This window comes from Rana temporaria, chromosome 1 (genome assembly GCF_905171775.1).
Source record: "Rana temporaria chromosome 1, aRanTem1.1, whole genome shotgun sequence".
Lineage (NCBI taxonomy): Eukaryota > Metazoa > Chordata > Amphibia > Anura > Ranidae > Rana > Rana temporaria.
Genome location: NC_053489.1, coordinates 663,851,425 through 663,923,513, shown reverse-complemented (window position 1 = coordinate 663,923,513; position 72,089 = coordinate 663,851,425). Strand labels below are relative to the sequence as shown.

Below are 72,089 nucleotides of genomic sequence, written 5' to 3'. Positions count from 1 at the left end.
CCAAACCCCCGGGAGGCCCCTGTGATAACACACAGCACAGTGCCCAGGCTGCAGCTGTTGTGCCCGTTCGTGGCGTCCAATGTGAAGTCTTCAAACTGAAACTTTGTTTTCTCCCAACCATGAAGTCCATTCATATTATACACTGGAGCATCTACTTGGCCATTGATTTCCATCTCCCTGCTCTGCCTGATCTTTGTATACAATTCTCTGACTATATACTCGTCCTTCTTCCTCTGCTGCCCAGTCTGCTCATTGCATGTAACGGGCAATTTATATACTCGCCCTCCTTCCTGTCTCTATAACTATCTATTCATTGTATGAACCGTGACATATCTCCCCCTCCTTGTCCTGCTGATGCTATCTCTCTTGTTATATAATGAATTGCTGTGCGAAAGGTCACACATAAAACCATATAATGCAAGCAAAAATATTATAGTAACATTGGTTTCATCAGAAAGGGTTTCAGCCTTTATTAAAAAAGTATCATATGGTAACTTTTTAAGTCTAAACAAAAACTATATGGTCCTATGCCAAATTACACTCACCGGTCACTTTATTAGGTACACCCGTTCAACTGCTTGGTAGAACAAATTGCTAATCAGCCAATCACATGGCAGCAATTCAATACATTTAGGCATCTAAGATGTGGAGAAGACGACTTGCTGAAGTTCAAACTGAGCATCAGAATGGGGAAGAAAGGAGATTTAAGTGACTGAACGTATCATGGTTGTTGTTAGGGATGAGCTTCGAGTTCGAGTCGAACATTGCCTGTTTGCTGAACAGCGAACAATTTGGGGTGTTCGCGGCAAGTTCGTGTGAACTTTAGAACCCCGTTAAAGTCTATAGGACACAAACGTTTGAAATCTAAAGTGCTAATTTTAAAGGGTATAGTATGCCTGTAAAGAAGCGCTTGTTTCCCATGCTTAGAACTGTCCCTGCACAAAGTGTCATTTCTGAAGGAAAAAAAGTAATTTAAAATCACTTGTGGCTATAATGAATTGTCGGCTCCCGGCAATACAGAGAAAAGTCATTAATAATAAAAAAAATAAAATAAAATGCGTGGGGGTCCCCCCAAATTCAATTACCAGGCCCTTCAGGTCTGGTATGGATATTAAGGGGAACCCTGCGTCAAATAAAAAAAAATGACGCGGGGTTCCCCCCAAATATCCATTCAAGACCCTTCAGGTCTGGTATGGATTTTAATTCGAACTCCACCCCAAATTTAAAAAAAAATGGCGTGGAGTTCCCTCCAAAAATCCACACCAGATCCTTTATCCATGCACGCAACCTGGCAGGCCGCAGAAAAAGAGGGGGGACGAGAGAGCCCCCCCCCCTCCTGAACCGTACCAGGCCACATGCCCTCAACATTGGGAGGATGCTTTGGGGGTCTGTAACCCCCTCAATGCACCATGTCCCCATGTTGATGGGGACAAGGGCCTCATCCCCACAGCCCTTTCCCGGTGGTTGTGGGGGTCTGCGGGTGGGGGGCTTATCGGAATTTTAAAAAACACCTTTAACAAAGGGGACCCCCAGATCCCGGCCCCCCTAGTGAATTGGTAATGGGGTACATTGTACCTCTACCATTTCACAAAGAAAGTGTAACAATTGTAAAAAAAAAAAACACAGACACCATTGGGAAAAAATAATTCCAGCGGTGGTAATCCACTCTCGGTCTCCGCTCCAATGATGTCGGTATCCTGCGATGGGTGATCTCCTCTCCGGGGTCCAGCGATGAGAAGATCTCCTCTTCATCCAGGTCCAGGATCCATCGAAGAGATGTCCATCCAGCGCACGCATCACCTGTCTCCACCGGAGACAGCCCGGGAATGACACGGCTTCAGCCAGTGACAGTTCTTATGTAGGTGAGGGCGGGGCCACCCGTCATGTGACCACATCCCCCTCTGATGCAAGGGAAAGCCAAGGCTTTCCCAGTGATGTGCGAGTGACCCCGCCCCCCTCTGATGTAACGCAGGTCACTGGATGAATCCGCGTGATTCCTAAGCTGTCTCCGGTGGACAGCTTAGATAAGGGGTCTGGTGTGGATTTTTGTGGGAACTCCACGCCATTTTTTTTAAAATTTGGGGTGGAGTTCCCCTTAAAATCCATACCAGACCTGAAGGGTCTGGAATGGATATTTGGGGGGAACCCCACATATTTTTTTTTAATTTGACGCAGGGTTGCCCTTAATATTCATACCAGACCTGAAGGGCCTGGTAATTGAATTTGGGGGGACCCCCACGCATTTTTCTTTTTTTATGAATGACTTTTCTCTGTATTGCTGGGAGCCGACAATTCATTATAGCCATGAGTGATTTTAAATCACTTTTTTCCTTCTGAAATAACTTTTTGTGCATGGACAGTTCTAGGCACAGGAAACAAGCGCTGCTTTACAGGCATACTATACACCCCCCCCCCCCCCAGGTATGAAATTAAATGGACTATTTCAATTTTATTGTTTCACGTTAAGCATTATTAAAATCACTGCTTCAGAAAAAACGTTAATTTTTAAAACTTTTTTTGCATTGATACATGTTCCCTGGGGCAGGATCCGGTTCCCCAAATACTTTTTAGGACAATAACTTGCATATTAGCCTTTAAAATTAGCACTTTAGATTTAAAATGTTCGAGTCCCATAGACTTTAACGGGGTTCTAAAGTTCACACAAACTTTTGGTCTGTTCGCAGGTTATGGTGCGAACCGAACAGGGGGGGGGGGGTTGTTCGGCTCATCCCTAGTTGTTGGTGATGGACGGGCTGGTCTGAGTATTTCAAAAACTGCTGATCTACTGGGATTTTCACACACAACCATCTCTCGGGTTTACAGAGAGTGGTCCGAAAAAGAGAAAATATCCAGTAAGGGGCGGTTGTGTGGAGGAAAATGCCTTGTTGATATCAGAGGAGAATGGGCAGACTGGTTCCAGATGATAGAAAGGCAACGGTAACTCAACCAACCAAGGTATCCAGAATACCATCTACTGCTGCAGACAACTACACCAGGTCCACTCCTGTTAGCTAAGAACAAGAAACTGAGGCTACAATTTGCACAGGCTCACCAAAATTGGACAATAGAAGATTGGAAAAATGTTGCCTGGTCTGATGAGTCTCGATTTCAGCTGCGACATTTAGATGTTCGGGTCAGAAGTTGGCGTAAACAACATGAAAGCATGGATCCATCCTGCCTTGTATCACCGGTTCAGGCTGGTGGGGGTGTAATGATGTGGCGGATATTTTCTTGGCACACTTTGGGCCCCTTAGTACCAATTGAGCATTGCTTAACTGCTTGCCAACCAGCCGCCGTCATTCTACGGCGGCAGGTCGGCTCTCCTGGGCGAGAGCCCGTAGCTCTACGTCGGCTCTTTGAGCCGCCACTAGGGGCGCGTGCGTGCCGCCCGCTCGCCCCCGACTCCCGTGCGTGTGCCCGGCGGGCGCGATCGCCGCCGGGCACACGCGATCGCTCGTTACAGAGCGGGGAGCTGTGTGTGTAAACACACAGCTCTCGGTCCTGTCAGGGGGGGAAATGCTGATCTTCTGTTCATACAATGTATGAACAGAAGATCAGTGTTTCCCCTAGTGAGGCCACCCCCCCCCCCACAGTAAGAACACACCCAGGGACTTACTTAACCCCTTCCCCGCCCCCTAGTGTTAACCCCTTCACTGCCAGTGGCATTTTTATAGTAATCCAATGCATTTTTATAGCACTGATCGCTATAAAAATGCCAATGGTCCCAAAAATGTGTCAAAAGTGTCCGAAGTGTCCGCCATAATGTCGCAGTACCGAAAAAAAAACGCTGATCGCCGCCATTACTAGTAAAAAAAAATATTAATAAAAATGGCATAAAAATACCCCCTATTTTGTAAACGCTATAACTTTTGCGCAAACCAATCAATTAACGCTTATTGCAATTTTTTTTTACGAAAAATATATAGAAGAAAACGTATCGGCCTAAACTTAGGAAAAAAAAATTTTTTTTATATATTTTTGGGGGATATTTATTATAGCAAAAAGTAAAAAATATTCATTTTTTTCAAAATTGTCGCTATATTTTTGTTTATAGCGCAAAAAATAAAAACCGCAGAGGTGATCAAATACCACCAAAAGAAAGCTCTATTTGTGGGGAAAAAAGGACGGCAATTTTGTTTGGGAGCCACGTCGCACGACCGCACAATTGTCTGTTAAAGCGACGCAGTCCCGAATCACAAAAAGGTCTCTGGTCTTTGGGCAGCAATATGGTCCGGGGGGTAAGTGGTTAAACGTCACGGCCTACCTGAGCATTGTTGCTGACCATGTCCATCCCTTTATGACTACAGTGTCCCCATCTTCTGATGGCTCCTTCCAGCAGGATAATGCACCATGTCACAAAGATCCAATCATCTCACCACTGGACAATGAGGTCACTGCACTCCAGTGGCCTCCACACTCACCACATCTCATCCAATAGAGCACCTTTGGGATGTGTCCACAAAGCTGCAGCAACTGCGTGATGTTATCATGTCACTATGGACCAAAATCTCTGAGGAACGTTTCCAACACCTTGTAGAATCTATTCCATAAGGAATGAAGGCAGTTCTGAAGGCAAACGGGGGTCCAACCCGGTACAAGCAAGGTGTACCTAATAAAGGGGGTCTAACCTGGTACTAGCAAGGTGTACCTAATAAAGGGGGTCTAACCTGGTACTAGCAAGGTGTACCTAATAAAGGGGGTCTAACCTGGTACTAGCACGGTGTACCTAATAAAGGGGGTCCAACCCGGTACTAGCAAGGTGTACCTAATAAAGGGGGTCCAACCCGGTACTAGCAAGGTGTACCTAATAAAGGGGGTCCAACCTGGTACTAGAAAGGTGTACCTAATAAAGGGGGTCCAACCTGGTACTAGAAAGGTGTACCTAATAAAGGGGGTCTAACCTGGTACTAGCAAGGTGTACCTAATAAAGGGGGTCCAACCCGGTACTAGCAAGGTGTACCTAATAAAGGGGGTCCAACCCGGTACTAGCAAGGTGTACCTAATAAAGCGGCCAGTGAGTGTATGCTCAACAGGGGCACTAACTATGCAGTAACATGAACAGGGGTGCAGCTACCCACGCTCCAGGAACTACTGGGCTAAAAACATCCATTTTATTTAACCAAATAAAATTACACTTACAGTACACTATATGGCACTATTTTTGTGATTTTAATTGGTTTGAATAAAATTGATGTTTTTAGCCCAGTGGTTCCTGGTGCCCGGGTTCATTTTACGGCACAACTCTATAAGTATGCATGAACAATTTTTTTGCATATCACAATATGCAGCAAGAATATCCCCTCTTTCAAAAAAAATTATACCATGTATAATTTTCCGAAGCTGTACTTGAGCTCCAGTCAGGGGCCTAAGGCTGAGAACATGTCATCAGTCTGCCGCAGGCAGGAGGAAGCATTTCCTCAGTCTTCTGCAAAATTGTAACTTTGCAGCCAGTCACAGGATGAGAGGCTGCAGAAGGGGCTGATCTGTCTCATTTGTGAACGCAACCAGGGCTGCTGATAGGGGGGACCACCAGTCCTCCTGTAGGGGGCCCAGGCACACAGTAGGACCCGAACAGCAAGGGGCATTGGTGAAGCCGGGCGGAGGGACAAATACAGAAGGATCAGGGTTGCCAACTGCCAGTAAATTTACTGACAGCTTGTAAAAATCTGTGATTTTTTTTTACAACTGCCAGTAAATATCAGGGGCTGATAATTTCATGCCGTGTTGACTTTTTAACCGGTTAATGCCACAGAATGGCACGTACAGGCATATGGGCGTACATGTACGTCCCCGCCTTTCCTGCGGGTCGGGGGTCCGATCGGGACCCCCCCCCCCCCGGTACATGCGGCGGTCGGTAACCCGCGGGGAGCGATCCGGGATGAGGGTGCGGCTATTCGTTTCTAGCCGCCCCCTCGCGATCGCTCCCCGGAGCTGAAGAACTGGGAGAGCCGTATGTAAACACGGCTTCACTATGGCGGCTGCATCGATCGAGTGATCCCTTTTATAGGGAGACTCGATCGACGACGTCAGTCCTATAGCCACACCCCCCCATCAGTTGTAAACACACACTAGGTGAACCCTAACTCCTACAGCGCCCCCTGTGGTTAACTCCCAAACTGCAACTGTCATTTTCACAATAAACAATGCAATTTAAAATGACAATGGTCCCAAAAATGTGTCAAAATTGTCTGAAGTGTCCGCCATAATGTCGCAGTCACAAAAAAAAAACGCTGATCGCCGCCATTAGTAGTAAAAAAATAAAAAATAAAAATGCAATAAAACTATCCCCTATTTTGTAAACGCTATAAATTTTGCGCAAACCAATAGATAACCGCTTATTGCGATTTTTTTTTTTACCAAAAATAGGTAGAAGAATACGAGGGAAATTTTTTTTTTTATATATATGTTTTTGGGGGATATTTTTTACAGCAAAAAGTAAAAAATATTGCATCTTTTTCAAAATTGTCGCTCTATTTTTGTTTATAGCACAAAAAATAAAAACCGCAGAGGTGGTCAAATACCACCAAAAGAAAGCTCTATTTGTGGGGAAAAAAAGCTCACCAATTTTGTTTGAGAGCCACGTCGCACAACCGCGCAATTGTCTGTTAAAGCGACGCAGTGCCGAATCACAAAACCTGGCCTGGGCATTTAGCAACAAAATGGTCCGGGGCTTAAGTGGTTAAGTGTAAATCAAGCAAATTACTTTGTTATAGGAATTGTCAGTGTTTCCAGATCATGTTTATACTGTTCAAATATTCACTGTGTTCGTTTTTAATAGGAGTTCTGTAACTTCTCAGGTTGCCAGTAAAATATGTGCTCCGCCAGTAAATTTTCCATGTTTTGTCAGTAAAAAAATACAGTAGGAGGTTGGCAACCCTGAGAAGGATGCCCTGTGTGGCTCTCTGCAGCAGCTGAAAGATAGTTTTTCTCCCTCCCACTGGCTTTCAGCTCCTGCAGGGAGAGACACAGACACAGGGCATCATTCCTATAATTGTTCCCCCAGCACCAAACCCCCCCCCCCCCCCCGGTTCTACTTGCTTCTGATTCCCCCCTGTGTGTCCCCCTGGCATTGTGCTGCCCCCCACTTACTATGGCTCTACTGGCTTCCCTATCCTGTAAAACATTTAACATTTAAAAAAAATATATATTTAAAAAAATAAATAAAATAAAAAACAATTTAAAAAGGGCTAATTCACACAGGTTCTCTGTTATGTTTGTATTCACTAATAGTGGCCCAGATTCACAGCCGAGATCTCAGATACGCCGTCGTATCTCTCAGAGTATCTATGCGACTGATTCATAGAATCAGTTACGCATAGATAGCCCTAAGATCCAACAGGTGTAATTGTTTTACACTGTCGGATCTTAGGATGCAATACCGCGGCCGCCGCTGGGGGGAGTTTACGTCGTAAACCAGCGTCGGGTATGCAAATTAGTAGTTACGGCGATCCACGACGGTTTTTCGCGTTCGCTACGTCGCTGCTAGTCTAGTTTCCCGTCGCAGTTAGTTAGTCGTCGTTTTTGGTGCCCTAACTTTACACAGCACACGTATGTGATGTATAAAGTATGGCCGTCGTTCCCGCGTCGAAATTAGAAAATTTTTGCTTCTTGCGTAAGACGTCCGGGAATACGGAAGTACGCTACGCACGTCGCCGTTCAAAAAAATGATGTCACTTCTCGCAAAGCACGGCGGGAAATTCTAAAGGGAGCATGCGCAGTAGGTCCGGCGCGGGAGCGCGCCTAATTTAAATGGCACACGCCCCTTTGAATTACGCGGGCTTACGCCGAAGGCCGCCGGCGGAAGTTTTCTCGCAAGTGCTTTGTGAATCAGGCACTTGCGATGAAAACTTGCAGCGGTGTAACGTATCTACGATACGTTACGCCGCCGCACTTCTACGTGAATCTGGGCCAGTGATTTTAGTGTATCTTTAGTCAAACTTTTGTTTTGATATATTCACAAGGGGGGAAGGGGAGATAAGGCCCTGCCTGGTAGGCTTTACGGGGCCCCGTGATTTCTAACAGCAGCCCTGAACGCAACCAAGAACTGCACTAGGTGATTCACATGATTGTGTCATCTCTGAGTCAGCATCTTATTCCAGGAAACAGATGCTGGTCATGGATGATGTCTGAAGAAAGACGGCTTTGTCCTTCTGAAGAGAGCGAGAAAAAAAAAGGAAAAGGGCTATGTGAAGTAAATACATATATAAAAGTGTTGCTCTGATCACTGGGTGCCATGCAGTTTTTTAAAAAATAACAAACATGTTATACTTACCTCCACTGTGCAGCTCGTTTTGCACAGAGTGTCCCCGAACCTGGTCTTCTGGGGTCCCTCGGCGGCTGTCTCGGCTCCTCCTCGCAAAAGCTTTCCACCTTCATGCGAGCGAGTTCGCATGGTGGAAAGCTTTTGCGAGCGCGCTCCTGTGATACAGCGGCGGGCATAGCCGCCGACTGTATCACTCGGCCCCGCCCCCCGGCGCGCCACGTCACGCCACGTCACGCCACGTCATCGGATGTGATTGACAGCAGTGCCAGCCAATGGATGTTTTTTCACCTTAATGCATAGGATGCATTAAGGTGAAAAAACATTTACCTTTACAACCCCTTTAAACTAAAATAATGTCCGTGTTTGGGGATAAGGAAAACTAGACCAGGTGGAAATATGGAGGCAGTTGCTGATGCTGCCCAACCAATATATAACCGCCTAGGGGGAGGACATACTGGACTGTACTGATACAATGACACGTATAATATAATAAAAAATATAGTTTAATACATATAAAGCATACTGTACATGGGTATAAAAAACAACACACCACAAAACACAGCAGCTACTACTAACGGGTAACCCCGTGAAGTTTCGGCTGGAGTGGAGTATTGATGTTGCCTCTACTGGTTTCGCGGACTAGGCCGCTTCTTCAGGAGGAGTAATCTGTGCAATAAACCAAGAAATGAACATACATATAAAGCAGTAGTACAGAATATAGTACAAAAATATAATCATTGGGCTGGATTCAGGTACCTTTGCGCTTTTTTTGCGGAGGCGCAGGGCAAAGTTTTTGCCATGCGCCCCCGCAAATTTACTGCGCTACCCGCGATTCACGGAGCGGTAGCTCCGTAAATTGCGCGTGCGCTCTTTAAAATTGCCCGGCGTAAGCGCGCGCAATTTAAATGATCCCGTAGGGGGCGGGAATCATTTAAATTAGGCGCGTTCCCGAGGCGATTGTAGAGCGCATGCTCCGTCGGTAAACTTTCCCGACGTGCATTGCGGCAAATGACGTCGCAAGGACGTCATTTGCTTCAAAGTGAACGTGAATGGCGTCCAGCGCCATTCACGAATCACTTACGCAAACTACGTCAAATTCAAATTTTGCGATGCGGGAACGACGGGTATACGTAACATTGGCTGCCCCTGCTAATAGCAGGGGCAGCCTTACGCGAAAGACGCCGTACGGAAACGACGTAAACTGCGTACGCAGGGCTCGCGCAACGTTGTGAATCGGCGTTAGTATGCAATTTGCATACTATACGCTGAGCACAACGGGAACGCCACCTAGCGACCATTCCATTCGGCAAGAATTCAGCCTAAGATATGCGGGCATAAGAGCCTTATGCCGCGCATATCTTATGCTGCAGTCGGCGTAACGAGGTTCCTGAATCAGGAGCATTCGTTACGCCGGGGCAAGTAAGCAATTGCGCCTGTGTAACTATGGTTATACAGGCGCAATTGCTTCTTGAATCCAGCCCATTGTTTAAAATAAGAAAACCTGCTCACCCAATCGGTTAAGGCCGTAGACAAAACGTTTTTTTGGGGATAAAATGTAATAGATATTTAGGTGGGGGGGTTTGGTTTTTAATTTTTTTTATAATAGGTACATTTTTTTACTTTTCCGCACTACTTCACTTTTCAGTGGGATAGAACTAAGACAACCACAGGTGCTCTTTATGGAAGCATCAGGGGTCAATGAGAAGTCCAATGACTCCTCATGCTGCAGATCGATGGTAGAAAATCAATGATACCCTGGATACCCAGTGCTATACCCAGGATTTTGGCAGCTCTGGACTTTAACAGGTTTCAGAGACTTTACAGTCACCATCATCACTTTCACATAAATAGAACTGCAGGATAAACATAAATGATGAAGTGTTTCGTTACATTAGTTGTCAGTAGTGAAGTGCCTTTATCCAGTGATGGTTATTGATGAAGTGCCTCCTTACATTGGTGGTCAGAGGTGAAGTGCCGCCTTACATTTGTGGTCAGTGGTAAAGCACTTCCTTACATTAGTTGTCAGTGGTAAAGTGCCCCTTTCCATTGATGGTTAATGATGAAATGCCTCCTTATACTGGTCATCAGTGGTGAAGCCCACCTTACATTGGTGGTTAGTGATGAAGTGCTCTTTTCTAGTGGTGGTTGGTGATAAAGCGCCTCCTTACATTGGTGGTTAGTGGTGAGATGCCCCCTTGCATTGGTGGTCAGTGATAAAGCACTTTACATTAGTCGTCAGTAGTAAAGTGCCCTTTTCCATTGGTGGTCAGAGATAAAGTGCAACTTTCTAGTGGTGGTTGGTGATGAAGTGTATCCTTACATAGGGGATCAGTGGAGAAGTGCTCTATTCCTGTGGTGCTTATGCCCCGTACACACGATCGGTTTTCCCGTTAAAAAAAGTCAGATGAGAGCTTTTGGTCGGGAATCCCGATCGTGTGTATGCTCCATCGGACTTTTTCCAACGGAAAAACTGCCAGAAAAAGATAGACAGCAGGTTCTCTATTTTCCCGACGGAAAAAATTCCTAGCGGAAAAACTGTTCGTCTGTATGGAATTCCGACGGGAATAAAAAAAAATGCATGCTCAGAAAAAATTCCAGGCAATGCTCGGAAGCATTGAACTTATTTTACTCGCCTCATCGTAGTGTTGTACGTCACAGCGTTCTTAACGCTCGATAGTTCAGAGAACTTTTGTGTGACCGTGTGTATGCAAGACAAACTTAAAGCGGTTCTCCACCCTAAAGTGGAGTCCCGCTGATCGGAACCCTCCCCCCCTCCGGTGTCACATTTGACACCTTTCAGGGGGGAGGGGGGTGCAGATACCTGTCTAAAGACAGGTATTTGCACCCACTTCCGGCCACACGCTACGGGCAAAAGACGGGTTTTTCTGACTTCCCGTCTGTCGCCCGTTGTGTGCTGGGAACACTCGGCTCCCAGCACACAGCGTGTGAGCCAATCGGCGGGCGCAGCGCGACTCGCGCATGCGCCGTAGGGAACCAGGCAGTGAAGCCGCAGCGCTTCACTTCCTGGTTCCCTCAGCGTGGATGGAGGGGGGAGCAGCAGAGAGACGAGCGATCGCTCGTGCTCTGCTGCGATCAGCGCTGGACTCCAGGACAGGTAAGTGTCCTAATATTAAAAGTCAGCAGCTGCAGTATTTGTAGCTGCTGGCTTTTAATATATTTTCCCCGTGGCACATCCGCTTTAATTGATGAGCAGTGGATAACTGCTCTATTGCAGTGGTGGTTAGTGATGAAGTGCTTCCTAGCATTGGTGGTCAGTGGTGAAGTGCTTCCTTGCATTGGTGGTCAGTGGTGAAGTGCTTCCTTGCATTGGTGGGCAGTGGTGAAGTGCTTCCTAGCATTGGTGGTCAGTGGTGAAGTGCTTCCTTGCATTGGTGGTCAGTGGTGAAGTGCTTCCTTGCATTGGTGGTCAGTGGTGAAGTGCTTCCTTGCATTGGTGGTCAGTGGTGAAGTGCTTCCTTGCATTGGTGGTCAGTGGTGAAGTGCTTCCTAGCATTGATGGTCAGTGGTGAAGTGCTTCCTTGCATTGGTGGTCAGTGGTGAAATGCTTCCTTACATTGGTGGTCAGTGATGAAGTGCTTCCTTGCATTGGTGGTCAGTGGTGAAGTGCTTCCTTGCATTGGTGGTCAGTGGTGAAGTGCTTCCTTGCATTGATGGTCAGTGGTGAAGTGCTTCCTTGCATTGGTGGGCAGTGGTGAAGTGCTTCCTTGCATTGGTGGTCAGTGGTGAAGTGCTTCCTTACATTGGTGGTCAGTGGTGAAGTGCTTCCTTGCATTGATGGTCAGTGATGAAGTGCTTCCTTACATTGGTGGTCAGTGGTGAAGTGCTTCCTTGCATTGGTGGGCAGTGGTGAAGTGCTTCCTTGCATTGGTGGTCAGTGATGAAGTGCTTCCTTACATTGGTGGTCAGTGGTGAAGTGTTTCCTAGCATTGGTGGTCAGTGGTGAAGTGCTTCCTTGCATTGGTGGGCAGTGGTGAAGTGCTTCCTAGCATTGGTGGTCTGTGGTGAAGTGTTTCCTAGCATTGGTGGTCAGTGGTGAAGTGCTTCCTAGCATTGGTGGTCTGTGGTGAAGTGTTTCCTAGCATTGGTGGTCAGTGGTGAAGTGCTTCCTTGCAGTGGTGGTTAGTGATGAAGTGCTTCCTTGCATTGGTGGTCAGTGATGAAGTGCTTCCTTACATTGGTGGTCAGTGGTGAAGTGCTTCCTTGCATTGATGGTCAGTGGTGAAGTGCTTCCTTACATTGGTGGTCAGTGGTGAAGTGCTTCCTAGCATTGGTGGGCAGTGGTGAAGTGCTTCCTTGCATTGGTGGTCAGTGGTGAAGTGTTTCCTTGCATTGGTGGTCAGTGGTGAATTGTCCTCTTCAATTTGTAGTCAGTGATGAAGTGCCTCTTTACACTGATGGCCAATGGAGAAGTTTTTTCTTCTATTGGGGGTTAGTGATGTAGTGCCTCCTTACATAGGATGACCAGATATCCCCGGTTTCCAGGGACAGTCCCCGGATTGAGGACACTGTCCCTGGACCAAGTCTATCCCTGGTTTTGTCCCCGGATTGGATGTGAACAGGGGCTGGGGCAATTTCAAAGACAATCAGTGCAGAATTAAAAAAATATATCTGAATTGCACACCCCCGCTCCGCCGCTCCTACTAGCTGTGTGGGCCCCATCGGACTTTTTTCCGTCGGTGATTAGAAATAGAATATGTTTTATTTTTTTTTCGATGGAAAAAAAAACTATAGGAAATTCCTATTGACAGAGAAAAAACCCACGAATGCTCAGAATCAAGTCGACGCATTAAAATTCATTTTTCTCGGCTCGTCGTAGTGTTTTACGTGGCCGCATTTTGGACAGTTGAAATTTAGTCTCAGGCCTAGTACACACGAGAGGATTTATCCGCGGATACGGTCCACCGGACCGTATCCGCGGATAAATCCTCTCGAGGATTTCCACGGATTTGGATCCGATGGAGTGTACTCACCATCGGATCGAAATCCGCGCCGAAATCCCCTCGCGATGACGTGTCGCGCCGTCGCCGCGATGATGACGCGGCAACGCGCGCGACGCTGTCATAAAAGGAATTCCACGCATGCGTCGAATCATTACGACGCATGCGGGGGATCCATTCGGACGGATTGATCCGGTGAGTCTGTACAGACCAGCGGATCAATCCGTTGGGATGGACTCCAGCAGATAGATTTTAAAGCATGTCTTCACATTTTTATCCGCTGGAAATCCATCCCAGGGGATAAAAATCCGCGGAAACAGATCCGCTGGATTGTACACACCAGGGGATCTATCCGCTGGAGCCGGTCCGTGGATCAATTCCAGCGGATGGATCCTCTCGTGTGTACAGGGCCTAATGCCGCGTACACACCATCACTTTATGTGATGAAAAAAAACAACGTTTTTAAAAACGTCACTTTAATTGACCGTGTGTGGGGGAAAACGTCGTTTTATGTCTTGTAAAAAACGACCAAAAAAAATTGAAGCATGCTTCAATTTTATGTGTCGTTTTTCAAAAGTGCACTTTTTACTTCACAGAAATTGACCGTGTGTAGCAAAAAACGTTGTTTTCTAAGACGTTTTTTCATCCGCGCATGCCCAGAAGCTACTTATGAAGCAAGCTTCAATGGTAAAACGTGGTGGAACGTAACCTCACTTTGCAAGATCATTGTGAGAAAAATGATGGTGTGTAGGCAACTTCTTCTTTGAAAATTGAAGTTTCAAAAACGTCATTTTTTACTTCACAGAAAATGTCGTTTTTTTTCATCACATAAAGTGATGGTGTGTACGGGGCATAACAGTGTGTATGCAAGACTGATGTAAGTCAGCTTCATTGGAATTCCGATGGAAAATTCCATCGGATTTTATCCCATCGGAATGTACGCGTATGTATGCGGCATAAGACTTGGCAGGCTGTGAGGTGGGCAACGGCAGACAGGCTGATTGCCGCCATTACTAGTGAAAAAATATGTCCCCGGATTTTATTTTAAAAATCTGGTCACCTTGGGCCAGATTCTCAGAAGAGTTACGACGGTGTATCTCAGGAAACACCGTCGTATCTCTGTTTCTGAGCCCGGGTATCTATGCGAGTGATTCCTAGAATAATTTTCGCATAGATACGGCCTAGATCCGACAGGTGTAAGTCACTTACACCGTCGGATCTTAGATGTAATTCGACGCCGGCCGCTAGGTGGCGTTATGCTCAGTTCTCATTTGACTATGCAAATGAGCCTGATACGCCGATTCCCGAACGAATTTGCGTCGTCGCGTCGTCGTCGTTTACGTAGTTTCCGTAATCATAAGGTTACCCCTGCTATATGAGGGGTAACCTTACGCCAGTCCCACGTATGCCATGTTAAGTATGGCGTCGGGTCCGCGCCGTCTTTTTCCGTCAGTTACGTCGTTTTACTAAGTCGTTCGCAAATACGACTTCACGTCAATGACGCTCACGTCGGCGTCATTGACGTTTTCCGTCGTGAGCTGGAGCATGCGAACTGGGCTTTTCTTCCGCCCGGCGCATGCGCAGTTCGATCGGCGCGGGGGCGCGCTTAATTTGAATACAAGCCGCCCCCTTTGAATTACGCAGCCATACGCCGGGCCATTTACACTACGCCGCCGCAAATTACGGAGCAAGTGCTTGGAGAATACGGCACTTGCTCCAGTAAGTTGCGGTGGCGTGGTGTAAATGGCTTACACTACGCCAATGCCGATTCCTTACATTGCTGGTCAGTGCTGAGTTGCTGCCTTGCATTGGTGGTCAATGATGAAGTGCTTCTTTGCATTTGTGGTTGATGATGAAGTGCTTCCTTGCATTTGTGGTTGATGATGAAGTGCTTCCTTGCATTGGTGGTCGATGATGAAGTGCTTCCTTACATTGGTGGGCAGTGGTGAAGTGCTTCCTTGCATTGGTGGGCAGTGGTGAAGTGCTTCCTTGCATTGGTGGTCAGTGGTGAAGTGCTTCCTTGCATTTGTGGTTGATGATGAAGTGCTTCCTTGCATTGGTGGTCGATGATGAAGTGCTTCCTTGCATTGGTGGTCAGTGGTGAAGTGCTTCCTTGCATTGGTGGTCAGTGGTGAAGTGCTTCCTTGCATTGGTGGTCAGTGGTGAAGTGCTTCCTTGCATTTGTGGTTGATGATGAAGTGCTTCCTTGCATTGGTGGTCAGTGGTGAAGTGCTTCCTTGCATTGGTGGTCAGTGGTGAAGTGCTTCCTTGCATTTGTGGTTGATGATGAAGTGCTTCCTTGCATTGGTGGTCAGTGGTGAAGTGCTTCCTTGCATTGGTGGTCAGTGGTGAAGTGCTTCCTTACATTTGTGGTTGATGATGAAGTGCTTCCTTGCATTGGTGGTCGATGATGAAGTGCTTCCTTGCATTGGTGGTCGATGATGAAGTGCTTCCTTGCATTGGTGGTCGATGATGAAGTGCTTCCTTGCATTGGTGGTCAGTGGTGAAGTGCTTCCTTGCATTGGTGGTCAGTGGTGAAGTGCTTCCTTACATTGGTGGTCAGTGGTGAAGTGCTTCCTTGCATTGGTGGTCAGTGGTGAAGTGCTTCCTTACATTTGTGGTTGATGATGAAGTGCTTCCTTGCATTGGTGGTCGATGATGAAGTGCTTCCTTGCATTGGTGGTCGATGATGAAGTGCTTCCTTGCATTTGTGGTCGATGATGAAGTGCTTCCTTGCATTGGTGGTCGATGATGAAGTGCTTCCTTACATTTGTGGTCGATGATGAAGTGCTTCCTTGCATTGGTGGTCAGTGGTGAAGTGCTTCCTTACATTTGTGGTTGATGATGAAGTGCTTCCTTGCATTGGTGGGCAGTGGTGAAGTGCTTCCTTGCATTGGTGGTCAGTGATGAAGTGCTTCCTTGCATTGGTGGTCAGTGGTGAAGTGCCCTCTAAAAATGGTGGCCAATGGAGATGTTTTCTCTTCTAGTGGGACTTAGCGAGGAAGGAAAATGCTTCCTCCTACCAGCAGAAGACTGATGACATCATCTCAGCCCAGACAAAATCATCTTCTAATATTACTGTATATTTTGATGTGTTGATTTTCTCATGTAGACCTGAAAAGCAGGTAAAAGGTCCACTTTACCATCACTCATTCACTTCCCATTGAGAAAAAGAAAACAAATACTATATTGATCTGGGTTTCTTTCATGTGACTTACAATAAGCTGTGCATATGATGACCGCGGAAAATTTTTCACACATGCAACCAACTATATAAATGTCGAAGACGATTGACACGGTCGTTTCATACATTTGTGGTGGAAAGGTTAGTCTGTACATATTTGTTTGTTGCTGAACATCTAAGGATCTAAGCAGCTGATTTACTAAGAGCCGGTTCACACAGGCGCGACTCATCAGGCGACTTAGCCACCTGACAAGTCGCGCTCCGTTCTGTACTATGGAACCGTTCTAATAGTCGCTCCGACTTAGAAAAAGGTTCCTGTACTACTTTGGGATGACTTCAGGGCGACTTACATTGACTTCAATACAGAAGTCATTTTGCAAGTCGCCTCTGAAGTCGTGGGCAGATCGCCTTGCCGAGTCGTGCTGAACCGGTGTCTTGTCGAGCTGGTTCCCCTATTGGATAGGGTCCGGTCTCGACTGCGCAGTCGGAGGCCACGGAAATCTCCGAGCCTGAACACCTGTTCGTCAGCTGTACACGCACTCGCTCCCAATCAGGGCCGGATCCAGGGGGGGGGGCAACAGGGCAATTGCTCCCACGAGAAAATAATGAGCGGGTGAGTGCCGGCGCTGAATGCCGCTAAGGCGTGTATACCCCTCTTCTGGAAGAAACAGGCCCCCCCGACCATTACGTGTTGGCTGAGAAAGGTGGAGGAAATAAAGAAGATGGAGGACTTCACCGCTCAACATAAACGTGAGACGTACTCGGAGACCTGGAACATATGGAATGTCTTTATCTTTTCTGATGAAGGGACTGCCCTTCTACGATAGGAGCCCGGCTGGCGGAAGTCTGCCCCGAGCTGGAGCGGGTATGACCGCCCGCTCCGTCACCCACTCCCTGGATTGTCCCCCCCCCCTTCTTGTTTTTTCTCTCTTTCTCCCCCTTTTGTGTGATAACTACCCCCTCTACTTGTTGTTAGCCTCTTTCATTTCCCTAACTCTTTCCTCTAGTAGTGAGGTTTCTTAAGGAAAAATGGAAAATAAGGGGAGGGGTCCTGTGTCCATGGATGCCCACTCCATGGGGGAAACTCTGGGTAGCGGGTTTGCACACTCACTGAGATGTTTTTATTATGTTCCTTTTAAGTTGTATAGTGCGGACCTGGTTTTGGAGATGTGATTCGTGGAGTGTCTGTATCCTGAGTACTGATGTCATGTTGAATGTAATGACGGGACTCCTTCCCTTGGTGTTTGTTTAACCACTTAAGCCCCGGACCTTTAGGCAGCTAAATGCCCAGGCCAGGTTTTGCGATTCGGCACTGCGTCGCTTTAACAGACAATTGCGCGGTCGTGCGACGTGGCTCCCAAACAAAATTGGCGTCCTTTTTTCCCCACAAATAGAGCTGTCTTTTGGTGGTATTTGATCACCTCTGCGGTTTTTATTTTTTGCGCTATAAACAAAAATAGAGCGACAATTTTGAAAAAAATGCAATATTTTTTACTTTTTGCTGTAATAAATATCCCCCAAAAACATAAATAAAAACATTTTTTTTCCTCAGTTTAGGCCGATACGTATTCTTCTACCTATTTTTGTAAAAAAAAAATCGCAATAAGCGTTTATCGATTGGTTTGCGCAAAATGTATAGCGTTTACAAAATAGGGGATAGTTTTTTGTTTTTTTACTACTAATGGCAGCGATCAGCGATTTTTTTCGTGACTGTGACATTATGGCGGACACTTCGGACAATTTTGAGACATTTTTGGGACCATTGTCATTTTCAAAGCAAAAAATGCATTTAAATTGCATTGTTTATTGTGAAAATGACAGTTGCAGTTTGGGAGTTAACCACAGGGGGCGCTGTAGGAGTTAGGGTTCACCTAGTGTGTGTTTACAACTGTAGGGGGGTGTGGCTGTAAGACTGACGTCATCGATCGAGTCTCCCTTATAAAAAGGATCACTCGATCGATACGCCGCCACAGTGAAGCACGGGGAAGCCGTGTTTACATACGGCTCTCCCCGTTCTTCAGCTCCGGGTAGCGATCGCGAGGGGGCGGCTAGAAACGAATAGCCGCACCGTCGTCCCGGATCACTCCCCGCGGGTTAGCGACCGCTGCATGTCCCGATCGGACCCCCGACCCACGTCTAGGCAGGCACGTACATGTACGCCCATATGCCTGTACGTGCCAGTCTGTGGACGTATATGTACATGCGGCGGGCATTAACCGGTTAATAAAATTTATATTTGAAAAAAAAAAATGCCAATGGTCCCAAAAATGTGTCAAAAGTGTCCGAAGTGTCCGCCATATTGTCGCAGTACCGATAAAAATCACTGATCGCCGCCATTACTAGTAAAAAAAAAATATTAAGAAAAATGCCATAAAACTATCCCCTATTTTGTAAACGCTATAACTTTTGCGCAAACCAATTAATAAACGCTTATTGTGATTTTTTTGGGGGGCCTGCACTTATATATCCTGTGAATGCCTAATGTACCCAGGATTGCAGGAGCACGCACCCCTGGCCAGGAGGGCCACGAGATGGTGGGACAACAGACCATGGATCGACGACCCCGGTCCAATGGCTAATTTTTGGGGCCTGTAATGGTCGGCACTTACTTCTGTATCCGGTGAATAGCTTAATGTTCCGAATATGTAAAAGAATACGTATCGGCCTAAACTGAGGAAAAAATTATTTTTTTTTATATGTTTTTGGGGGATATTTATTATAGCAAACTGTAAAAAATATGAATTTTTTCAAAATTGTCGCTCTATTTTTGTTTATAGCGCAAAAAATAAAAACCGCAGAGGTGATCAAATACCACCAAAAGAAAGCTTGATTTGTGGGAAAAAAAGGACGCCAATTTTGTTTGGGAGCCACGTCGCACGACCGCGCAATTGTCAGTTAAAGCGACGCAGTGCCGAATCGCAAAAAGGGGCCTGGTCTTTGACCAGCAATATGGTCCGGGGTTTAAGTGGTTAAGTGTTCCAAACACAAGGCTTAACAGTTCCTTCAATTTCACTACAATCGCTCCTTGTAGTTCTTAAGCCCACTGAGCTCCCGGTTTCTCACTAGACCCGCTGATTCACTGAATCCCCTGAGCTCCTCCAATCTTCACTGTAGTGTCTTCCTCAAGCGCCACCCCCATGCCTCCCTGCTGGGTCCCTAGCTTGGCACTCAAGATATCTCTCAAGCAGGGCCAGTGCAAGGATTTTTGCCAACTCAGGCAAAGGTGCATTTTGCCGCCCCCCCCGGCACGCACGCACACGCACACTGTACTTATGCCAGCAATAGTACACTATACTATAATGTATTACTGCTGGGATCTGATGTCTTCCTCTTTATATGGCGTTATTCTGCATTGCGCTGTATAATGTACTATTGCTGGGATTTGTAGTCCTCTGTAACTGCTGGCATTCTGCATTGCGTTTTATATAATGTATTGCTGGGATTTGTTGTTCCTCTATAGCTGCTGGTATTCTCCATTGCGCTGCATAATGTATTATTGCTGGGATTTGTAGTCCTCTGTAACTGCTGGCATTCCGCATTGCGTTGTATATAATGTACTATTGCTGGGATTTGTAGTCCTCTATAGCTGGTGGTATTCTCCATTGCGATGTATAATGATTATACTGCACAATGCAGATTACCACTGACCACTGGCGGCAGTGGGGGCCGTAAGGCAAGTGACCTGGTTGCCTTGCGCTAGCGCCGGCCCTGCTCGGTCCCTGGCTTGGCACACAAGGCTGCTCTGGAAGCGTCACCTCTGCTGGTTGGGTCCCTGACTTGATACCCACTGAAGTTTCCCGATTCTTCACTGTCCCCGTTGGTGAGAATAATGCTCCGGTATTTGCTTCAGTTACTCACTGTGGTCCCTGGTAACAAGGTGGATGGTCCCTTAGTGGCGACAGCTTCCCCTCTACCTCCGACCACGACAGGTTGGACTGCAAGTTGCAAACCCAACCCTGCGCTGTTCTCCTGCTTCTTGATAGGCCCTCAGACAGCCGAGCAGCCAAATGTCCCCAGGATAGGCCCGATCTCCGGCCTAGCCACCCAGGCACACGACACATGTCCACCCAGACAGCCGTTCAGGTGGCACAGAACCCTGATCATTTGACTTCACCGGAATATATAGGTTCTCCCAGCAGGCCAAGGAAATCAAGAAAACCCCTGCCAATCGGCTGAGATACCCCCATATACCCATAATCTGACCTTGCATTGTCCTTCTCATAGCTAATGCCACCAAGTATCCGGCCACCTAGTGGTAGAAGAGAAAAGTGCAACCAGGCCAAACAATGGACCTCTAAGGCCCCGTACAGACGACCGAACATGTCTGCTGAAACTGGTCCACGGACCAGTTTCAGCAGACATGTTCGGTCGTGTGTAGGCCCGAGCGGGCAGGATTCCAGCAAACATTTGCCCGCCGGGCCTTTTCCCAGCGGGCAAATATTTCTGGACTTGTTTTAAAACAGCACGCTGGAATCCTGCCCGCTCGGACATGTTCGGTCGTCTGTACAGACCTACCGTACATGTCCGAGCGCCCGCCATCCCTCGCATGCGTCGAATGACTTTGACGCACGCGTGGAAGCATTTAACTGGCAGGGCCGCCCACATCGCCACATCATCGTCGCGGCGACGGCGCGGACACGCCCCGCGTATTGTTTACGCACGGATTTCTGTATGATGGTGAGTACAGCCACCATACAGAAATCCCCGGGCATACATGTACGGTGAAAACGGTCCGGCGGACCGGTTTCATCGTACATGTATGCTCGTCTGTACGCGGCCTAACAATCAACCAGGATAACTACTCCTGGCAAGTAAATTGGTGAGGAGCATCCCTGACTAAACTACAGGGTGCTACATGTTTACTAGTATTTGCAGCGATTAGCGACTTATAGTGGGATTGCTATAGTGCGGTGGGAAATTTGACATTAACTGACGTTGGGGGGAACTGACTTACTGCCACTGACATCACCAGTGACACTAATACAGAGATCAGTGTTAATGAAATGCACTGTCACTGTACTAATGACACTGGGCAGGAAATGGTTAACATCAGGGGCGATCAAGGGGTTAAATGGGTGCCTAACCAGTGTTAATGTGTGCTGCTTTTACTGGGGATCAATTTTTTTCCATTCTCTGGCTCATTCCCCTGTCACTGAACACAGCTCTGTGTTGTTTACATTCAGCGGTGTTGACGGTCAATCATTGGCCGAGACCAGGTGATCGGCATGTGCTGATACAAATCAGAGCACAGCTGGGCGGGGACTCGTGCGCCCCCTACCCGGAAATGCAGAATCACGTACTGTATACAGTATATACATGATTCTGCACAGCCGACCCACACTGTAACAGTAAAACTACAGTGCGCGGTCGGCAAGGGGATACACACTTCATATCAATGGGGTTAGTTGCATAATTATAAGGCCCCTCCCACCCCTCGCATTGCTCAAATGTGGTATGGGAACTCAACCAAAGTTCAATTTCCATACACAATACAATTGAAATTTCTACCATCTGAATGTTGCAGCTAAAATTAAGACTCATCAGACCAGGCAACGTTTTCCCAATCTTCTGTTGTCCAGTTTTGGTGAGCCTCTGTGAATTGTAGCCTCCTGTTCTTAGCTGATAGGAGTGGCACCCGGTGTGGTCTTCTGCTGCTGTAGCACATCTACTTCAAGGTTTGATATGTTGTGCATTCAGAGATGGTATTCTGTATTTCTTGGTTGTAACAAGTGGTTATTTGAGTTACTGTTGCCTTTATTTCAGGGGTTGACAAATTTGCTTGGAATCTAGGAGCCAGCTAAAAAAGTTAGGAGCCAGAAAACGTGCCCCGTCCCGCCAAGCTCGCGCGCAGAAGCGAACACATACGTGAGTAGCGCCCGCATATGTAAATGGTATTCAAACCACACTTGTGAGATATGGCCGCGATCGTTAGAGCGAGAGCAATAATTCTAGCCCTAGACCACCTCTGTAACTCAAAACATGCAACTTGTAGAATTTTTTAAACGTCGCCTATGGAAATTTTAAAGGGTAAAAATTTGTCGGCATTCCACGAGCGGACGCAATTTTGAAGCGTGACATGTTCAGTATCAATTTACTCGGCGTAACATTATCTTTCATAATATAAAAAAAATTGGGATAACTTTACTGTTGTCTTATTTTTTTGATAAAAAAAAGTGTATTTTTTGCCCCAAAAAATGCGCTTGTAAGACCGCTGCGCAAATACGGTGTGACAGAAAGTATTGCAACGATCGCCATTTTATTCTCTAGGGTGTTAGAATAAAATAATATACATAATGTTTGGGGGTTCTAGTTAGAGGGAAGGAGATGGCAGTGAAAACAGTAAAAAAACACACATTACAACTGCTGTTTTACTTGTAGTGCCAACGGCCACCACCAGATGGCGCCAGGTCACAGAAGGCAGCTTGGGCCTTCACAAGGCTGCAAAGCCGCGGCCTAAATTACCGGCCGTTGCGGGCCCGCCGCATCTTTTAAGGTTCTTTGCAGTAAAAGCAAGGAAGCAATACAACCTCTGTAGTGTAATGATGTGCTTTATTAAACAAAATGCTGTACATACACACTATTTACAATTATAGAAATACAATACAAGAATAACAGATTTACATAAAACCACATGCACACGCTACCTAAACTTCCTGGTGAATGAGCACGAACAATGGTCTGTGTACAATAAGAATACGCTAAAGTTTCTTAGCTCAGATTATAGTGGCTTCACTCATGATCTCTGTAGGCAACCTGGACCCCCAGGACCTACTCTGGGGGTCCAGAGGTTACTAGCAGAAATGGATAGCGCCATTCTCAGGTGAAGTTTCTTCTGGCACAGACCTTCCTTGATGTTATGTCAGAGTCCCCTTGTCAGCTCATGTTGCTTGCTTTTATTTGGAAAGTTTAGGTAGACAATCCCACATGGACGTATCCTTTCCCACTACTGCCTTTAGATCATTTTTCTATAGGTGAAACATTTCCCAATACGATCTCTAGATGGCACTACTGTATCATATATGCCCTAGGTCAGTGATGGCAAACCTTGGCACCCCAGATGTTTTGGAACTACATTTCCCATGATGCTCATGCACTCTGCAGTGTAGTTGAGCATCATGGGAAATGTAGTTCCAAAACATCTGGGGTGCCAAGGTTCGCCATCACTGCCCTAGGTCATATATGTCACAAGATTGAGCTAATGTTGTTGACCTTTGTTACCTGAATGGATCATCTGACCAGAATTTCTGTAAAACAATGGAAGCATCTAACTGCCAACTGACATCTTCCCAACATACAACAATAATATCTACGTATGTTCCCATTGTATTGGAGGACAACTTGTGTAGACATTTCCAAAAGCATGCGTTTGAGAAGAGTTCATGTATATATATGTATATATATTTATCTAACACAACACATTCAGGGTCCAGGAAGAGGACAACGTTTTAAAGAAGAAAACATTTTCATACCTATCTTGAATGTTTTAGAAATAGGACCCGTGTTTACCTTTAAGTTCTCTAGGTGCGTTACAGTATTCTGGCCACTAGGTGGCAATACCGGCAAAGAGTTTAGCCTATTGACTCTAAAATAATAAAAATAAGTGCTATTAAATCTTCTGGAGGGTTATCTCTGAGGAGATAGTGCTTCAACCCTGGATGGTAAAGGCCAAAATGTTCTGCTAACTCTTTTCTTGTACAGGTGAACAACCATAAAGACCTGCACTTTAGATGAACTTCTAATACACTAACCATTTGTGTTTAGCTAGTGCTCTATATGTAAATAACTAGATACGCCTATTCACGAACGTACGTACGCCCGTTGCAGTAAAGATACGCCGTTTCCGTAAGAGATATGCCTCCTAAAGATAAAGATGCCCCCTGGGTGGCGTAGCCAATATTAAGTATGGCCGTCGTTCCCGCGTCGAAATTTGAAAATTTTATGTCGTTCGCGTAAGTCGTCCGTGAATAGGGCTGGACGTAATTTACGTCCACGTCGAAACCAATACGTCCTTGCAGCGTACTTTGCCGCAATGCACACTGGGATATGTACACGGAAGGCGCATGTGCCGTTCATAAAAAAACGTCAATCACGTCGGGTCACAGTTAATATGCATAAAACACGCCCCCCACATCATCATTTAAATTAAACGCGCTTACGCCGGCCTATTCACGCTACGCCGCCGTAACTTAGGAGGCAAGTACTTTGTGAATACAGTACTTGCCTCTCTGACTTACGGCGGCGTAGTGTAAATACGCTACGCTACGCCGCCGCAAAGATGCGCGCCCCTACCTGAATCCAGCTATAAAAATACAACCTCTAGACTGATCAATAAGCCGCAGTAAGTGGACTGTGCTTGCGTGCCTTGCTGCCTCTGCACTACTTTGGGGAAAATAACCTGAAAAATCACAGGTAGCGCTACATGGTATTAATGGAATTGTTGCATATTTAGTAAGTGATCAGCATAGGGGGCCATTTTGTGATTGAACAATTTGGCTCTGATTTCATGTATGGCTAGGTTCCATTACAATCAGGAGAAGGAGTGGGCAGAGAATGTACTTGGCATGGCTGAGGCATCATCCAGTGCTAAAGGCCAGCATTAGCCAATATGTAAACTGGACCTAGTACCTTGAGAGTGGTACCTTTCTATGACATCTCACATGCCTATTCTGGACTTACTACAACTTCTATTTGCCCAGTGGCAAAATATTTGTTTAGGATTTCACATAGGGTGTAAAAGACCTTATTAACTCAAGAAACTGAGGAATATGTCCTCCAGCAGCACGCACAGTCACCAGTGCAATTAGCACACTGTGAACTGTACAGAAAAACCGTAAGCACAGATATATATATTTTTTTAACCAGATCGAGAAACCACACAACTAGCACTCAGCAGGTGTAGCACCCTCTAGCTAAGTGTCCTGGTGTTATTTGTAGTGTAGGTAAATTAAGCCTGGCTAAGAGGCAGGCTGGGTTGAGTCTGGGTCAGGGCGACTGACTCAGGGAGGCTGATGACTCATCAGGCAGCTTCTCTGGTGCCTTCCCTACTTGCAGGAGCCTTGAAGAAGCTGTCTGAAGAATAGGAGGGAGGTCAGGAGGAGCTGCCTGGAGTATTGAGGAGGGCCTCAGCCTATCTCCAGCAAATGTGCTGGCAGGGGGAGGCCCCTCTTAAATACTCAGGGTCAGGCCAGTAGGGGCAGTGGAGTTTGGGTGTAAGCGCTGGAGATGGAGTGCTGAGGAGGCTGTCGATGGCCCTTGAGGGTAACCCTCTAGTCAGGGGGGGGGGTGACCTTGGGCTTGGAGCCTGGGTGCTGGAGGGATCCTGTTACAACACAGGAAGGAGTCCTGTCCAGACTCCGGCACAGGAGCAAGAGTGAGGACAGCAGGAGCCAGCGAGCACGTCCATTTAGTCAGCCGAGTGGGTTAGTGAGTGTGCAGTCTGGGAGGACTGTGGGATGTAACCAGAAGGAATATTTAAAGGGGTTGCTCCAGCCAGGTGGCCTGGCAGAGCCTGAATAGGTGGTGCTGGGACCCGTGACCACGGGAGGAAATGCAGTAAAAGTGCTATTGGTACCGTCCATTGTTTCACGTGCACTCCCGGTGGCGGAGATAATTATGGTCCCAGAAGTAGAGGTATAGGACTGCATTCTCCTGGTTTCTTCTCCATGGAGACGATCTATGTTAGATGTGCTTGTCGTAGCTGACATACCATGTTTCCTCTCTGTAATTGGATTACATTTCTATGCCATGACATGTAGTTAACCTTATGTCACACCACCGTGTTGTATTTTATATTATTGGAAGACGATGTGTCTCGTGTTTCTTTGCTCTTTTTATATAAATAAAAGATTTGAAAAAAAAAAGTTCTAAGTATAGGGGCCTGCGGTTTCTGCCTTTAAAGGGCATTTGCTAAAGACTTTTCCTAGGGTGACACCACAGTGGATCTGCAAGCAAGATTGTGCAGGAAGAAGTAAAGGAGTGTACATAGACTGTGTATATAGTTGAAGTGTCCCTGAAGAAGTAAAGGAGTGTACATAGACTGTGTATAAAGTTGAAGCGTCCCTGAAGAAGTAAAGGAGTGTACATAGACTGTGTATATAGTTGAAGTGTCCCTGAAGAAGTAAAGGAGTGTACATAGACTGGGGTAGATTCAAAGAGCAATTGCGTCTGTGTAACCATAGTTACGCAGCGCAATTGCTTACCTGCGCCGGCGTTTCGAATGCTCCTGATTCAGGAACCTCGTTACGCCGACTGCAGCCTAAGAAATGACTGGCATAAGGCTCCTTATGCCGTCATATCTTAGGCTGCATTCTTACGCAGGCCGCTAGGTGGCGTTCCTGTTGTGGTCAGCGTATAGTATGCAAATTGCATACTAACGCCAATTCACAACCCTACGCGAGCCCTGCGTACGCAGTTTACGTTGTTTGCATACGTCGGTTTTTGCGTAAGGCTGCCCCTGCTAATAGCAGGGGCAGCCAATGCTATGTATACCCGTCGTTCCCGCGTCGTGAAATTTGAAATTTACATCGTTTGCGTAAGTGAATCGTGAATGGCGCGACGTCATTTACCGCAATGCACGTCGGGAAATTTTCCAGATGGAGCATGCGCACTACGCTCGGCGCGGGAACGCGCCTAATTTAAATGATCCACGCCCCCTACGGGATCATTTAAATTGCGCGCGCTTACGCCGGGCATTTTGCCGGAGCGCCCACGCAATTTACGGAGCTACTGCTCCGTGAATCAAGGGTAGCGCAGATAATTTGCGGGGGCGCAGGGCAAAAACGGTGCCCTGCACCTACGTAAAAACTGTGCAAATCTACCTGAATCTACCCCACTGTGTATAAAGTTGAAGTGTCCCTGAAGAAGTAATAGAGTGTACATAGACTGTGTATAAAGTTGAAGTGTCCCTGAAGAAGTTTGTTCCAGCCAAGTGGGCATCCCATAATCATCCCATCCGAATTTATTAACCCCTAAATAAAAAATAAATAAAAAGTTGCTGGACTGTTTCCTGTCTAAAGTGTGCCTTTGAAAATTCAGTGTGTCGGGCTGTGCAGGGTGGGGGATCCCTATTCACCAGCGGCTCTTTTGGGGGATGCGCTACACAAAGGACTGAAACTAATCGAAAAAATCCACGTGCTGGCCAGATTTGAAGGTGTCTTTCTTAAGAATGTCCATCATTTTCTTTGCAGAGACGTGACAGTCAAGAAGTTCTCCGCTTTTCTTCATTTCAGTAAAATGATGGCGGACCTCGGAATCCGCTGTGTGACTCTGCACCTGGTCCTGCATGCCGTTATTCATGGGCCCTGTATGAGTGAATAGGAAGCATATTAAGTGGGGCAGAAACCTAAAAGTGTGTAAAAACAAACAAACATATTCAGTATATCTCTTCAATACATACACATTTCCCCATGTCTGATCTCTTAAAAAAACAAAAAAATACCCAGAAACCCTCCAGTGCTCTGATGGGCACTCATGGGTGGCACTGAAGGGCACTGAAAGGCTGCAATGATGGGTACTTATGGGTGGCACTGATAGGCGGCACTGCTGGGCATTGATAAATGGCACTGATGGGCATTGATAAATGGCACTGATGGGCACTGATATGTGGCACTGATATGCATCCCTGGTGGCACTGGTAGGCATTGTGGGTGGGCACTGATTGGCAGATGCCTGGGCATTGATTGGCAGCTGCCTTGGCTCAGATTGGCATTTCCCTGGTGGTCTAGGGGGGCATACCTGGTGGTCCAGTGTGGATGGCCATCTCTGGTGGTCCTGGCGGCATGCTGGTGGTCCTGGGTGGGCATTCAAGGGGGGGGCTGCGCTGATAAACAATCAGCACAGACCCCCCTGCCTGTCAGATGTGAGTGAGAAAAAGCTGATCAATGGCTCTTCCTGTTTACATCGTGATCAGCCGTGATTGGACACAGCTGATCACGTGGTAAAGAGCCTCCGTCGGACTGACACACCGCACCACTGATCGCCGCGATGTGTGCCCCTACGGGTAAGCAGTGGCTGTTACCCTGCTGGACGTCATATGAAGTCCAGTCAGGATAACTGAACCACCGCCCGGTCGTCATTTTGGTATAGGCCGGGCGGGAAGTGGTTAATCAATCCAAAAGCCTTTAGCTTTAGCCTTTAGCTTTGGAATGGTTTCCAAACTGTGGCTGGATATGGCCCTTTGCTTGCCTTTATCTGGCCCTTTGGGCACTATTCCTCCCACTGATACCAATGATGGGGCACCATTCCCTCCATTGACACCAACAATGGGGCATTATTCCTGCCACTGATACCAACAATGTGGCACTATTCCTCCCTGCAAAACCATTGATGACTGGGCATTTCCTACTCCTACTGTCTTTTTGGCCCCCCCAAAGCCTAAAGGACAGTAAACTGGCCCTTTGTTTAGAAAGTTTGGAGACCCCTGCTTTAGAGCTATGCATTCATAGGAAGATATACAGGACATACCATATGGTGCTTTCTTCCTGTATCAATAAGGGGCCTTCACATTATTACTGTGTGGCAATGCTTCAGCATTTACACTGAGGATAAAGGATTAGCCTTCATGGGTGTCCGCTCCATAGGGCAAGGGGGGGGCAATTGACCCCCCCTGGAAAATCGAGAAGGTGTTGAAGAGTCTCGCCGCTGTGGGCTGTCTGAGCAGTCCCGGGCCGGATGTCACACAGACACAGCGAGCAGAGTGAAGCCACCTCCCCCTCCAGTGTTTGTGTACACAGGGAACCTGCTGTGCCCATGCCGTGCTGATGGCTGATCTGAGGTACTGAATGGGATGGGGGGGGGGGGGTCCATCTGTGCTGAAGGGGGGGGTTTGTGCTGAATGGGGGTCATCTGTGCTGAAGGGGGGGGGGTCTGTGCAGAATGGGGGGGCTGTACTGAAGCAGGGGTCCAATTGTGCTGAATGGAGGGGTCTGTGCAGAATAGGGGGTCTGTGCTGAATAGAGGGGTCTGTGCTGAAGGGGGGGTCTATCTGTGCTGAAGGGGGGTCTGTACATTCTCTAGACTATATTTATATGGGCATGGAGTGAAGCTGAATTATCTCAAGAGCTATTTCACACTGCCAGCTGGCTGTGTTATCGGTAAAGCGCCGCTTTACCATCGTTTTAGCTGAGCTATTTGGCCGCTAGCAGGGTGCTTTCAACCCCTGCTAGCGTTTGAAGAAAGGGTTAAATGCGACTGTGTATTGCCGCTGCGGAAGCGCCCCCCCCTGAAAAAATTTCAGCGGACGCCCATGTTAGCCTTGTACATGGAGGTGGTCCCTGTACTATCTCTGTTGATCTTTATTTTATTTTGCGGTAAATGTTTAGCACATTGAATTTTACAGAAAGTGAGGAGTTACCTGGTGCGTAGTTCAGTACGCAGACATCCTTCTCCTCCTCGGCCAGCACCTTGAACATCATATCCCGGGCCGCCTTTCCGGCGCAGTACAGCGTCCAGGACTTGAATGGTTGCAGGGCAGCCAGAGATGTGATATTGACCACCAGCCGCTGCAGCCCAGGACGTCCCTGGAAAACCTTCAGCAGGGAGGAGGTCAGACACAGCGCCGATGACACGTTGAAGGAGAAATATCTGTCCACCTCTAGGGGGTCCGTGAAGTCCAGAAAAGATTTGGTAATATCACCCATGGACCCTGCGCAGATAGAAGACACAGACCTGTGATCAATAATATTCTTTAAAGTTTCCTGAAAATGACAGCCAATCGTGTTCAGCACAAACTTCCATATCTGTACATTAAGGTGACCAGATTATCAAAACAAAATCCAGGGACACCCTACAGATCGTGGCCACTTTTATTGAGGGTGGGACAGGGGCAAAGCAAGGGGTGGAGATAATAGCGGCATGCATTGTGCGCCACACCAAGTGTGTTGGGTATGGGTAAATTCAGCTAACAGTGGGAGGGGCTTAAAGGGTTAAGAGTTAATGCCATACTGGAGTTTCCAAAGCGAGCAAAGTCCTTTCTTGTATAAGAGAGGTATGGACTCCAGAGACAGAGATATCATTTTGCCCCTGTACAAATCATTAGTAAGACCTCATCTGGAATATGCAGTTCAGTTTTGGGCCCCAGTTCTCAAAAAGGATATCGGAGAACTGGAGAAAGTGCAGAGAAGGGCAACCAAACTGATAAGAGGCATGGAGGAGCTCAGCTATGAGGAGAGATTAGAGGAACTGAATGTATTATCTCTTGAGAAGAGGAGAATAAGGGGGGGATATGATCATCATGTACAAATATATAAGGGGTCCATATAGTGAACTTGGTGTTGAGTTATTCACTTTACGGTCAACACTGAGGACAAGGGGGCACTCTTTACGTCTAGAGGAAAAAAGATTTTATCTCCAAATACGGAAAGGTTTTTTCACAGTAAGAGCTGTGAAAATGTGGAATAGACTCCCTCCAGAGGTGGTTCTGGCCAGATCAGTAGATTTCTTTAAGAAAGGCCTGGATACTTTCCTAAATGTACATAAAATAACTGAGTACTGACATTTATAGCTAAAGCTGATCCGGGGAAAATCCGATTGCCTCTTGGGGGATCAGGAAGGAATTTTTTCCCCTACTGTAGCAAATTGCATCATGCTCTGCTGTTTTTTTTGCCTTCCTCTGGATCAGCTGGAGTGTGATTACACGAAACGTGTCGGGAAGACTCCATTGCCGCCACATCTTTAGATACTACCATACATGCGCTGTACCTTCATTGCTGATGTAAGTGCAATTGTCCATTAAATTTTAATATTTTTTTACGTTATTACACTATGTCGCCTCTTCTCTTCTTCTCCATATCCTTTTTGTCTGAACATATACCTGAGGGCTAAACGTATGTCACATAAGTTAGTGCCTACCTACTATACGGGCGAGTACATCTTTGTTGCAAGATTTATCGGTGGATTCCCTGTTCTTGATGAGATCCCTTTGGAGTTTACATTGACCATTAAGCCTAATTGACTCATGAAATATATGTTTCCATGAATTCTGGTAAGCCTACATCTATATCGGTGGAGGGTTATTTTACTACACTTAAAGGGGTGGTTCACCCTAAAAACTACTTTTTCTTATACCACTGCCCCCCCCACATTACAATACGATTAAGGCTCTTATTATTTTTTTCATGCTGTACATACCTAAGTACAGCATATTCACCCGTGCATCCGGGTTGCGAGTCCCACTAACATGTGTGTGATTGATGTTTTGCCCAAAAACGAGCTCCCCCCCGTCGCGTAAGCCGCGTCACGATTGGCGAAAGGAGCCGAACGGCGATGCGCATGCGCAGTATAGCGCCGACTCGCCGTTCGGCTCCTTTCGCCAACCGTGACGCGGCTTACGCGACGGGGGGGGGCTCGTTTTTGGACAAAACGTCAATCACCAGCATGTGAGGAACGCCCACTCCCGCGGGACTCGCAACCCGGATGCACGGGTGAATATGCTGTACTAAGGTATGTACAGCATGAAAAAAATAATAAGAGCCTTAATCGTATTGTAATGTGGGGGGGCAGTGGAATAAGAAAAAGTAGTTTTTAGGGTGAACTACCCCTTTAAGAAGTCACTTCTCATCAGATTTTTTCATCACTTCAATGTTCCAATTATCACTCATCTGTGACACACGGTGGATGTTTTGTTTCCTATAGCTATATATGAACATTTTGTTACACTGTGTCATTTTTTGGACAATTGTTTTTATTTTGTGTGCTTTCATTGGACACCATTCACGTTTTACCTTAATATAATAGTATATTTATTTATTTATGCTAATTTCATACTGGTATTTTATTATACACTGTATTTCAAGCTCTGCACTTCCACCCATATTTGTCTATTGTCCGCTTTTTTTCAATTAGCCGTGTTCAGCAGCTTCACACATTTTTTTATAGCAGCGCAGAGTTACTCACCACACTTTAATTACAAAGATGCATACATACTTTGCAACGTAATAAAATTCTATGATTTTTGAATGATTTCTATACTCCGTGTCTGGCCTATAAAGTCAAAAATGTCTCCCTCTTTTTTCTTCTTCTGAATTTACCAGTGGCGATGCGTCCATAGTGGGCGCAGGAGCGCCGCCCCCTCTCTCCTGCACCGTCACTCAACAATACATAGATTCATGCAATGCATTAATATATGTATTGTCGCCGCTGCCGCCCACTATTCAGGTTGCGGCCCCCTGTTGAGCGCCGGCCATCTGAATTACAGTGGTGGGTGTGTTTTGGAAGCCTGTGGGCTCTAATCGGCTTCCAAATGGTTAACCAGAGGACGCACAGGGTGTGCGTTCCCTGGTTAACACTGACACGCGTCTCAGCCAATCAGGTTCACCAGGTCTGGTTACCTGATTGGCTAAAGTGACATCGAGGGCGGGAGATGACATTGAGGGATTGTGGAGGAGGATGGCTGGCTCAAGAAAGGTAAGTGCCGGGCGGGGGGCAAACTGGCGATATTTTATGGGGCAATCTGACAGCATTTTACGGGGGGAAACTTGTGGCATTTTATGGGGCAAACTGCCGGCAATTGATTGGCACAGTGGCGACAATTGATGGCACAGTGGCGACAATTGATGGCACAGTGGCTGCGTTTGGTGGCACAGTGGCGACAATTGATGGCACAGTGGCTGCGTTTGGTGGCACAGTGGCGACAATTGATGGCACAGTGGCTGCGTTTGATGGCTCAGTGGTGACAATTGATGGCACAGTGGTTACAATTAATGGCACAATGGCTGCGTTTGATGGCACAGTGGCTGTGTTTGATGGCACAGTGGCAACAATTTATGGGCACAGTGGCTGCGTTTGATGGCACAGTGAGTGCGTTTGATGGCACAGTGGCGACAATTGATGGCACAGTGGCTGCGTTTGATGGCACAGTGGCGACAATTGATGGCACAGTGGTGACAATTGATGGCACAGTGGAGACAATTGATGGCACAGTGGAGACAATTGATGGCACAGTGGCGACAATTGATGGCACAGTGGCGACAATTGATGGCACAGTGGCGACAATTGATGGCACAGTGGCGACAATTGATGGCACAGTGGCAACAATTGATGGCACAGTGGCAACAATTGATGGCACAGTGGCGACAATTGATGGGCACAGTAAGACTGCAATTGATGGGTTTTTTTTTTGTTTGTTTGCGCCCCCAAAAAAAATTGGACCACCAGCCGCCACTAGAATTTACATAATTTGGATGTTGGCCATGAGTGTCACATTAATGCTTTCGGTTTTTTTTGCACTACACTTTGATTTGTAATAACTCATCCATAACTCATCCGATTTTCTGATTTTTTATTTTATTTTATTCTTGTTAAGGTTTTTAAGAAGAAAGAGATAACAGCAAGGAACATAATTTGTGTAAAGTACATAAAATCACCACAGTCAAGGAAATTGTAGTCTATCTTAACGGGGTACCAAAATTGTATTGTAGATGTGCCAATAATTCCCTTCTAATGTCAGGAAGGAAAACAAAATCACAAAAAAGCCGTGACCAACATTGGGTAAGATGATGAATCGCTTGTGAGAGCGGAACACGAGACACTGTCTTTTCTTGCAGTACCGTCTGCCTGATTTGCCACGCTCAGGGTCCAGCTGTAGGAGATCTTATGTCTAGTACACACAATCGTTTTTCCCGTCGGGAAAACTGCTGTGTTTTCTTTTGGCTGGGAAAACCGGACGTGCGTATGCTCCTTAGCAGTTTTCCCGACAGGAAAACTGCGGTTTAAAAAATTAGAACGTGTTCTTTTTTTTCTCACTGCGGATCGCAGCATTTTTTTTCTGCATTTTTTCTACGGGGAAACACTGCGAGGGAGCATACACACGGCCGGTTTACCCTGTCGGGAAAACCGGCCATGTGTACAGGGGAAAAGGGACCGAGCCGGTTCCTGGTTTTCCCGACGGTCTTTTGACCGTTGGGAAAACCGACCGTGTGTACTAGGCATTATTCCTGAACTCCAAGAGGAATGTATGCTTCCCAAGTTTGTAATATTACCAACTAAAGCCTCGTACACACGACCGAGGAACTCGACGGGCGAAACACATCGTTTTCTTCGTAGAGTTCCTTGTTAGGCTGTCTATTTGCGCAATCATTTTTCAAACGCCTTTTTTTTGGAAAAAAAATGGTTTCAAGAATTAAAAAATAACAAAACAGTAAAGTTAGCCCAATTTTTTTGTAAAATATGAAAGATGATGTTATGCCGTGTACATAGATAGCTAACATGTCATGCTTTAAAATTCCGCACATTCTAGTGCTAGAATTGTTGCACACACTCTAATGCATGCAGCGATACCTCACATATGTAGTTTGAACGACGTTTACATACGTGGGCGGGACTTACGTGTGCGTTCGCTTCTGAGCGTGAGCTACCGGGGACAGGGGCATTTAAAAAAAAAATCTTTTTTTTTTTTTTTTTTTTACTTATTTATTTATTTTTTACACTTTTTTTACATTTTTTTTTATCACTTTTATTCCTATTACAAGGAATGTAAACATCTCTTATAATAGGAAATGTGTGTGACAGGTCCTCTTTAAGGAGAGATGCGGGGTCAATAAGACCCCACATCTCTCCTCCAGGCTGGAACACTGATCTCATGCTTACTAGCCGCAATTGCGGCTTTATTTACTTCCAGGTACCTGGGCGTGACGTCATCACATCGCGCCGGGGCCTCTGACGGTCATAGAGATGACTGGTGACCATCTATGCTTCCCATCCGGCGCAGGGCGATCCTTTCTCCGGGCCCCCGATGGCACGGGAGAGCCCGGAGAAGCACCATATGGCGGCGGGAGGGGGGGATGTCCCCTCCCACCGCCTATAAGAACAATCAAGCGGGGGACCCGTCGCTATGATCATTCTTATGGTGCGCAGGATCGCCGCCAAAACACAATGATATCTGAATGATATGACATAATCAAACCCATCTTGAAGAAACCCACACTAGACCCCAAGGACCCTCTCCACCGCCGTCCCATAACATGCCTAAATGTACTCTCAAAGATAATGGAAAAAGTAGTGGTACAACAGCTGCAACAGCATCTAGATACCCACAACCTACTTGATCCATTTCAATCAGGTTTCCGACCAGGACACTGGACGGAAACAGCATTGCTTAAAATATGGGACGACGCTCTCGAGGCCGCAGACAAAGGAGAATCTTGTCTTCTGGTTCTGTTGGACCTAAGCGCAGCTTTTGACACAGTAGACCACAAACTATTATTGTCACGGCTAACTGAAGTAGCCAGAGTTGCAGAAGGCGATTTATCTTGGTTCTCCTCTTTTTTGGAAAACCGATCTCAAACAGTGAAGTTAGGACCCTTCACTTCTGAGAAACGCACAGTTTCATGCAGAGTCCCTCAAGGATCGCCTCTGTCGCCGGTGTTATTCAACATCTATCTTCGTCCTCTTTTTGAAATCATCAGCAGCCAAAAAATGCTTTATCACTCATATGCAGATGACGCGCAACTGTATTTCCGCATTTGCAATAGAAAGGATCACCACCTCAATCTAGAGACATGCCTCTCTTTGATAGAGAACTGGATGACTAAGAGTTACCTTAAACTCAACGGAGCGAAAACAGAACTTCTCCTGTTTCACGCCAAACGGAGGAATCAACCTACAACAACTTGGACCCCCCCGCCCATTCTGGGCAAAATCATCACCCCTAGCGCCAAAGTCAAAAGTCTCGGGGTCATCTTCGACTCCGACATGACAATGGACGCACAAATAGGGTCGGTAGTCAACGGTTCTCACCATCTGCTGCGCCTACTACGCAGACTGACTCCTTTTATTCCCAATGAAGACATAGCGGTCGTTGTGGGATCAATTGTGAACTCTAGACTGGACTATGCAAATGCCCTTTACCTCGGACTCCCAAAGTACCAAATCGCTCGTCTGCAAGTCGTTCAAAATACGGCCGCCAGACTAGTGACTGGGAAAAAGCCCTGGGAATCAATCTCACCTTCACTGAGAACCCTTCACTGGTTACCAGTAAAAGACAGAATTGCTTTTAAAGCACTCTGTCTAACCCATAGATGTATTCATGGAAATGCTCCCCATTATCTATGCAAAAAAATAAAAGCCCATAATCCCAATCGCGTTCTGCGATCCACCAATCAAAATCTTCTTCAGATACCGAAAGCCAACTACAAAACCAAAGGAGATAGAAGATTCGCGGTCCAAGGTCCCAGACTATGGAACGCTTTACCAACCAGCATTCGGTTGGAGGAGAACCACTTAGCCTTCAGGAAAAAGATCAAAACTCATCTCTTTTGATATCAAAAGAGTCTGGTACATCAAGCTCCCAGAGGCGATTAAGTTCGCATGTGTCGCGCTATATAAGTTTCTCATTCATTCATTCATTCAATGATGCCTCTAGGTGCAGGCATCATTCAGATATCACCGCACAAAGTCCAGGACGTCATATGACGTCCACCCGGGATGGGAGATCCCATCTGTGGACGTCATATGACTATGTGCGGAATTGAAGTGGTTAAAAACGATCGTGTGTAGGCTCGATGAGAAAAATGGCCATTAAAAATTTAGAACATGCTCTATTTTTTCTCGTCGTTTTTCACGTCGTGAAAAGCGGTCGTGTGTAGGCTTTAGCGACGGGGGGAAAAAACGTGCATGCTCAGAAGCAAGTTATGAGAAGGGAAATTTGCATAATCAGCCCAAAGTGTGGCGCCATTCAAATGAAACTTCCCCTTTATAGTTCCGTCGTATTTGTTGTACGTCACCGCGCTTTGCTCGAGCATTTTTTATCACGATCGTGTGTATGCAAGGCAGGCTTGACAAGAATCACGTAGAGAACGTTTTGTACGCGACATGAGAGTGAGATATGATTCAGCTGGTCTGTGACCATGGTGAGATGGGCGAGTTGTTCTGATGGAAGAGACATTGTCCCGTGTTCTACAGCCAGAGAGGCTGCTCTCACCAGCACTGTATCATTTTGGTTACATCATTCTAGTGAAAATGCCCGACCAGGGCTGTCTTTCCTACAGGGAATTACCAATTACCAATTATTGGAGCTGCTGTAACAAGGCTGGACTAGGACAAAAATTTGGCCCTGGACTTCATCCAGACTGGCCCACTTTGACAGGTCTCTCCCATGGCGGCCAGACAACTCCTGCACCCCCCCCCCCCCCCGGTCACCCAAGCCCCCTCTCCCCCTTCACTAGCCATTCTACTTTATTAGATACTGGTACTCTTATAGGCAGTACCAGTGGGGAAGCTAGACATTATTTCACTCGGGGGAAAGAATCAGTTCGGTGCCCCCCCTTATGGGACAAGATTAGGCAGAAGTGAGAAACTCCCAGGCCATAGCTGTTGAGTCAGCTATCTGTCCCCTCCCTCATGCTTCTCTGTTCCCCCCAGGTAAGCGCTGCAGGAAGGGAGAGACAGAGGAGCGGAGGGGGGCAGCGGTCCGCTGTCACTGAAGCCGGCCCACTGAGCCATCAGCCCACTGGAAAACTCCCTGTAGTCCCAATGGCCAGTCCATCCCTGCCTGCGTCCGGACTCTTAAGGAGCATGGGTAAGACTCACTTTTCCTCACTTTTCCTACTATTTAAATGAGTGACCCTAAATTATCATACCAAAAACCCATTACTACCTGTACATTACAGTTGGGTACTTCTTGGACACTGATATCATTGGATACAAAGTATTAGACATGTGCGTTTCCGTTCGTAATGAATGGATTTTGTTAATATTCGTACATTCGGATCAATTCGAACATCCGAAAAGCTGAAAGAACCAAAATACGAAAATTACGGAATTACGAATAAGCAAAATAACGAACAAGCGAAAATACGAACGTATGATTGGGCAATCTTACTAAAATACGAAACACCGAAAAAGCAAAAGAACGAAAATGACATCTATAACGAACGATTTGCATTCCGTATTTTAAATCCTTTGTCTGTTCGTATTTTCATTCGTATGTTCGTATTTTCATTTGTGTGCTTTGTAAATCCGTTTCTTTGTCTATTCGTAAATTTGTGTACTTGTATCGTTCTTTTGAATGGGCACTGGGCAGTGTAGTTAGTGAGTGATGTAACTTACTTAATATCTTAGCCAATCAGCTTATCTCTTTTGTGATGAGTCACATTGTACAGTGTAAAGCCTCGTACACACGCAAATTTTGACCTTTGTTGGCAAAAAGTCCGACCATGTGTACAGGGCTTAAGAGAAAGTATATCTTAATTTGGATTAGCCGCGTGTTGCGATGTATTTATGAAAGTACAAAATTACGAATCCATTAAACGAAAATTATTATCTAACAAAATTACGAATTTCGAATCAACAAAAATAAATTAGACAGAATTACGAATCATTCAGTATAAACGAAAATAAAACTGTTACGAAAATACGAACGGGTCCGAATAGGAAAACTTGCGTCTTACGAAAATACGAACGGGTCCGAATAGGAAAACTTGAGTCTTACGAAATACGAACGGGTCCGAATAGGAAAACTTGCGTCTTACGAAAATACGAACGGGTCCGAATAGGAAAACTTGCGTCTTACGAAATACGAACGGGTCCGAATAGGAAAACTTGAGTCTTACGAAATTACGAATCTTTAAGAATCTACGTAACGAGACGAAAACGGTACAAAAAAATACGAAAATTTTTGTTGTGCACATGTCTAATACAAAGTATGGGTTAGACAATATCAGATGCTATTGATATCTTCTGTAGCCTTTGAGGACCTACAGGATATATTGGATTACAGAAAGACCATTCAGTGTTTATGGTTGGACTGGATCTAATGTGACCAACACAAGTCAATACATCTATAAACCACAGACAGCTACAGAGTAGTTAAAGAGGAGTTCCACCCAAATTTGGAACTTCCTCTTAACCCACTCCTCTCCCCCTTACATGCCACATTTGGCATGTAATTTTTTGGGGGGGGGAGTGGGGGCTTCAGGAAGAGTGGGACTTCCTGTCCCACTTCCTCCTTCCTGTAGGCGACTAAGCTTAATCGCCTTTAGGAAGGGGCTGCTGTAGGCGATCGCCTAGGACACGTCACAGGTCCTAGGCGATTTCCTGGCCAATTACACGGCGCGGCGCCGGGCTGCGCCGCTCGCGCATGCACAGTGCCGCCCGCGCATGCGCAGTGGGTGCCCGGCCGTGAAGCCGAAAGCTGTCACGGCCGGGTGCCCACACTGAGAATGAAGACGCCGGCCGGGGAGGGGGGGAGAGGAGCGGAGCCCCGGCCGGCGCGTCGCTGGAGCGCTGGAGCAGGTAAGTGTCTGTTTATTAAAAGCCAGCAGCTACACTTTATGTTGCTGCTGACTTTTAATAAACATACAAATGGCTGGAACTCCCCTTTAAACATTCATACATTCAGGGCCGTCTTTAATGTTGATTGGACCCTGGGCAAAAAAAATCATGCCCCCCCCCACATGCAATTTTGCTCTCTACCTGCTCTGAGACATACAATAAATATCAACTAGACTTAAAATCAGTTTACTGTATCAGATCAGGCATTGCGATTGGTTGCCAGAGGTTACAGCATATCATTACCTCTTACTGACTGGTTGCTAGAGGTTACAGCCCACATTACGGCTCACTGATTTGTTGCTAGAGGTTACAGCACATGATTTCTTCTTGTTGTCTGGTTGCTAGAGATTACTGTACAGTAATACTGCTCACTGATTGGTTGCTGAGCCGACCTCAGCTATTTACATATAAATGCTCCCCTTATTTACATATGAATGACGGTTATTTACATGTAAACACAGGGTCTGCAGGTGAGTCATCTGTCCACAACAATAGGGCAGAGCTGGGCAGCATTAGTAGCATTAGTAGCAGCACTTCACACTGAGATATCAGGACACAGCACAGGACTAAAACTTCAAGGGACAAAGGGATTTAAAGGGGTGTTCCAGCCTTTTTTTAAGTCAGGGGTGTTCAAACTTTTTTCAAAGAGGGCCAGATTTGATGAAGTGAACATGCCTGAGGGCCGACCATTTTTGCCTGACATTCTTTGAACCATTAAAATTTGGTCTGAGTGTGTTTGTCCGAGCACTAATTCACGGCCCAACAAGAATTCTCTTGCCTTTGTGGCTGTGTGTGGGTGTGGGGAAGAGTTGAGCTTGGGCGTGTTATTTGTATCTATCTATATATCTATAGATATCTATATAGATATATATCTTTTGTGGCCCCAATGAATCCCTGAGCGCCACTCAACACTGATGAGCTCAGAGTGTTATTTTATGTATACCTTATTTATCGGCGTATAACACTTTAAGAGGGAAGTTTCAGGGGGAAAAAAAACAATTTTAAATAAAGAACTGTGAAGCAAAATAAGGGTCAGTGACCATGAATGCAGCCTCCCCATTGCCATGAATGCAGCCTCCCCATTGCCATGAATGCAGCCTGATCCATGCCCATTTGCAGCCTCGGAGGGGACAGGGAGGGGACGGGACGAGCGCTAACAGATTACATGCAGGAGAATATTCTGTTTTCTTGGCGGCCTCTTTAATACCAAGTCCTGCCTTCTATGATAGACAGAACAGTCGTCCAATGGCAGCCCAGGCGACAGTACTTCCTAGTACAAATGCCACTGAGTAAGCGCTTGTTATGTCCCCTCCCTGTCCCCTCTGAGGTAGCGCTGATAAATACAGTATATATCTTTAGTAGCCCAGGGGCCGCAAAAGATATATATATCCAAATTACCAGGGGGGGCCACATTAAACCGAAACAAGGGCCGCATTCAGCCCGGGGGCCGGACTTTGGACATGCCTGTTTTAAGTTTATTAAAAGTCAGCAGCTACAAAAAGTGTAGCTGCTGGCTTTTAATAAACAGACACTTACCTGCTCTACGGTTCCAGCGACGCGCCGGCCGGGGCTCCGCTCCTCGCCCCCCCCTCGCCGGCCGGCGTCTTCATTCTTAGTGTGGGCACCCGGAAGTGACAGCTTTCAGCTTCACAGGCGCTCGCCCACAGGGAGGGGCTGCAATAAGGCGATTAAGCTAATCGCCTTACCAGCCCCTCGGCGGAAGGAGGAAGTGGGACAGGAAGTCCCACTCCTCCTGACTCCCCCACTACCCCCCCAAAAAAAATTACATGCCAAATGTGGCATGTAAGGGGGGAAGTAGTGGATTAAGCAGAAGTTCCATTTTTAGGTGGAACTCCGCTTTAAACTGGGATAGTTGGCAAGTATGAGGCAGCTGCTTTGGGCCCCACAACAATGACAGGGTCCAGGGCAGCTTCCCCTTTTGCCCTGCCTTAAAGACGGCCCTGCATACAGTACAAGCTTTAAAAGAGTATATAAAGGCAGCTAAAGTTTAAGTATTTATTTTTGGGACGATCAATTGATATTCCATGTTCCAAACTAAAGACATTTTTGATTTTACATACACTTTTAAGCCTTCCATGACAAAAGCAAACTTCTCTGTTCCTGAAAAAATTCTAAATGTCTGTAAACAGTGAGAAACCATTATCAGAATACGATATGATGACAATATTTGTCCTTTAGGCTTTGTTCACATACATGAGAATAAGATGTGTTTTGAAACGCATCCAATATGCAAGACATGTGAATCAGCAGCCCTCTGTTGAGCTGGCCCATTTTAAAAAAAGAGTCCTGTGCGTTTTTGAACTCGGTTCAGGTGGGATTTAAAGTAAAAATTTGCACCTTAATCGCACCTGAACCGGTGAACAAAACCGCGCCGGACTCCTGCCGTGAGACATATGCAGCAATGTGTTTTTAATAATAATTCATATATTAATATTGGCAGCTCTAAGTGACATTGCGTCCTTTACCTGCGTTATTGATAATGAGGATCCTTTGTGCCGTGCCCCGTCCATTCAGCTCCTGTGCAGCTTGCACCGTCTTCTTCACCCCGTCTGCTGAGCCCAGGTCTGCTGCCACCCATTTCACCCCAATTTTTGGGTACTGGAATGCTAGCTCTTCAGCCAAGACACGCAGTGCCTGCCCTGTGCGGGCCACCAGCAGAAGGGAAGAGCCTGGCACCACTCTGGGGCATAATTCCAATGCCAGGCTCCTGCCAAACCCCCGGGAGGCTCCTGTGATAACACACAGCACAGTGCCCAGGTTGCAGCTGTTGTGCCCATTTGTGGCATCCAATGTGAAATCTCCAAACTGAAACTTTGTTTTCTCCCAACACTCCCTACCATTGTGACCATTCATATTATACACTGGAGCACCTACATGGCCATGCCTTGCCATCTTCCTGCTCTGCCTGATCTTTGTATACAATGCTCTGTCTATATACTCGTCCTTCTTCCTCTGCTGCCCTGTCTGCTCATTGCATGTCCCGGGCAATTTATATACTCGTCCTCCTTCCTGTCACAGTAATAGTCTGTTAATTATTTGAACCGTGACAAATCTCCTCCTCCCTGTCCTGCAGAGATGCCCACTGATGCTATCTCTCCTTTTTTATAAAGTATATTTCTGTGCAAAAGGTCACACAAAAACCTGTATAATGCAAGCAAAACTAATATAGTAACGTTTGATTAATCACTTAACCTCCCTGGCGGTATGATTCTGTCTGGAATTACGTACCAAAAGCGGTACATTTATTTTGCAAGGAAATTTGGTGTTTTATACTGTAGGCCTGTAATTTTTAGAAATAACTCACTTAAATCTGACCAAGCAAGAGTCTTGTAGGCATCCCGGGTATGATTTTTTTTTTTTTAAAACAAAATTATAAATTATAATATAATAAATAATTATAAATAATTATAACAAATAATAATATAATTATAATAAAAATTATTCAATAATGTAATCAACTCAAAATCACTGAAATTTGCAGTTGCAGAATTGTCGCTGTCATTATTTTATTTTTTTTATGACGAATTTCCCCGCAAATCGCTATCGCACAATTCTGCAAGTGATTATAATTTATTATCGCTGTTTTCTAGCTGATCTAAAACCATTTTTGACATAAAGGGACACTTTTGGACAATCTACAGTTTGCAGGCAGAAATGACATTTTTTATTATATAAAAGTACATGCAGGACACTGGGCAGACCACTAGGGACAAGGGGGGGGGTGTATTTTTTACATACAGTACTGTAATCTATAAGATTACAGTATACTGTATGTAATGTGTTTGTTTACTTTTTTGAATTTGGCGCCGTTCTCCGTCCCCGTGCGTCGTAACGTCGCAGGGAACGGAGATCGGCGTCACACGGGGACTGTGAATCGAGCGAGGAGGTCCCGCTCGCTCACACAGCGGGTGGCATCGCTGGATCCAGGGACAAGGTGAGTAAACCAAGCCTGTGGATCCAGCGAAAGGTAAGCCCGTCCAGCCCGAGCGCGACTCGGGTTTGCCGATCCTAACATGTAAAACCAACCCCGAGTCGCGCTCGGGTTTACCGTCAGGGGGGTTAAGGACCGGACCAATATGCTGCTAAATGACCAAAGGGGTTTTTACAATTCGGCACTGCGTCGCTTTAACAGACAATTGCGCGGTCGTGCGACGTGGCTCCCAAACAAAATTGGCGTCCTTTTTTCCCCACAAATAGAGCTTTCTTTTGGTGGTATTTGATCACCTCTGCGGTTTTTATTTTTTGCGCTATAAACAAAAATAGAGCGACAATTTTGAAAAAAATGCAATATTTTTAACTTTTTGCTATAATAAATATCCCCCAAAAACATATATAAAAAAAAAAAATTCCTCAGTTTAGGCCGATACGTATTCTTCTACCTATTTTTGGTAAAAAAAATCGCAATAAGCGTTTATCGATTGGTTTGTGCAAACTTTATAGCGTTTGCAAAATAGGGGATAGTTTTATATATTTTTTTTTTTTTTTTACTACTATTGGCGGCGATCAGCGATTTTTTTCATGACTGCGACATTATGGCGGACACTTCGGACAATTTTGACACATTTTTGGGACCATTGTCATTTTCACAGCAAAAAATGCATTTAAATTGCATTGTTTATTGTGAAAATGACAGTTGCAGTTTGGGAGTTAACCACAGGGGGCGCTGTAGGAGTTAGGGTTCACCTAGTGTGTGTTTACAACTGTAGGGGGGTGTGGCTGTAGGTGTGACGTAATCGATCGAGTCTCCCTATAAAAGGGATCACTCGATCGATGCGCCGCCACAGTGAAGCACGAGGAAGCCGTGTTTACATAGGGCTCTCCCCGTTCTTCAGCTCCGGGGAGCGATCGCGAGGGGGCGGCTAGAAACGAATAGCCGCGCCCTCGTCCCGGATCGCTCCTGAAGCCACGGGAACCGCCACATGTACCGGTGGGGTCCCGATCGGACCCCCGACCCACGTCTAGGTAGGCACGTACAGGTACGTTGATGTGCCTGTCCGTGCCATTCTGCCGACGTAAATGTACATGCGGTGGTCCGGAAGTGGTTAAGAAAGGTTTTCAATCTTTATTAAAGTGGACTTTTTAGTAATTTTACAAGGGTGCAAGAATAACATCCCTTCCAATATACAGCAAGAGTATCATTATTCAAAAAAGCTGTACCACTTATCATGACAAAGCTGTCTTTGAGCTCCGGTGACTTTGTCTACGAGATGATGCCACCACACAGCAGGAAGCATTTTCATAGTCCGCATTGTAACTTTGTAGCTGGCAGGGATGCCAACTTTCAGTAAATTTACGAACAGTTTGTAAAATCTCTAATTTTGGCATCTGTCCATGAATGTCTGTTACATGCAGGTTAAAGGGGGCTTCTAAATTTTGATAAGCACCCTGCCCGCAGACCCCCACAACCATCGACCAGGGTTGTAGGGAAGAGGTCCTTGTCCCCATCAACACAGGGACAAGGTGCTTTGGGGGGGGGGTCAAAGCCATGCTGAGGGCATATGGAATAGTATGGTTAAGGGGGGTGCTCACTCATTCCCCCCATTCCTGACCTGCCAGACTGCATGCTTGGATAAGGGTCTGGTATGGATTTTAGGGGGACCCCACGCCATTTTTTTTAAGTTTTGTTCTGAGGGTTCCCCTCAAAATCAATACCAGGCCCTTCTTGTGCAGACCCCACGCCATTTTTTCTTAAATTTTTTTTTTTTCTTAAACGGTTTTGGAGATATTTGCAAAAAAGACGGGCACCGATGTTTACGGCGCATGCATCGTAGACAACGACGCAGGCGCACTGTGAAAACCTTTAGAAACTGCGAGCGTGACGTTTGACGTGCTTGATAAAAACGTCCCCCCGGCAAGGATAAGGCACGTCAGCTCTACGCGGCTCCTAGTCTGTGCGTAGGCGCCGTATGGCGCCGTTTAGAGCCGACTCCCAGTTCGGCTATTTTCGGAAACTCGTGACGCGCCTTATCCGCCGGGGGGGCGTTTTTGTAAAGCACATCAAGCATGTGAGCTAAGTCCCAGGTGACATTGCGCCGCTGCATAGGAACGCCTACTCCCGCGGGAGTGAGAACCCGGAAGCCGGGTGGAAAAGAACAATAATACGGTATGTACAGCGAAAAAAACAGCATACTGTACATGTCGGAAGTATGCTGAATGTAATGGTATATACGTGTTTTTAGGGTGAACCTCCGCTTTAACATCATAAATAAATAGCATATTGATATTTGTTTCTTTCATGTGACTTACAATATGTTGTGCATATGATGACCGGGGGGAATTTTTCACGCTCAATTATAGTATAGGAACAGAACATAACCAACTATATAAATGTCAGACTATTGACACGGTCATTTGATACTGTACATTTGCGGTGGAAAGGTTGGTCTCTGGGAAGTCAGTACATTTTGTTTCTAGTTAAACATCTAAGGATCTAAGCAGCTGATTTACTAAAAGGCGAATAGGATGTTCACTTTGTAAATACATTTTCCCCATGGCCAGTGAATGAGGTGAAGTACTCCTGACTTCGGTCCTCCAGTCATGGGCAAGCAAAAATACATTGGGCTAGATTCAGCATAGATTTACGCCGGCGTATCTATAGATACGCTGCGTGGGGGAGATTCAGATAGAGATACGACGGCGTATCTCCTGATACGCCGTCGTATCTCTGAGATCCGACGGTCGGATCTATGCGACCGATTCATAAGAATCAGTTACGCATAGATCTCCCTTAGATCCGACAGGTGTAAGTGACTTACACCGTCGGATCTTAGGCTGCAATCTCCCGCCGGCCGCTAGGTGGCGCTTCCAATTGTATACGCGATGAATATGCAAATGAGGAAATCCGCCGATTCAGAAACGAACGCCCGCCCGTCGCTTTTTTTTAACGTCGCTTGCGTTCGGCTTTTTCCGGCGGATAGTTACCCCTGCTATATGCGGCGTATCCAATGTTAAGTATGGCCGTCGTTCCTGCGCCGAGTTTTGAATTTTTACGTCGTTTGCGTAAGTCGGTCGTGAATACGGATGGACGTAATTTACGTTCACGCCGAAACCAATAACGTCCTAGCGACGTCATTGGGAGCAATGCACGCCGGGAAAATTTGCAGACGGCGCATGCGCAGTTAAATCGGCGCGGGGATGCGCCTGATTTAAATACTACACTCCCCCTAGCCGCGGAATTTGAATTCCGCCGGGGGATTTACGATCCGCCGGCGCAAGTTTCGAAGTAAGTGCTTTCTGAATACTGCACTAGCCTCTCAAATTTGCGCCGGCGGATCGTAAATCAGATAGATTACGCGGATCTAAAGATCCGCTAATCTATCTGAATCTAGCCCCGTAAATTCAAAGCTGCGCCGGTGTATCTTCTTTCTGTATTCAGAAAGCCAGATACGCCGAAATTAGCCTAAATCCAACTGGCGTAAGTCTCTTACACCGTCGTATCTTAGGGTGCATTTTCACGCTGGCCGCTAGGTGGCGCTTCCATCGTTTTCGGCATAGAATATGCAAATGACCTAGATACGCCGTACGTGCGCCCGGCGGAATTTTTTACGTCGTATGTGTAAGGCTTTTTACGGCGTAACGTTGCTCCTGCTTCTATGAGGCGTACGCAATGTTAAGTATGGACGTCATTCCCGCGTCGAATTTAGAATTTTTTACGTTGTTAGCGTAAGTCATTCGCGAATAGGGCTGGACGTAATTTACGGTCACGTCGAAAGCAATGACGATTTGCGGCGGAATTTCGAGCATGCGCACTGGGATTCTTAAAAAACGTAAAGTACACGGGGTCAACAATAATTTAAATAAAACACGCCCACATCATCCCCATTTGAATTAGGCGGGCTTACGCCGGCCCACATATGTTACGCCGCCGTAACTTAGGGCGCAAGTTCTTTATGAATACGGAACTTGCGCCCTAATTTTCGGCGGCAATGTTACGCAGGGCTACCTGAATCTAGCCCATTATTTTTTTTAATTTCCTTGCATAGCGCCATGTTCCCATTGAGTAGGCGCTATGTGTTAAATTCTAGTTACCTGAGCTGTAGTTTAGCTGCGAAGGATTATGCTAAATTGTTGGTTCTGTTTCAGTTCGGCTGGGTTGCACAATTTTCCCCTTGACGGCGGGTGTCGCTGTTACCACAGGTCAAGGTTGGAAAAGCAGCAGGCTGGATGCATTGGGTATCTCTTTCCTAGAAGCAGCAAAAGCCAGAAGCTACAAATACTGCAGCTGCTGACTTTTAATATTAGGACACTTACCTGTCCTGGAGTCCAGCGCCATCCGCAGCAGAGGACGAGCGATTACTCTTTACTCTGCTGCCCCCCCGCCATCCTCGGTGAGGGAACCAGGAAGTGAAGAGCTCCGGCTTCACTGCCCGGTTCCTACGGCTCATGCGCCTCGCCGTGCTGACTGGCTCCCGATGTGTTCTGGGAGCCGAGTGTTTCCCAGAACACAACGGGGGGCGACCTGACGTCCTGCCCGCAGTCTACCCGCAGACTGTGTGGCCGGAAGTTGGTGCAAATACCTGTCATTAGACAGGTATCTGCACCCCCCTCCCCCCTGAAAGGTGACACCGGAGGGGGGGAGGGTTCAGATGAGCGGAGGTGGAGGGTGGAGCTCCGCTTTAAGGTGAAAAACCTCCTGTGCTGCAGCAGTGCCCCCGAGCCCCCCTTATACCTGCCTGAGCCCCTAATTCCCACAACAGAAATGAGCACACCAGCTCCGGCCAGAGTCTTGTGTCCTGATTGGATAGATTGATAGCAGCGCAGCCATTGGCTCCCGCTGCTGTCAATCAAATCCAATGACGCAGGGGGCAGGGCCAAGCCCTGCTTTTTGTGTGAATAGACACAGAAGCAGGTCACGGGAGCACGCCCGCACGGGTGTTCACGAAGGAGATCTCTTTTCTGACGGGCACTCGAGAAGAGGAGGAGCCAGGAGCGCCGCTGAGGGACCACAGAAGAGGAGGATCGGGGCCACTCTGTGCAAAACCAACTGCACAGCGGAGGTAAGTATAACAAGGGGGGGGATGCACTGAACTGCATCAATAACCGCGTGGAACGCATAAAAAACACGCATGCAGCAAAGCATCTGGAAAGCATCCGTACTGCGCTTCTATGGTGTGAACTGGCCCTAAGACAGGACAATTTGGTTTGTTGCAGGCTGGCTAGGAACTTTTCTTTGTTTTTGTTTGATATGCTTCACCCTTCCATGTGCTCCTTGCTGTTAAGGCCAGTTATAGGTTGGGGCGTTTGTTTATATTTGCTAAAATCTGTACAAAGTGTTGTCATTGCACAATAAATGCTCCCCTGCTGCTGAAACATATTTCCCTTCTCATAACTTGCTTCTGAGCTTGCGCGTTTTGTTCCGCGTTGTTAAAGCCTATACACGATAGATATACACGATAGAGAAAAACGACGGCGTGAAAAACGTCGAGAAAAAATAGAGCAGGTTCTAAATTTTTAATGCCCATTTTTCTCGTCCATTTTTCTGGAGCCCACACACGAAAAATGGCATTTTTCTCGGCGTGAAAAACGGTCGTGTGTACGTGGCATTATGCCCCATACACACGATCGGTTTTCCAGACTGGAAAACTGCCATGTTTGCTTTTGGTCAAGAAAACTGGCCGTGTGTATGCTCCATAGTAATTTTCCCGACAGGAACTGCGAGAAAACTGCTCAGCTGTTTTTCTATGGGGAAACACTGCAGCGGAGCATACACCGCCGGTTTTCCCGACCAAAGCCGTCATGGCAGTTTTCCCGTCGGGAAAACCGGCCGTGTGTACACAGGAAAAGCAACCGAGCAGGTTCTCGGTTTTCCCGGCGGACTTTTGACCGCCGGGAAAACCAATCGTGTGAACGCGGCATTATACTACCCCATTTTGCATCAGACCTGTTTCCAAAACAGACCAATAGGAAAATGCCTGTATTGCCCATGTTAACCAATTGAATTGCAGCTGTCAGGCCTCGTACGCACGCTCCGTTTTCTCGGCAAGAACCAGCAAGAAAGCTGCTGGCAGAGCTTTCTTGCCGAGAAAACCGATCGTGTGTACGAGGCTTTCAGGTTTCTCGTCGGGAAATCTGGCCAGAATCTCGACGAGAAAAATAGAAAAACCTGCGCTCTATTTTCTCGTCGAGATTCTTGTCGGCCTGTTTCCCGACGAGAAACCCGAGAGTGTGTATACTTACCTGTCGCAGTGGAAACCTGCGCATGCTTGAAATGACTTTGACGCATTGGTGGCGACGGCATCGAATGTGACGAGCGCATGCGATGACGTCGTACGCGATGACGTCACCGCGTTCTTGCCTTTCAAGAGAACCGCGGTTCTTTTGAAAAGGTCAGTGTGTACACTCAGGTGGCAAGAGATTCTTGCCACGTTTTTTTTCCTGACAAGATTCTTGCCCGTGTATATGAGGCCTCATACTGGACAAGATATTTTTGTCCCATTATATTCATGAGCCATCAGACTATTACAACTGCGGACCTCATCAGAACAACAGCAGACTCAGAAATACAAAGTACTTATACATAATGACGTCCACAAATAAAGCGGCATGCTGGAAAATCCTATAAATAGCCGTTCTAATGGAGAAGAAGGGCAGTCATTGTTACACAGCAGTGTATTCAATAATATAAGAGCCATAAATCTTCAATAGCCTGCAGAGCTGGAAATAACATTTAACTGCAAATCAAATTTTCATATTCTTTTTATCGACTGCCTGTGTTCAGATTATTCTTTTATTTGTTTTTTCTGTGTGTTGGAATATGCATGGAGAAAAGTGGCAGAGGTCTGCCTAACCTGTATACCAGGCATGTCCAAAGTCCGGCCCGGGGGCCAATTGCGGCCCGCGTTCCGGTTTAATGTGGCCCCACTGGTAATTTGGATATATATCTCTTTTGTAGCCCCCAACAAATCCCAGAACATCGCGCATTCAGAGGCTGCATTCATGGCAATGGTGAGGCTGCATTCATGGCAATGGTGAGGCTGCATTCTTGGCAATGGTGAGGCTGCATCGATCTGCACTGACCCTTATTTTGCTTCACAATTCTTTATTTAAAATTAATTTTTTCTTCCTCAAAATTCCCTCTAAGGTGCGTGTTAGGCCCTGTACACACGACCAAACATGTATGCTGAAACTGGTCCGCGGACCAGTTTCAGCATACATGTTTGGTCGTGTGTAGGCACGAGCGGGCCGAATTCCAGCAAACATTTGCCCGCCGGGCCTTTTCCCAGCAGACAAATATTCCTGGACGTTTTTTAAAACCGTCCGCTGGAATCCTGGCCGCTCGGACATGTACGGTCGTCAGTACAGACCTACCGTACATATCCGAGTGCCCGCCGTCCCTCGCATGCGTCGAATGAGTTTGACGCATGCGTGGAAGCATTTAAATGGCAGGCCCGCCCACGTCGCCGTGTCATCGCCGCGGCGACGACGCGGCCATGCCCCGCGTATTGTTTACGCGCGGACTTCTGTACGATGGTTAGTACAGCCATCGTACAGAAGCCCTCGGGCAGACATGTATGGTGAAAACGGTCCGACGGACCGGTTTCATCGTACATGTTTGCTCGTTAGTACCCGGCCTTATACGCCGATAAATACGGTATATCCAAATAACACACCCAAGCTCATCTCTTCACCACACACAGCCACAAAGGCAAGATAATTCTTGTTGGGCCGTGAATTAGTTAATTTGCATTTAATTTTAATGGTTCAAAGAATGTCAGGCAAAAAGGTCAGCCCTCACACATGTTCACTTCATCAAATCAGGCCCTCTTTGAAAAAAGTTTGGACACCCCTGCTGTATACCGTGGTTTTCCTAAGTATTCACAGCCCATGGACTTTTCACATGTAGCGTAACCACCATAGGGGCTGCTAAGTGTTGTGGCCCACCTGTCACCCTGCCCAGCCTGGCGTTCACTTCCAAGATACTCCAAGACAATGAACAGTCCGTTAGCTTTGTTTTGTATTTTATTGAGGGAATTTATCTTGGATGGGGTATGTGGGAAATATGGGATGCCCATGAGAATAATGGAACATTGCTTAGGACAACTACAGTATGTGCACTCTTTGTACATGACACTTCTCCAAACTCCTCCTGCACAACTCTTGCTTGCAGACTATTTCTCTCTCTTCCTCCTGCACTCTTAACTCCCTGGAGCAGCTAGCATAAGTTTAGGCTTGACACTGGCTCGGCCAGGCCTCAGCAACTGCCCTTAGCAGGCAGGGACCGTGGGTCCCTATAGTGTAGCAAAAATTATTTTTATTATTATACAGGATTTATATAGCGCCAACAGTTTGTGCAGCGCTTTACAACATCAGGGAAGACAATACAGTCACAATACAATTCAATACAGGAGAAATCAGAGGACCCTGCTCGTTAGAGCTTACAGTCTAGAAGGGAGGGTCAAGTGGAACAAAGGGTAACAGCTGTGTGGGATGATCAGATGGACAAAATGAAAATACAGTTGTTAGATGTGGGTAGGGTAGGCCTCTCTGAAGAGGAGGGTTTTCAGGGATCCTCTAAAAGCTAATAGAGAAGGAGATAGACGGACAGATTGGGGTAGGGAGTTCCATTGGCTTGGAGAGCCTCGGGAAAAGTCCTGGAGACAAGTATGGGAGCAGGTGATGAGAGAGCTAGAGAGCAGGAGGATAAAAAAATAAAAAGTCTCTTGTGATAGCTGTCCTACAGATGGACTACTGCTCCCAGTCAGCCCCCTTCAGGCCTTGCCAGCCCACCTGGCTGCAGCTGCCCGACTCCACTGCCCTCTCTGCTGGCTCTGCACCCATCCCAGACTGCACACTCCCAGTCCTTTAAGGCGTGACTCCCCAGTCCTCCCAAATGTGCCTTCTACTAGTGGCTGCGACAGGTGGTTCCCTCCTGAAGACTTGTCCAGCAGTACTAGTGCCTGCTGTCCTCTCTGCTTCTCCTGTGCCTCCTGTTCAGAACCTCCATGATTTCCTGGAGGGCTCTGTCCTGCTCCTGAGCCCAGGCCCAAGATTACCCACCGGACAGCGGAGAGGGTTGCCACCTGTCCGGGATTCACTCGGACAGTTCGGGTTTTGAATCATGTGTCCGGGTTTCAGTCCACCTTAAACCCGAATTTGGCTCAGAACAGGGCTTGACCGGAGGGTGAGGGCGCACTATGTGCGCTGCATCACTATTCTCTTTGGAGTGTCCAAAGGTGTCCCAGGTCTGTTACAATTCTATAGTGTACCGTATTTGCCGGTGTATAAGACGACTGGGCGAATAAGACAGCCCCCTATTTTTCCAGGAAAAATGTTGGTTTTGGGATATACTCACTGTAACAGGAGTCCCTTTTTGGGCATAGGGTGACTGAGAACTGATATCTTGGATTACATGAGATGGGACATAACTGATAGTTCATATTGCAGGATGTCTTGAGATGTTACAAGTTGTTTCATGCTGACCCACACCAGATCAATAGGCTCCTGAAAGACATTCCATTGTCCATTGTGTGAGGCTGTTGAGATGCTAACTAAGACTGCTACTGTGGATTGAAACTGAGAGTCAGCCTGGCTCCTAGACCTCTCATTATGTATACTGTTTATGTGTTGAATGTACTTGTCGGAGACGTAACGTCTGGGGGATAATTAACTCTGAATATCATTATGTAAAATAATGTGATTGAAGCCCCCCCATGGTGTGATGAGGGGGGTGGAGAGTTTGATTGTTCCTGTGATTACTGTAACCTGTTGTACTATATATAAGCAAGCTAAGAAACCATTAAATGTTAGTTTATATATTTTGACGCAGTAACAGAGCTTGTCAGTCTCGTTATTGAGGGAATTCTTATGGAATGGTTCGGGCCTGCTGGATGGTTGGAGGGTCGGAAGCTGTCTTGGGTTGATGGAATGGGAGATCGTGAACGGTGTTAACCCCTGACCGTTACACTCGCCATATAAGACTACCCCCTTCCTACTAGTCTTTCTGGAAGCTGAGTGGTAGCCGGAACAACCACTGACAGGAACAACCGCTGACAGAAACAGACTTTTTTCAAATCTCACTGTGCCATTTCATGCCTCACTGTGCCATTACATTACATGCCTCCACTGTGCCATTACATTACATTACATGCCTCCACTGTGCCATTACGGTTGCCTGACGGTTAAAGGCATATATGCCCTTAAACTTCCTAACCGTCGAGGCGACTTTGATCGCATCCTATTACAAAAAGAGAAATGGTGGGTATACCATTTAAAATCCTTGGTGCCCGTAGGACTAAACACAGAACTCAACTTGCAGGTCTTCCTAGACCCCTGATTAATGAATTCCATCTCTAACCGACGGTGGCTCCATACCACTGTTGATAATGGACCCCAACTTAAATCACTGTAAAATATGCCCCTCTGAACATGCTCACCCACCCCTTCCTATATTTACTGTATATAATCTATTTATCTATTTTCACTCCTGACCTCTACATCCATTTTTTTATGCAAACCCAATTACAAGCATCCCTATATATATTCTTCTGGATTGCTGACTTTGGGTTTTCTGAAAAATGAAAAACTATTATCGCAATAAGCCATATATGCTTTTTTTCACTATAAGGATGTTCCCTTTTCTTTGTATTTTATTATTTTTCTTCCCCTGTTATGTCTTCCCTTCCCCTCTCCCCTCCCTCATTTTTATTGTCTATCCCAGTGTATGTTCCCCTACCCCTTCCCTATGTCTCTTTCTTTTTCTTTTTCTCCAATCATCCATAGATGAGAAACATAGCCAAAATGGACTGATCTGGAGATGTATCTCTTCATTTAGAAGATGGCCTTTTTCTTTCCGGAACAAGTTACAGAAAAGAGAAAAGAAATCTCAATAAATGGCTCTGAAGAGCAACACAAGCTGCCCACCACGGATGCAACAGGACAGTTGTACTTCCCTTTTCCCGATTGGTGATGGGCGTTGACAAGCGGTTTGCATAAATTAAAGCACCGCTGCCTGCGCCTAACACGTCCAAGACGAAGCTACGCCAGTGCGCATGGCGAAACGCGTTGACGTCACCTAAACAACGTGATCACGTGACCCCGGAAGTTTGTCCGGCTGGACGGAGGACGGAAGCCTACGGGCATCCGCATCGGATGGATGGTCTTGGTCGACCTGTAAGTGGTGCCTGATGCCGGGAGCCGTCATACGGCACAGAGGAGACCTTAAGTGGATTACTATCAAGGGATGAACGCACCTCACAGAACCTGGTACGGCATGTCACTGATGTGACAACTGCACATCGCAACTAACCAGCCAGCAATAAGTAGAGCACCAGAGTGGATCTGACAAAAGCCGCATCTCATGGATGGACTTATCCCATTAACTCCACAAGCAGCGGACTGGTAATGTATTAGCCTCCCTTCCATGGGACGGCCAGTCATGTCATTTCTCAACACTCTTACCAGTTGCTATCTTTGAGTCTGGTGTTTGGTTCAGTACATTAATACGGGTTGGACTTCTTTCTGTGCATGAATGATCCCGTTTCTCCTCTGCTGGCACACCAATTTTTATTGCCTAATACATGTTCATTTCCCTGGACTAACCACTGGTTCGTTTACATATACTAACCAATACAAGGCAATTTATCAGTGCTCTCCTAAATGTCACATTGACAAATGATCAATATCCAGTTGTTCAATACAATTCTTTTTTCACTAATTATTACAATTTAATTTCAACTATTGCCAAAACTTCTGAATACTGAACTCTTTGTGAACTAACAAACCATCAAGCGCAAAATCGACCAACAATATGTGCATGATTCGTGCATATCCACCCCAACTCACCTAACCCTCCTACCTCCTGTCCTCCACCATGCCAGTGTTCAGCCCCATCATTTATTATTGACACTCTATTGATCTTGCAGAGTGGATAATTATTGCATTTCTGCTTCTATCCCACTATTTGATTACTGCACTAAAATTCATATACTTTTGAGTGTCAATACATGATCGGTCTGAACACCACGTGTCCGGATCACGTTTTTTGTTAAATGTTTGTCTCTGTCTTGTCCATTAATTTTTAGTGTTTATCTGAATTTTTAAGGTAGCCACATTCAATTTATCTTTATGGCAACCTAGTACCCATTATGTAACTTGTAATATTTAATGCCTATTTTTCATATTTTTGATACAAATAAATTTATTAAAATGTATCTTTGTCCTTACCATTGATCACTACAGTGCTGCCTATAGTAATCCCTTTAAGCCTCATTGGCTGATTTCCTCCCTTTCACTCAATTCCCCCATTCTTTCTTCTAAATTTCCCCTACCCCGTTTTCATCCTATTTACTTTGTTATTACAGTTATCGATTACAGCAACACAACCCATTTGGGTATTAGATCAGTTTAGAGAATCTACATTATTCTCTATACATATTAGTGGATATTTTGCACTCATCCCTTCCCTGTCCTTTCCCCCTTTTTTACATATACTGTGGATTGAAACTGAGAGTCAGCCTGGCTCCTAGACCTCTCATTATGTATACTGTTTATGTGTTGAATGTACTTGTCGGAGACGTAACGTCTGGGGGATAATTAACTCTGAATATCATTATGTAAAATAATGTGATTGAAGCCCCCCCATGGTGTGATGAGGGGGGTGGAGAGTTTGATTGTTCCTGTGATTACTGTAACCTGTTGTACTATATATAAGCAAGCTAAGAAACCATTAAATGTTAGTTTATATATTTTGACACAGTAACAGAGCTTGTCAGTCTCGTTATTGAGGGAATTCTTATGGAATGGTTCGGGCCTGCTGGATGGTTGGAGGGTCGGAAGCTGTCTTGGGTTGATGGAATGGGAGATCGTGAACGGTGTTAACCCCTGACCGTTACACTCGCCATATAAGACTACCCCCTTCCTACTAGTCTTTCTGGAAGCTGAGTGGTAGCCGGAACAACCACTGACAGGAACAACCGCTGACAGAAACAGACTTTTTTCAAATCTCACTGTGCCATTTCATGCCTCACTGTGCCATTACATTACATGCCTCCACTGTGCCATTACATTACATTACATGCCTCCACTGTGCCATCACTTGCCCCCACTGTGCCATCACTTGCCTCTATTGTACCATCACTTACCCCCACTGTGCCGGCCAAGACGATCTCCCTACCTTATTTTTTTGCAGATTCTGGCTTCCAGGCTGCGGGCATCCATGATTCAAAAGCCGCACCTTCTCCTCAGACTGTTCCGTGATAGGCGGAACACAAATTTTCCCAGCAGGGCCTCTGTTCAGTGTTCCGCCTATCACGGATGTCCTCTCGTCCAAGAATGAGAAGGTATCCGTGATAGGCGGAACACTAAACAGAGGCCCTGCTGGGAAAATTTGTGTTCCGCCTATCACGGAATAGTCTCAGGAGGAGGCACGACTTTTAAATCATGGATGCCCGCAGCCTGACGGAGTCACGGAGACTGTCATCGGCGTATAAGACGACCCCCGACTTTGGATGCATTTTTTTGCATCCAAAAGGTCGTCTTATACGCCGGAAAATACGGTATACTAAAACAAAAACAAAATATTGTGCATTGCTAAACTGTTCGGGTTTGGCTTGAAGAAAAAGTGGCAACCCTAACTGCGAAGCTCCCCCCAAGGCATCGACAGCCTAGTACTCCATCTCCAGTTCTTCCACTCGACAACTCCTCCCCAGCTGGGCTGACCCTGGGCATTTAAGGAGGCCTTCCCCCTGCCAATCCAGGTTGGGGATTGGTCAGGGCTTCTTAACATACCCCAGACAGCTTTACCTCTCCTCTCCTTCTAGAATCCTCCAAAAGAAAGAGGGAGGTCTCAGTGAAGCTGCCTGTGAGTCACCAGCTTCTCAACTCTGAGCCACTCCCAGCCCACATAAATAAAAACAAACAGGCCAGGCTGCCAGCCAAGCCTGCCTGAATTTTCCTACACTCACCAAAAATCCTGATCTAGCACCTACCTATGTAGAGGGTGCTACACACATTTGGTAGTGCAAAAGCCTGGAATTAAAGTGCATTTATTTGGGACTGATAAAAGGGAGCTCAATTATTGAACATGGTCCTTAAAATTCCTAGTGGTAAAAAAAACACTTATTTTATTATGTGAGATAATTAGAGTTGTGGAGTATTTAATAATTAGCAACAGGGTACAGAGTGGAATAACGAGATGTACAGTCAGGGTCCCTGATAGGGAGGGACCACCAGTCCACCTGTAAGGGGCCCGAAGCACACAGGGGAGGGCCCGAACAGCAGGGGGAATCATTGCAGTCGGGTAGAGGGGCAATTACAGAAGGATGCCCTGTGCGGCTCTATGCAGCAGCTGAAAGCCAGTTTCTCCCTCTCCTGCTGGCATTCAGCTGCTGCAGGGAGAGACATAGACATAGGGCATTGTTCCTGTAATTGCTTCCCCAACACCGATCTCCATCCCTACTCTGCCTGCTTCTGATTCCCCCCCCCCCCAATTTGACCTCTTCTGTTGGATTTGACTACACAGGCCAACCTTCACTCCCCACATGCAGCAATGAGCCTTGGACACCCATGACCCTGTTGCCGGTTCACTGGTTTTGCTTCCTTGGACATCTTTTTGTCGGTCCTGACCACTGCAAACTGGGAATATTCCACTGTCACATGACATTAAAAAAGGTATCGTAATCGGTATCGGCGAGTACTTGAAAAAAAGTATCGGTACTTGTACTCGGTCTTTTTTCTTTTTCTTTTAGTAAATCAACACCTTTCTGTCCATGATTTCTGAAATACAGAGGGCTAAAGAAGAGATGGAGGGGGTTTTGTCTGGTCCGAGCTAACCCTAATAATTGAGTTTGAGAGGTAGTGCTATGGAATAATGGGACACTTTCTGGAGGGGTCAGAGTTGGGGTTTTCTTAGATGTCAGTGGGAGAAATAATGCCCCATCATTGGTGTCAGTGGAGGGAATAGTGTCTCATCATTGGTGTCAGTGGGAGGAATAGTTCCCCATCATTGGTATGAATAGAAGTAATAGTGCCCAATCATTGGTGTCAGTGGAATAAACAATGCCCCATCGTTGATGTCAGTGGGAGAAATAATGCCCCATCATTTGTATCAATGGGAGGAATAGTGCCCCATTATTGGTATCAATGGGAGGAATAGCGCCCCATCATTGGTATCAATAGGAAGAATAGTGCCCCATTTTGAGAGGAACCATGCTCCACTGTTGCCGACAGTGTGGGGAACAATGTCCCAAGGGCCAGATAAAAGCAAACAAAGGGTTGCATCGGCCCCCTTGTTGTGTCAGAACATTTGTTTAGGATTTCACATAGGGGTGCATACATTGTCTTACCAACTCAGGGAACAGATGAATATGTCCTCCAGCAGCACCCACAGTCACCAGTGCAATTAGCACACTGGGAGCTGTACAGAAAACCAGTAAGCACATGACATTATAAGCAGACATTTTTTTTTTTTAACCAGACCGAGAAACCACACAACTGGCACTAATCAAATGACTGATACTAATCAAATAATCCACGTGCTGGCCAGATTTGAAGGTGTCTTACTTAAGAACGTTCAGCATTTTCTTTGCAGACACGTGGCAGTCAAGAAGTTCTCCACTTTTCTTCATTTCAGTAAAATGATGACGGACCTCGGAATCCGCCGTGTGACTCTGCACCTGGTCCTGCATGCCGTTATTCATGGGCCCTGTATGATGAGTGAATAGGAAGCACATTAAGTGGGGCAGAAACCCAAATTCTTTCTAAAGTGTGTAAAAATAATACTTATTCAGTATATCTCTTCAATAGGGATGAGCTTCGAGTTCGAGTCGAACATTGCCTGTTCGCCTATTCGGCGAACAACGAACAATTAGGGGTGTTCGCAGCAAATTCGAAAAGCCGCGGAACACCCTGTTAAAGTCTATGGGCGAAATCTAAAGTGTTAATTTTAAAGGCTAATATGCAATTTATTGTCCTAAAAAGTGTTTGGGGACCTGGGTCCTGTCCCAGGAAACATGTATCAATGCAAAAAAAAGTTTTAAAAACGGCAGTTTTTTCAGGAGCAGTGAATTTAATAATGCTAAAAGTGAAACAATAAAAGTGTAATATTACTTTAAATTTCGTACCTAGGGGGGTGTAAAGTCAGCATGTGAAAAAGCGCATGTTTCCCGTACATAGAACTGTCCCTGCACAAAGTGTCATTTCTGAAAGAAAAAAAGGCATTTAAAACCGGCTTTGCGGCTCTAATGAATTGTCGGCTCTGGCAATTCAGAGATGATTCATTCATAAAGGTCTGATATGAATATTAAGGGGAACCCCGCCCTCAATTTAAAAAAAATGACGTGGGGTTCCCCCCAAATATTCATACCCGTCACGTGACCCCGCCCCCTCTGACGCACCCTCGTACGTCACTGGGAAAGACCTGGAAAGACCGGGCTTTCCCAGAGACGTACGAGGGTGCGTCAGAGGGGGCGGGGTCACGTGACGGGTGGCCGCTTCCCCTATATAGGAAATGTCACAGCTCCACCGCGTCATTCCACTGGGCTGTGTCCAGCGGAGAGAGGAGCTCGCCTGCTGCGCTCTGGATGGATGGATCTTCTGCATCGCTGGACCGGACCGCTGATCACTCGTCGCTGGAGAGATCATTCGTCGCTGGATAGAAGACGGCCGGGCCGAGAGTGGATTCACATCGCTGGATTTTTTTTTTTATTAATAAAGGATTTTTTTCTATGGTGTCTGTGTGTTTTTTTTTTAACTATTTACACTTCCTTCGTGAAATGGTAGAGGTACAGTGTACCCCATTACCAATTCACATAGGGGGGGCCAGGATCTGGGGGTCCCCTTTGTTAAAGGGGTCTTCCAGATTCTGATAAGCCCCCCGCCCGCAGACCCCCACAACCACCGGGCAAGGGTTGTGGGGATGAGGCCCTTGTCCCCATCAACATGGGGACATCCCCCCATGTTGAGGGCATGTGGCCTGGTGCGGTTCAGGAGAGGGGGGCCACACTCTGTCCCCCCCTCTTTTCTGCGGCCGGCCAGGTTAACGTGCTCGGATAAGGGTCTGGTGTGGATTTTTGGGGGAACTCCACGCCATTTTTTTTTTTAAATTTGGGGTGGAGTTCCCCTTAAAATCCACACCAGACCTGAAGGGTCTGGTATGGATATTTGGGGGGAACCCCACGTAATTTTTTTTCAAATTGACGGCGGGGTTCCCCTTAATATCCATATCAGACCTGAAGGGCCAGTTAATGGAATTTGGGGGGACCCCCAGCTTTTTTATTTTTATTTTTTATGAATGAATCATCTCTGAATTGCCAGAGCAGACAATTCATTAGAGCCGCAAAGCCGGTTTTAAATGCCTTTTTTCCTTTCAGAAATGACACTTTGTGCAGGGACAGTTCTATGTACGGGAAACATGCGCTTTTTCACATGCTGACTTTACACCCCCCATAGGTACGAAATTTAAAGTAATATAACACTTTTATTGTTTCACTTTTAGCATTATTAAATTCACTGCTCCTGAAAAAACGGTAGTTTTTAAAACTTTTTTTTGCATTGATACATGTTTCCTGGGACAGGACCCAGGTCCCCAAACACTTTTTAGGACAATAACTTGCACATTAGCCTTTAAAATTAACACTTTCGATTTCAAATGTTCGAGTCCCATAGACTTTAACAGGGTTCTAAAGTTCACACAAACATTTGGTGTGTTCGCAAGTTCTGATGCGAACCGAACAGGGGGGTGTTCGGCTCATCCTTACTCTTCAATAGGTACACATTTCCCCAAGGCTGGTCTCTCTAAAAACTCGGCCACTACAGAAAAATACCCAGAAACCCTCCAAAAATAAATGCCCATAACTTTTTTCCAAAGGCCAGTCCAAAGATGTCATTCCTTGCTCTATTTCCATTAAAGCTGGTGTCGGTCCTTCCAGCTAAACTGAACAGCGCTAGTATTATGCGTGTGATCACTCTTCAGATGTACCCATAATGATGTGATGTCAAAGCTACAAGAGATGGGATCGTGACAGGCCAAGCCCAGAGAAAGTTGGCCATCAATCAACCCAAAAGCCAACTCTCTATTCTTTCATTTTTAAAGCGGAGCTCCACCCTAAAGTGGAACTTCCACTCATCGGAACCCTCCTTCCCTCCGGTGTCACATTTGACACCTTTCAGGGGAGACGGGGGTGCAGATACCTGTCTAAAGACAGGTATTTGCACCCACTTCCGGCCACATAGTCTGCGGGTAGACTGCGGGCAAGATGTCAGATCCCGTCCCCCCCCCCCCCGTTGTGTTCTGGGAAACACACAGCTCCCAGAACACAGTGAGGACCAGTTAGCACGGCGCACACGATTTGCGCATGCGCCGTAGGGAACCGGGCAGTGAAGCCGGAGTCGGTAGAGCGCGCATGCGCAGTCCGGCGGTGCGACACGCGCACAAGCGCACCAATCAGAATCCTGACCAGCATATTTAAAGCGGGGGTTCACCCCCAAAAAAATTTTTAACATGACATTCAGCCGAGTTATCAGAATGACAATCGGCTGGGTTTTTTTTTCAGTGCCGTACATACCGTATTTTCACCGCCGCTTCCGGGTATGTAATGTGCGGGACTGGGCGTTCCTAATTGATTGACATCTTTCCGACCGGCGCATACAGCGCGTCACAAGTTGCTGAAAGAAGCCGGACTGCAAGTCGGCTCTATACGGTGCCTGCGCACCGACGTTCGGCTTCTTTCAGCTCGTGACGCGCTGTATGCGCCGGTCGGAAGGATGTCAATCAATTAGGAACGCCCAGTCCCGCACATTACATACCCGGAAGCGGCGGTGAAAATACGGTATGTACGGCACTGAAAAAAAAACAGCCAATTGTCATTCTGACAACTCGGCTGAATGTCATGTTAACATATTTTTTTTTGGGTGAACCCCCGCTTTAAGTCAGCCCAGGCCCCATGACGGGTTGCTGGTTTGTAAGCAGCTGTCAGTGATAGGGCAGTCTAGTGCTGCAAGAGCAAGTGGTAAAGTAATCATATGTGTTCATACTGCAGTCGAATTGTTATGTTTTTGTATGTATTTATGTTTAACACTTCTGCCTCTAGAGTGTCTCCAACACCATTTTGAAAGGAGCCCTGTGTTCTGATAGGCCGCACGAGATCTCGAGAGATTTGGGCGACCATTTTTGGGTGGTTTCTTTTTATAGTAAAGCTCAGGCACGTTTTTAGGCAGAACACAAGTGGATGTAGATAGGGACAGAGACCCTGCTTGTGAGGGAGAGAGAGGAGAAGCCAGGGAGAGTGTTCCGGCCTGTGAGGGATAGTTTAGGGGTCCTACGGAGTCCTGCAGTGGTAACCTTGGTCGGATGAAAGACTCCCAGCTGCTACAGGTAATGTGTTTCCAGCCTCTTCCAATACGCATTGTGTGCTGGGGTATATAATGTGCCATTAAGTGGGAAGTGCCTGTGATACTCAGAAAGCCACATCGCTTAGAACAACAGTATCTGTATTGCATATCTGTGCCTCCATGCCTGGAGAGGAACCATTTGCCGTTTGATTGTAAAGACTGTTACTACTACCGCCTCTCGGTAATAAACGTTACCTTGTTCAAAGAACTTTACGTGTGTCTCCCTCAGTGGATCGCCGCACCCCTCACCCCGCTTACAGGCAGGCGGCTGGCTGGGACTTGAGCCAAGGTAAAAGAACATGCGAGCGAAGCTGAATGAGCATGCACCCGAAACTGAAGAAATATTCCCTCCACTCTGACCAGCACATGATCATCAGAAAGGGGCACAGATAATGGAAACAAATACACCACCCCTAACCTGCTAGGAGCGGGGGGGCGGGGTGTAATTCAGTTTTTTTTTTATTCTGCACTGATTGTCTTGGAAATTGCCCCAGCCCCTGTTCAAATCCAATCCGAGGACAAAACCGGGGACAGACTTGGTCCAGGGACAGCGTCCTCAATCCGGGGATGTCTGGTCACCCTACCCTACATGGCCATTGCATGCCATCTCCCTGCTCTGCCTGTTCATTGTATACAATGCTTTGTCTATATACTCGTCCTTCTTCCTCTCCTTACTGCTGCTCTACCTGCTCATTGCATGTACCGGACAATTTATTTACCCATCCTCCTTTGTGTCACAGTAAGTGTCTGTACATGGTATTAACCGTGACATATCTCCTCCTCTCTGTCCTAAAGAGATCCACACTATTGCTTTCTCTATTTTTAAGATGAATTGCCATGCAAAAAGCGGCACATTAGACCCTAAAACCACATTTTGATACGGTATACTGTGAAAAAAAATACTGTAATATTCATCAGAAAATGAAGAGTTTTTAGTATGAAATAAAGTCAATCTTTACAAGTTAGCATAATACTATTTTTGGCACACCACAATATAGAGCAGTGATGGCGAAGCCTTTTTGAGCCCGAGTGCCCAAACTGCAACACAAAACCATGGCAGGTGCTCTTTAAGCATCAGGGGTCTGCCTCCAGGCAGAAAGTTTGTGATCATCAGCTTATCAGATGCTGCAGCAAGGTTTTTTATAGATATAAACCCCAAAGTTAATTTTGCTAGGTTAATTCTTAATTAAATCTATAATTGGAACTAATTAACGTGTGATTAAGAAAGCAATATATTGTGTAGCACTACCCCCGCAGGAGCTGCTGGTTTAGATTTGGGCCTCCTGTTACCTTACTGTTCCATACGCTCGTTTCAGGGGTTCTCCTTGAAGAGTTGTCCATAAGAATGTATGCACCAAACACAAAGGGCCGGATTCAGCAAGAATTTACGCTGGCGTATCTATAGATACGCTGCGTAAATTCAAAGCTGCGCCGGCGTATCTTCTTTCTGTACTGTATTCAGAAAGCAAGATACGCCGAAAATAGGCTAAATCCGACTGGCGTAAGTCTCTTACGCCGTCGTATCTTAGGGTGCATATTTACGCTGGCCGCTAGGTGGCGCTTCCGTAGTTTTTGGCGTAGAATATGCAAATTACCTAGATACGCCGATTCACAAACGTACGTGCGCCCGGCGTAATTTTTTGCGTAAGGCTTTTCCGTTGTAACGTTGCTCCTGCTTCTATGAGGCGTACGCAATGTTAAGTATGGACGTCGTTCCGGCATAGAATTTTGAATTTTTTACGTCGTTTGCATAAGTCGTTCGCTAATAGGGCTGGACGTAATTTACGTTCACGTCGAAACCAATACATCCTTGAGGCGTACTTTGGAGCAATGCACACTGGGATATGTACACGGACGGCGCATGCGCCGTTCGTAAAAAACGTCAATCATGTCGGGTCACCACCCATTTACATAAAACACGCCCCCTCATCCTCATTTGAATTAGGCGCGCTCACGCCGGCCCCATTTACGCTACGCCGCCGTAACTTAGGAGGCAAGTGCTTTGTCAATACAGCACTTGCCTCACTGATTTACGGCGGTTTAGCGTAAATACGATATGCTATGCCGCCGTAACAATGCGCCCGGCTACCTGAATCTAGCCCAAAGTCTCTTTCAAGGGTTTTATTAGCAAAGTTCTCCAACAGAGGGCTAGAGGAACAGGGAAAGACTGAGGTACTTTTGCTTTGCGGATCATGGGTACCACTAAGATCCAGAGGATTAACTCAGCTCCACACTGGATTTCAGCAACCACCAGGTAGGCCTACTCTCACCGGCCTAGCAGCTGGTGCGAAGCTCGACAAAGTCTCTGCCACAGACTTGATAAGTGTCGTCAGGCCATCCCACGATCTTCTGCCACAAGATCATGTAACCGACTGCACACTCGATATAGTTCCAACAAAAGTTACACAACTCACAGTGCCAAGAATCTTTCAACCGGACTGGCAGCACAGTGAGGTAAATCCGCCAGGGTACGTCCATCAATTGAATCCCACTGGTTCAGCTTCCTTCCATAGATAAGGTAGTGAAGGACCATAATATGGCATATTCGAATATTCGCGAATAACTCGAATTTCGCGGCCAATATTCGCGATTCCGAATATTCGTATTTTTTCAATTTTATTTTTAAAACAGATCACATCCTAGTGATCTCCATCGACGTCTAAAAGCATTGCTGGTATGATTAGAGACCCTGGGCCGAGTAGCTAAGCTGAGGCGATCCTTTTATGTTGCCGAATATTCGCAATCGCGAATATTCGATTTCCGAATATTCACGAATACTTTCTCCGCCCTTCTTTTGCATCAGAGCCAATCAGAGTTCTCCTACCACAGTTGTCATAGGAGAGAGTGGAGTGTTTCTGTGCGTTTTTCCAGTGTATCACATCTTCAAAGAATTTTCCATCTTTTGTCCCGTGTCATCATCATTTGCATTTCACCTCTTTAATGAGAATAATAACTGTTTAACATAAAGACATTTAATAGATGTCAACGTAAACGGTTTACTTGTATTTTCCAAATCTATGGTTATTCAATATTTATTAAACTAATCAATATACAAATTGGTCAAAGTAAACCCTCAAATCTATATAATAATGTATTTATTTTATTAATACCTTGTTAGTTGCAGGGTCTATTACGTAAAACCACACTTTTTCCAAAGGGCAGGTGAAATTGCATGTTTCAAAATTTCGCAATCAATTTCGCATTCGCATTAGCGTAAGTTACTATTCTTTTCATCATAAAGCAGAGCATCTGCTTGGTAAGAGACACAGAAGGCAGGGCGGTCTATGTAGTAGACTACTACAGAGATTCCACAGAGGTCCCATAGATGTGGCATATGCATACTTACATTGGTAATGTAACTTTGCAAAAAAAAAAACTATAAACAATTCGGCTTTAACCCCATGGAGCCACGCTCTTGGCATAGCTTGTTTTGCAATATTGTACTCAAACATGTGGCTGCTCAGCGCCAAGGCCCACCCGCCGAGAGGCCGCACATTTGCATGCTGTCGGCGCCAATTAAGAAAACAGTATATGTATATATTTTCATGTGACTTACAATCAGTTGTACATTAGACTGTGAAAATTTTTCTTTACGCAATTTTTCTCGCTCTAGTATAGTATAGTAACAGAACACAACAAGCATATATACTTTAAAGGCTATTGACATGGTCATCTTACGCATTTGTGTTTTGTACTGATGGGAACATAAAGTATTCATACCCCTTTTCCACATTTTGTTATGTTACAACCAAAAACATAAATGTATTTATTGGGATTTTATATGAAAGACCAATATAAAGTGGCACATAATTGTGAAGTGGAAGGAAAATGATAAATGGTTTTCAATCTTTTTGCAAATAAATATCTGAAAAGTGTGGGGTACATTTGTATTCAGGCCCCTTTACTCTGATACCCCCTAACTAAAAGCTACTGTAGTGGAACCAATTGCGTTCAGAAATCACCTAATTAGTAAATAGAGTCCACCTGTGTGTAATTTAATCTCAGTATAAAGACAGCTGTTCTGTGAAGCCCTCCGAGGTCTGTTAGAGAACCTTAGTGACCCAATAGCATCATGAAGGCCAAGGAACACACCAGACAGATAGGCCAGACAAACCTACCAAGACATGGCCGTCCACCTAAACTGACAGGCCAGGCAAGGAGAGCATTCATCAGAGAAGCAGCCAAGAGGCCCATGGTAACTCTGGAGGAGCTGCAGAGATTCACAGCTCAGGTGGGAGAATCTGTCCACAGGACAACTATTAGTTGTGCTCTCCACAAATCTGTCCTTTATGGAAGAGTGGCAAGAAGAAAGACATTGTTGAAAGCCATAAGTAGTGCAGTTTGCAGTTTGCAAGAAGTTGTGTGGGAGACACAGCAAACGAGACCAAAATATTTTTTTTGTGGCGGAAAACTAACACTGCACATCACCCTGAACACACCATCCCCGCCGTGAAACATGGTGGTGGCATCATCATGTTGTGTGGATGCTTTTCTGCAGCAGGGACAGGGAAGCTGGTCAGAGTTGATGGGAAGATGGATGGAGCCAAATACAGGACAATCTTAGAAGAAAACCTGTTATGCTGCGTACACACGGCCGGGATTTCCGACAAGAAAACTGCGATAAGAGCTTTTGGCCGGGAATCCTGGCAGTGTGTATGCTCCCTCACAGTTTTTCCGTTAGGAAAACTGGCAAAAAACAAAAAGAGAACTGGCTCTCTTTTTTCCCGTCGGGATTCCCGACTGACTTTTTCCTGTCTGAAATCCCGAGCGTGTATATGAGGCATTAGAGTCTGCAAAAGACTTGAGACTGGGGAGGAGGTTCACCTTCCATCAGGACAACGACCCTAAACATACAGCCAGAGCTGCAATGGAATGGTTTAGATCAAAGCATATTAATGTGTTAGGCCCCATACACACGATAGAATCCATCCGCTGAAATTTATCCGCGGATCGGTTTCAGCGGATCGACGGATTCATCTGTTGATCCGCTGGAACGTACACACTAGCGCCCAAAAATCCCCGCGAACCAGAACGTATGCAACGTAAGCCACGTAAGACGTCACTATAAAGGGGAAGACCAAAGTCAACGGCGCCGCTCTCTGTTCCGCTTTTGCTAGTTCCGTGTGACCGCGTGCTAGTGAAGGTTTGGTTAGAGCCGATTCGTGCTTTTCAGTCTCCGCGTTTTGACAGTAGGTATTCAGGGGTTCAGTGCGTTTGCTTGCGGGTTTGCAGTTGGCATTCGGGCACAGGCTTTCAGCACGTTTCCGCGTACTGTGCGCTCGTATCTGTGTGTCGTGCGGGCTTAGCAGGTTGTGCTGGATTTGCGAGTGCTTTCTGTTGGAGTGTGTTCTTGACTGACCAGCCGGCCGGTTTGAATCCATGATGGAGCAGCAGCGTCGATTCTCGCGAATTGGTGCTGGTTATGGGATTGCTTATGGCCATGTCCAGCGAACCTGTTTATTGGCCAGGAACACTGGGAGGAGGCGTTTCTGGACCAAGAATTGGTTGCGCCAGCGTGACCAGTTCTCTCATATGCCTCTGCTTAGGGAACTCCAGGAGAATAATCCTGATGATTTTAGGAATTTTCTCCGCATGACGGACCCCGTATTCAACCGTCTGCTGGATCTTCTGTCCCCCTATATCACGAGGCAGGACACTGTGATGCGCGATGCCATCACGGCCGAGCAGAGGCTTATTGCCACGTTGCGGTACCTGGCGACTGGGAGGAGCCTGCAGGACCTCAAGTTCTCGACAGGCATCTCTCCCCAGTCACTTGGGGTCATCATACCGGAGACGTGTACTGCCATCATACATGTTCTGCAGGAGGAGTATCTTAAGGTAAGTTCCCTAATTTTAACATCACAATGTTTTTTTTTTAAATGTGTGAGAAAGTCATTTTTTTTTTCTTCCCTAATAACCATGAGATTGTATTCTGCTGTGTGTGGGATGTTCCCTTTTCTCCACATGCATGTTGTTAACCTTTACATGTTTGTTTTGGGCCTACCTGCATATTTTGTCCTTACCCACCATAATCCTGTCCAGCATGCTTTCCTAGGCCCCAACACACCTAGCCTAAATTGTTTGTTATTTTTTGGCTAATCCATTGTAGCTCTGCCCCTCCCCCCCTCCTCCCCCCCCCCGAAAATAGTTTCTTGCTCTATCATCAGAGGGATGTGGAGTCTGATAATTAAGTGGGCCTATATTTTAGGAAATAAATACTCACTTCACAATGCTTGTAGGAAATGTGAATCCTGTTGTTGATGTTGCACAATGATGGTTTTTGTATTTTGTTTGCAATGTTTATGTGCCAAAGTACTAAATCTCTTTTTTGGTTTGTCCCCACAGCTACCCTCCACACCACAGGAATGGCAGTCTGTGGCTTCCCAATTTGCCGAGCGGTGGGATTTTCCTAACTGCGGTGGAGCAATAGATGGGAAACACGTCCGCATTGTGCCCCCACCCCACTCGGGGTCCTTCTATTATAACTACAAGGGTTTTCATAGTATCGTGTTGATGGCGGTGGTGTCGGCACAGTATGAGTTTCTCTATGTGGACGTGGGGAAGAACGGCCGGCTGTCAGATGGGGGAGTGTTCTCGCAGACAGAATTCTACGATCGTCTCCAAACTGGTGATCTGGCACTGCCACCAGATGAAGATAATGTGGAAGGACTTCCGTTTGTGTTCCTAGCGGACGAGGCATTCGGGCTTGGACCTCACCTAATGCGGCCTTTTCCCCATAGGACTCTCACCTACGAGAGGAGGGTGTTCAATTATCGGTTGTCCAGAGCTCGGAGGGTAGTCGAGAATGCCTTTGGGATCCTCACCAACCGGTTCCGCCTGTTCCTGACAGCTATACATCTGGCGGAATATAAATTGAACACCATTGTATTTGCCTGCTGCATTTTGCACAACTTTTTACGCAGGCATTCCCAGACGTACCTACCCGACAGCGTTTCTGAGGCAAGACTACTCTCAGATCCTCTCCCTGGGCTGGACACTGGTCGCGCTGGCATTGGCACCCAATCTGCTCGTGAGGTACGCGACAAATATGTTGAGTACTTCATGGGTCGGGGGGCCATTGCTATGCCAGATGATATTACTTTCTAATTTGGCCCCCAAAAGAAAGGAATATTCACAGAACTAATAAATAATTAGACCATTGGACTTTATACAGTTGTTTGTCATTACTGCTTTTTCTAATTTTATCTGTCTTCCTGGTTTGCACCAAAAATAGTGCACTTCTAGTGCCAAATGTATGGTTCAGGTTTTAGTAAATAAACACAATTGCACATTATTCACTCATCTCCAAACTGGGTATTCAGCATCTTAAATAATCAAGCCACTCCTTGTAATGATTTTCAAAAAAAAGTTTTTATTGTCAGCTTTTTCCTTTTTGTTTATTTAAGGAATATTTTTATTATTAAACATGCCAACATTTTTAGTTTTCAAGCCTTTTTTTTTTTTTTTCGTATCCATTTTTTTTTTTTTTTGGTCCAAACCATTTTGGATATGTTTTTTTGGTGTTCACAAACAATGTAAACAACTGTAAACGTCACAAAATATTTTTGTTGTCATAAAATTATTAATTTTTTTGTTTAGAAAAATATTTGTGCATATTTTGTACCTTTTGGATTTTTACAATCTTTTTGGCCGTAATTTTGTGAGAAAATATTGATCACATTTTTAAAAGCTATTTGTTCACCCAATAATTTTTTTTTTATTTTTATGAAATATTTAGAAATAATTTTTTTTTTCTTATTTTTAAAAATGAATTTTTTTTTTTTTTTGTGGTTTTTTGGAATTTAAAAAAAAAAGATTGATCTCATTTTTTGGATCGATGTGTTAACCAATCTTTTTTTTGATAACTAATTTTTTTATTTTTTTCATTATTTTTATATTTTTTTTTTAACTTTTTCTGTTTTGTATGGCTTGTTGATTGGAAGCCATTTTTAAAATACCAAAAATAAAACATGTCCCAAAAACTAAAAACACAAATGTGTCACTTTTGCATTCCCAAAAAGAGTCATGGTGTGAGGTCACACCGGAACACGCCAAAATTTGAAGATGCACACATTCAGTGCTATTCGCCAAATGTCAGTTCTACAACAACGAAAGACTTTAAAATGGCGACATGTGCTATCTGCCATCATGGGTGAACAATGTCTGGGTTTTGTGGGAGCAAACCCTTCCTCGAAAACTAATTGACAATCGAGGAGGGGGTTGTACCCACAAAGCACAGATATTCTATATTCTGTGATGGCAGATAGCACATGTTGACACACTGTGTGTGCATCTTCAAATTTTGGCGTGTTGCTGAGTCATACATAAAAACAGGTTGGGGGATGGGCGGGGGGGGGGGGTGTTTAGTCTTTAACACGGCCCATCATGTCAATGATGTTCTTATAGTTTTGCTCTATAACCACCATTCTTTGCCACATAGTGTCCAGCTCGGTGCAGCAGTCGACAATGACATTCCGCACATTCTGTTCCATCTGAACCATCTGTTCCCGCATATTCGCCATTTCGCTGCTGCACTCCATTACTTGCTGGATAATAATTCCCGCACTTGCCCGAGAAAAATGTGGAACAGCATCTTCATCCCCTAAAAAATTTTGAATAAAAAAAAAATTAGCCATTTGACCGGCCTAGATACATCTAGGGTTGCCACCTCATCCCTTTAAACCAGAACACATATTAATTACACAGGTTCTGTGGCTGATTAAAAGGTGGTAATTTAACTCACCTGGTGCCATATCTGCATTACATTAGCCACAGAACATGTGGAATCCATATGTGTTCGGGATTAAAGGGATGAGGTGGCAACCCTAACTACATCTGTTTTGCCCTATAAAGCTGTGGTGACACTGACCTGATGTTGTGCCGATTTCCTCCTCCACCACTTCTCCATCTTCATAAACTCCTCCTTCTTCTTCCACCAATCCACCATCTTCAAAATCTCCTAAATCTTCTTCTTGAATTTCATCTTCCTCCTCAACAACTACCAGATCTAAAATTACGCCATCCTCCTCTCTTCCTTCCTCCTCCTCCTCCACATCCTTATCTCTTCCTTCCA

The 72,089-nt window shown here is 46.0% G+C and overlaps 2 protein-coding genes across 2 annotated transcripts in view; both read right to left on the bottom strand.

Moving 5' to 3' along the window:
* Nucleotides 1–261, bottom strand: part of LOC120924570 (sepiapterin reductase-like) — an 18,086-nt gene extending 17,825 nt beyond the window's left edge. Inside the window, exon 1 of the mRNA XM_040335552.1 lies at nucleotides 1–261. This exon is cut by the window's left edge and continues 245 nt beyond it. Coding sequence (XP_040191486.1) covers nucleotides 1–173 — 173 coding nt within the window. The 5' untranslated portion in view covers nucleotides 174–261.
* A 26,957-nt stretch (nucleotides 262–27,218) lies between these two features.
* Nucleotides 27,219–42,697, bottom strand: LOC120925066 (sepiapterin reductase-like). Its single transcript, XM_040335948.1, has 3 exons — nucleotides 42,157–42,697; nucleotides 29,757–30,047; nucleotides 27,219–27,705 (listed from the first exon to the last, which is right to left on the bottom strand). Exons 1-3 carry the CDS (start codon nucleotides 42,581–42,583, stop codon nucleotides 27,518–27,520), a joined length of 906 nt encoding a protein of 301 aa, XP_040191882.1. The 5' UTR covers nucleotides 42,584–42,697; the 3' UTR covers nucleotides 27,219–27,517.
* Between the last annotated feature and the right edge of the window lie 29,392 nt (nucleotides 42,698–72,089).

Coding starts and splice junctions, on each gene's coding strand:
- LOC120925066 (XM_040335948.1), bottom strand. CDS start 42,583: ATGGCAAGGCATGGCCATGTAGGTGCTCCAGTGTATAATATGAATGGT. Junction 30,048..42,156: donor CCTCATTATCAATAACGCAG/GTAAAGGACGCA, acceptor CTATCTGCGCAG/GGTCCATGGGTGATATTACC. Junction 27,706..29,756: donor CGTACTGAACTACGCACCAG/GTAACTCCTCAC, acceptor TCACTCATACAG/GGCCCATGAATAACGGCATG.